Below are 72,089 nucleotides of genomic sequence, written 5' to 3'. Positions count from 1 at the left end.
TTAACATCCTCTTCTCCAATTTAAGATTCAGTCTTACCACTTAGAAACAAGAACCGGTGATAGTATCCATGGTTTTCCTAAAATCATCACCACAACAAAAACACAGAAACAATCATGTAATTTCTTTCCTCTAGGCTACAATATAGAACCCTAAATTCCAATATTATCGTCCAAAAATGACTGACTCATATCCCAACCTACCCATCTCTACTTTCCCTAAGATCCATTCCTATACTCTCGTATTGTATTCCGCTGAAGTCTAAAGAACCTAGCAATCGAGGCTCTGATACCAAACTGTAATGCCTTGATTTTCATACCATTTCTTTTTTCCATTTTCATCTCAAATAAATAATAAATATTAATCAAATATCTGCCATGTCGAAAACTCCAATATCATTCTAACATAACCCGACCCGAAATAAGTATTGGGTAAACAGTCTATCTCATACAAACAAACCTATCAGTAGAAGTCAATATTTACAAACCATCCAAAATACAAATAACCAAAGTTCTATACATCTATACATATCCCAAAAATCCATAACGTACCCTAGGGGATTACACAAACATATCCCCAACACAAAACACTTACCACATCTACTAGGGCACCAGCACCCCTCTATCTCGAAGCTCTATTTATTGGTCTATCACAGTTTCTTGAATTGTCTAGATCTTTGGGTGAGACACCTCTTAGTAAGACGAAGTAAATAATTTACAGTGCGTGACAGTGTGAGTTTAGTTATATCATAATATACTCATTTAAGTGATTACATCATCGGAGAAAATATGCCAATATGTACTCATAATCATAAAATATAATTTCATAAGTTGTGTTACCATTTCTTATACTTGCACATATACAACCAATATTTATCAGTGAGAGTTCCCGAGAATATGGGAGATTACACGCTCATACATGTAGAATTCCTCTACTCTAATATCGTTTGTAACCTTACCCGATTAACTCGGGTGCGGCTACAACTGATAGTTATTAGGGTACTCACCTTACTTAGTAAACCCTTAGGCGGAGAGTTTTACTTCGCCCTGATTATTTATGTAATTAAACTCACAACCTTTCATTTCTTATTTTCATTTCACAAACTAGCTCATGAGTGTCCATTAGTAACAAGTTCACATTCTTTCTGTAACTCATGGCTGCCCTAAGGATATTCACATCGTCATGCTTGACCCTCATGACCGAGTTGTGTCGCTTGAAGGTTGGTCCTAACCATGGTTGGCCTACTCGGTTAGATCAAAACAAGGAAACTATCTGTGTATAGTACGATTGGCCTACCCACTCCTGATATGGATGCCAGGTGGCAAAACTACCCTTCTCACTAGTTCAATCGAATTCCACACCACAATCTCCATGAGACCGTGTGGTTGCACTAACACCTCACTGGTAAGGGTACCGTGCTATGTATCCAACTCCAGTCCATCCGAGTTCTCATTTCCACATTTCAACATTTGCATTTCAGTATTCACATTTCAATATTCACATTTCAGTATGTTGGTACATTTCATCACATCGGAAATATTCTCACCATTTTCTATTTCATTCTCATCATATCAGTACACATTCCATCTCATAATAGTGTATATCTCATTTCATGTATTTCAACATTTCTCAATAAAGCATATCGATATTTCTTATTTCCTCGTTTGTCATAGAAAACATTTCTATACATATATATATATATATATATATATATATCCTATACCATCATTTTCCAGTAAAATACACATTGGCATATCACAGTTCATCATTCTCAATAAAACAATTTTGTATTCCACTTTTCATCATTTCTCATATTTCAAATCTCATATCATCACCATTTAGTAAGTAAAACATAATTGGTTTCCATTATGTTCATTTCTGTATAAAACATTTTAACATATATATCATAGTCTCTTTATTCTTAGTTCAAATCACATAACCCAGTTTGAAACACATTTCTAGTTTAAATTATATGCCACACAATTTTATTTGATTTCTGTATCATAATAATCTCAATCAAAATATCATATTTTCTTTTCCACATATTTATTCAACCAGTAATTTTAAAAAATAACTGTTATAATTTATTCTCCTTACCTGAGGCCTACTAAAATCCCTAAATCCACGCCCGCAGCGTTCAGAACTCAAAACTTTGAAATCAAATTTCCCCAATTCAATCAACTCAACCCCAGAATTGCAATTATCTTAATATTCCTAGGCTCACACGCTCTCATTAACCGATTAAATTCTAAAAATGTGGGCTTGATCCACTTTCCATATTCAAATTTAATTTCTATCATATTTAAAAATACCAATATGATCAAATTCTCGCAGTTTAATCTAATTCCAAAATATTCCCCAAAAATCTAATATAATCAAATACTCTAATTTAATAATCACATATTATAATTTAATCGGTTGAATTTATAAAATAATTGACATAATTTGTACTCCTCACCTTAGCCTTGGAGTGGTGCCTAGGATCCCCAAATCAAAAATCTTCTCTGACTAACATGACGAGGATCAAACCTATGACCCTATGGTTGTATTCGATCATCAATTTGGCTAAAGATTTTAGAGAAATTGAGAGAGAGAGAGAGAGAGAGAGAGAGAGAGAGAGAGAGAGAGAGAGAGAGAGAGAGAGAGAGAGAGAGAGATTACCTTATCCCAAGAGTGGTGCATATGATGCTCCTATGAAAAATCCACTCTGGTTAAAATGTTGGTGGTAGAGAATGGAACCTAGAGGTATTTTCCATTCTTCGATTAAAGCACGTTTGGCCAAAGAAATAGAGGAGAAAGGAAGAGAGATTGAGGAGAGAGAGAGAGAGAGAGAGAGAGAGAGAGAGAGAGAGAGAGAGAGAGAGAGAGAGCTTTCTGTATCTTTCAAATTCTTCTAGAAGGATCTTATGATCCTTTAGGTGGATTGACATATATATATATATATATAATATTATATTATATTATTAAATTAATTATCATTATTTAATTAATTTAGTTAATTATTTAATTTAATTTAATATTTTGATTTTGGATCATACATTATATCCTCCTTGAACTTTTAAGGTGAAGATTTAAGACTCTACTAGCCTACTTGTAGGAAATAGTAGAAACAATTTGAGACCTTTTATCCTTAGGGTAAAGTTGAACACTTATCTACCCTAGGATAGAATTACACTGCATAAATCCAATCCAAAAGGGATAGGAACCTTATCCTTGTAAAAAAAAAATGTTTCACGAAGTAATAATTTGTTGCGAATCTTATTACTTTTAATGGTGTGCTCATATACGAAGTAATAATTTGTTATGCATTTAATATGTGTTAGGATAAAGCCCTACCAAGAGGATAATAGTCAAATTACTCAGCCCACCCAAACGGTATTAGTTGAGACTAAGCAAGGATGTTTTCATGAATTCTCAAAAAAATGGAAAAAAGAAGAAGGTAAAAGCACCTTGGATGATCATCATCTAATGTGGCTAGAGATTATGTCCAAGAATACCATGCAAAATGAAGACAAGGGTTACTTGACATTTGGCAAAGCTAGCTTGTGACTCGTAAGCTTTCACTTTCTCAAGGGTATGGAGATACCCTATCATTGTTGGGTGTCCATGTAGATGAGAGCATGGTCAAAGTAGTCATGTGCTTCTAGGATCCATGGTACTGATGCTTCATGTTTAATCAAAATGATATGATTTGGACAGTTAAAGAGCACACAACCATCTTAAGGTTGTCACCATCAGCACCATACAAAATCCACTAGACTAATGAGAAGAAAACCATCCATTGAAATTTATTTAAAGCTATGAGAATTAACATAACCTAAGATAGTGAGCACATAAAGAAAAAAAGGTAGTGGCTAGGTTCTAATTTGTTAGTTCTTGTAAGGAGTCATCAGAAGTAGCACAAAGGATGATACCTATATTAACACTATAGCTCTCGCAGTATACAACATAGGGATAACTCCTAAAGTGTTGGGCATTTGGATGAAGGGGTAATATCTCTCCTTGCTCAGTTAGATACAATGCCAATTCTGTGCTAGCTATTCTCGCAAAAACTTTCTAATCTTTTAATTATTACCAAGCACAAGGAAGAGGACGATTCAAAGGTTGTCTACCGTATTATACATTTGGCTCCAAATTCACTTTGTTTTGTTAAAGGTAAAATTTGTCAAATTGTATTTACCTCAGTGTTCCCTAATATCATAATTTATCACCACAAAGTGTGCATTAGACACTGACAAGGAAGGATGGGAAATCAAGTTTAGGCCCTTGACTAGAGAAGATGAGGTGTGAAAAGATCCTTCAATGCCATACACAGAGCTCTTGCACCGGCATGGTGATTTTCTTGTGTACCCTTAGTAGGAGTGTGGGGATGCAGTAGTTACTTCCTTTTAATGGTCAAATGATAGATGGGATCTATGCAGTTCTCACCTAGAATCATCCAATTGCAAATAATAGAGTGTGACTCTACCTAGCCAAAAGTTGCAAAAAAAAAAAAAGTGGTAGCCATAGCTAAGGCATAGAAGGAAGTCTTCTTGATAAATAAGGGTAGCTACACCAACCAATTCACTGAGGCATACTTAGAATCGCACTCCAAGAGGGTTGGAGGTCATTTAGGCCTGATACACCTTCTACCAAAAACTATTATTGAGTAAGACAAAAGATTACACCGAACATTTTCATAAAGGTACAAAATGTTGAACTTATACATGAAAATAAGTGGTTGTAAAAAATGGGTAAGGGAATTTGGAAGGACGAAATGGGAAGAGATGTAGAAAATTCAACAACTAGAATTGAAGTAGGAAGAAATAGTCGGGCTATTGGTCCACCCATCCTAACCTTCCTATTCCATGTCCCTAAACATTTGATGCTCCATCAAACTGCATGGTCCACCCAGTGTGACCTTCCTCAACTTGACCCACCACATTGATATCCTTATCTAGAAAATTGAATTTCATCGACTAGTAATTGTCAATGGCCATGTCTGCTAGGTATTCAGCCACTACGCTTCCCTTTATGGTATTCCTTGTAACATAGACAATATCGTACTCTATAAGCAACATCTTCCATCTAGCCACCAAGCCAATTACTTCTGGTTTTTCAAAAACATATTTGATCGAATCCATCTTAGAGATTAACCAAGTGGTATAATACAAGGTGTATTTCCTTAATTTATAGACGACCCATGCCAAGGCGTAACATGTTTTCTCCAAATATGAGTACTTTAATTCATATTCTGTAAACTTCTTACTCATATAGTAGATAGCATTCTCTTTTCTTCCTGATGCGTTGTGCTATCCCAACACACATCCCATCAAGTTCCTTAACTACCAAGTACAAAATAAGTGGTTTCCTGGATACTTGCGGGGGGGGGGGGGACCAACACAGGCGGATTCAAGAGATATCTTTTTACTTTTTTGAAGGTCTTTTGGCATTCCTTATTCCATTTTTCAGGGTTATTCTTTCACAAAATCTTGAAGATAGGCTTGTATGTGATTGTCAACTGAGAAATGAAACGAGCAATGTAATTTAATTTCCCTAAAAAACTCCTGACCCCCTTCTTCATCTGAGCGACTTGCATTTCTTGAATAGCCTTTTTTTTTTTCATCGGGATCTACCTCAATTTCTCTTCTACTCACCATATGTTTTTTAGCAAAATGATAATGATCGAAAGGGAAAATTTTTAGGGGACAAATATCTGAACATGAGCCTTAACGCAAAATTAAATGCATAAGTTTATTTGTTATGTCTTCCTTCATGAATATGCTTGAGCTATTATTGTTATTTTTACATTATGCATATTCTTAGGGGGAGCCTTTTCAAGCTGTACCCATTTTGCTCTTCGATGTTTGTCATCATAAAAAAGGGGAGATTGTTGGTTTTTTGAGTCCGATCTCTGTTTTGATGTTAACAAACCACCAATATCTTATGTGTGCATTTAGTGTGTTAACAGGTTATCATTTCAGCACGAACATAAGATATCGAAAAATGGAAACCAGCAGGAACATAAAGCTCAACACCATGGATTCCAAAAATTTCCCTAAAGTAGCCCCAAATGTACACTTTTCTAGATTTAGCTTGAGTTGACATTTTCTCAACCTATTGAATAACTTCCTTAAATTCACCATGTGATCCTTCTTATCTCAGGATTTGACAATCATGTCATCCACATATACCTCCATTTCTGCATGCATCATGTCATGGAACAATGTCAACATGGCTCGTTGATATGTTGTCCTTGTGTTCTTTAACCCAAATGGCATAACCTTATAACAAAAGGTTCCCCATAAGGTAATGAACTTCATTTTCTCTTTATGTTCAGGTGCCATCTTAATTTGATTATATCCTAATAAACCATCCATGAAATAAAATAGAGAATGCCTTGCGGTATTATCAACCAGAACATCCATATGTGGAAGCGGAAAATTATCTTTTGGACTAGCTTTGTCTAAATCCCTATAATCGACATAGATTCTGGAATTTTCCATTTTTCTTTATTATAGGTACAACGTTAGCCATAACTCAGGGTATTTAGCTACTTCCATAAATCTAGCCTCAAATTGTTTCATGACATATTCTTTGATTTTCAATAACATTTCAGGTCTTATTCGTTTTAATTTCTATTTTATGGGTTTGCAATCTCAATAAGTGGGTATCTTATATGTTACAAAACATGTATCCAAACCTGGCATGTCCTGGTATGACCATGCAAACACATCGATGTATTCTTGCAAAAGGTTAATCCTTTTATTATTTTCCTCATCCATCAATATTGCCATAATTTTTACTTGTTTTTTTTTTCCTCTTTGGTCCTTTAGTTAATTGTTAAAGTGGGTTCCTCACTAGAAACTATTTGATTTTCTTCCAATTCCATCATTTTCTGCATTTTAGGAGGTATATCAACTTGTTCTTCCTCCATTTCTATCCTATTGACCAAATTCTCAAAGTCAACCTCCTCTCTAGAATCTTCTATACTGGTAAAGCCATTTCATGTATCTCTGCATAAAACACAAGCGAAATAGACAAGATTTGGAAAAAGCAAAGAAAATGCAATGAGAAGTAACGAAAATGCACTTTTGTTTTATTAAATTTCAAAAATTGTTTAACCAAAATGAGATGTAGTCCTCTTATTTAAGGAAAGAAAAACAAAAGAAACTCATAATCATTTTAGCATTACATTATATTGGCCAATATGGGGTACTCAAACTCATGCCAATTTTTAAGCTATGTTTCTGTCGTTCCATGCCTTCTTCAATGCTGGATGGACCCAACATAGAAATGTTCAACTACTCTAATTTATGAGTTAAATGTTCTGAAAACCTGATTTTCGTCCTGTCATTTGGATTTATTACTCCCCCACTTCGGAACATTTTAAACAAAAGAGGAAGCTTCACCTTTTCTGAACCAGTTGTTTGTCTTTAAAGATGTGTCATTCTCCTTTCCTTCTTTTCTTCAATCATCTTCTTATGTTTTGTATAGGTAGGAATATATCCAAGTCCAAAGCGGTTTTCCACCCTTGGCAATTGTATCAAAATAAGGATTCCCAGTAGATTTCGGCCCAAACCTTTCCTTGGTTTATATTTTGCTCGAATCATATTTTTTGTTGCCATTTCAACTGCAGCCAAAATCTAGGATCGATGAATCGAGGAGCACACAACTACATATGTTGTACTTACAACCTCAAAGGAACATAAGGAGTCATCAGGTACTTCTTCTGCCGCTTCCACATAAGGGGTAGAAGAAGGATTCATTGCCATAAAATATGTTTCTCCATATAAATAGATCAATTTTTTCTTCACCACAAACTTCACCATTTGGTGTAGTGAAAAGGGCATAACTCTTGTCATATGTATCCACGGTCTTTCCAATAGGAAAATGTACAAGGGAGAAATGGCCATAACTTCAAATGTAACATTGAAGAATATAGGGTTAATTTGCACTGGTATTTCAATGATTCCCACTGACTGTCTTCAATTCCCATCGAAGGCCCTAACTATTAGACTACTTTGCTGCATGTATGAGGTGTAAATCGGTAGTTTCTGTAATGTGGACATGGGCATGACGTTCAAGGATGAATCATTGTCGATCAATACCCTCATCACCATGTGATCTTTGCATCGGGTGGAGATATGAAGTGCCTAAATATGCCCTCGCCCCGCAAGTGGAATCCCTTCATCAGTGAATGTTATATAATTGGTCATCGTGAGACTTCCAATTATGTGATTGAAATTTTCCACACTAATGTGTTGTGGGATGTATGCCTGATTGATGACGTTAATGAGGACTTCCTTGTGTGCTTCCAAGCTAAGAAGCAAAGATAGCACTGAAATGTGTGCATGAATTTTATTAAGCTATTCAACCATACTATATTCAATCTGTTGGATAATTTTAAAAAATTCTTAGCATCTTTATGGGAAATGGGCACCTTGATTGTTCATCATGTCTCTACTTGCTACTATTTTTTTTTTTTTTTATTTCTCCAAGTATTCTGGTGTGTAGAATCTCCCACTGACACTGATAATATTGTTAATCGTCCCACCGAGAGCATAAAGTCCAAGAGGGGCTAATGGAATCTTTTTGCGTATTTAGGTTTTCTCTACAAAATAAAATTCTAGCCAATATATGAAACATAAATCAAGCACAAGACATAAAATAAAGAGTATAAAGAAAGAAAGCTCAACATCGGAGTTTTAATGTGGTTCGGCACCAAGCCTATATCCATGCCTTAGCACCAAGCCAAGGATTCCACAATCCACTAAAAAACTCCTTCACCAATAGAGCAAGCCTTACAACTTGGGTACCAAACCCTACACTCAGGAACACATCCCCATTGTGCTCACCAAGAGCCACAAGGACCACCAAGATGCCTTGCAAGTAGGTTCACCAAGAACCTTCACCAAAGAACCTTTCACAAGAAGATGAAATAAAAATCATGCTCCTTTAACTTGAGCTAATACAAAATAATCCTCAAGCTACTCTCTCAATGAATGATTCAAACAAGATTAGAGAATAAGAGACTTTGAGCACTTGTGAATGAATAACAAAAATGCAAAGTGCCTAGGTTTTGTATAAAATGATATTTTTCACTAGCTTGTATAAAACACCGAAACCATTACTAAACAAGTCTATGGACTTGTATTTATAGGAAAAAAACCCTTACTAGCCATTATTGGACTATTGGGAGCAATTCGTAAAAGAAACTAGTTGTTTTCTAGCAGTTATTGCATTGTTCACGATGCGTCTTGTCGACTAGTGATTTGGCCTGAACTCATCGTTGAGTTGCACCCAATAGTCAACGAGTGCCCTGAATTAGAAAAAGTCATCAACATTAAAGTTGTGGAATTTTCCTTTACTTTATAAGGACACCAAGATCGTCCTTCTTGGATTTTTCTTGCAAAGGTTATGCCCAAATATCAAAGGGTGTTCACGAAATTTTATAGGTGCATAACTGGGGTTTTAAACCAAACTAGGACCAAGTTTGTAAAAGATTATAACACTAATATAACTTAAAACTTGTCTTTATAGTATGTACTGCGATGTCTTCTCCTTCACTATAAAGTTCCATCCAACCAAAATCCATAAGATTTTGAAATAATTGTTAAAATGTCTAGAAACCTTGCACAGAAAACCTTGTTTTATTCTAACAAATGCATATTGTCCCCTTAGGACAAACTGCTTTTTGTCCCAGAATTCCCACTTGGTCTAACTTTCTACAGAGCTTATCTAATAAAAACTGAACCTATTCCACCTTCTCCTTCTTGATTTTGTTGTTTTCCTCCCCTATGGCATTTAGTGCACTTGCTCCATGATTAGACAGTGGATTGCCATGTACATTAGGTTCTTTGGTGCCAAACATTAGCCAACCTGCATTTATGAATGTTTGCACTCTATACTTGAAAGACTTGCACCTGTTGATTGTGTGTTAGGGATCATTGGCACGATACTCACATCAAGCATCTAGGTCATACCTTTTTGGAAAAGGAGGATGCATGGGTACCCCCAGGATAAGGGTGACTAACTGCCTCTCGACCAGCTATGGTAAAAGTTCTGAATAAGTCATCGAAATTGGTTTAATTTTCCTAATCTCTCTTATGAATCTTTTCTTTCGAGCTTGCAAGTTCTACTGCCTTTGGGCTAGTGAAGGCCTAAAGGAAATCATGTGGGGTTGTGCACCTAGTTGTGCTATTTTCTTGACCACTAGCTCAAATGTTGCACTTTGATCTGCCCATTGGGTTCGACCCTCCAGAAACAGATGACCGTGGATCATTTGGGTCTTTGCTTCCTTTTTCTTGCCGACCCATTTCTTTATAGCGTTATGCTTAGTACGTGCACTCCTCATTCTCCCTATTTTAAAGGCTTTCTAAATCCTTTCACCCGTGGTTACCAGATCTGCAAAGCTCTAATGGGTGCTTCCAATGAGGTGGCCAAAGTACAGATCCCTGAGTGTGTTGACAAAGAGAGATGGTTTCCCTATCTTCTACAAGAGGGTGCACCCGTGTTGTAGCCTCTTTTCAATGATAGGCGTATTCATTGAACATTTCATTTGTTTTCTTCTCCATGTTTTGCAAATTCACCTTGTCCGAGGCCATTTCAATCGCATGTCTATGCTGGGCTATGAAGGCATAGGCCAAGTCTTTCCATGTACGAATATTGATTCTATCTAGCTAAATGTACCATCTTACAGCTACCCCAGTTAGACTGACTTGGAAGTAGTGAATTAGTAGTTTGTGATTATTAAAATGTGCTACCATTTCTGGCAGTACATTCTTGGATAAGTCAACAGAAAAATCTAGACCCATTAAACTTTTCAAAGTCGAGGACTTTAAACTTCAGCACCGGGATTACATTTGGGACTAAGCATAAATCAAAAACATCCACAAATTGAAACAAATTTGTTCCTTCCCTGGCCCGTAGGTGTTATTCCAGTACTTCATACTTGTGATAGATTTTGAGCTAAGAGTCGGTTCTTTAGCCATTCCCTACTCTCCATAGTCCAGGATTACAATTGGTGGTATCCCAGCAGAAGAAAACCTTGGAGCTAGCATGGTTGGTATGAATGGTTGGGAACTTAGTCTCAGGTCAGTTGCCATGTTAGCTAGTTGAGATGGTGGGTGTTCATAAACGGATATAAACTCCAGTGAGTATAATGGCTCTTCCTCTGCCATGGCCTCGGGATCCTGCACAACCTTCCCCTTACTTATAGTGATCATCAGTTCCATCAATTTATTTATTTGTTCCTTGATTTCACTGACGTCTTAACTCACTTCTTCATAGCCCCGCTCTAGGCTCGTCATGCGGTTCAATAGCTGTTCACTTATGATTTTAGTTTTCTGCCTGGTATTGTAAGAATGCACGACTGTCTCGCGATGCTCAATATTGACTTCTGAATTTAGCTAAGTGGATTTCTCTCCTTTTCGTTCTTTATGCAAACAAACTTTTTCTTAATAGTATGTGATTATGCATGCATGAATATGTGCAAAATATATGAATGCAATGCAACCTAAATGGCTACTTTGCCAAAATTAATGAAAAGTCCTCATTACTACAAGGAATGCAAACACACGAAATAAGGTCTTTATTATTTTTCCAAGTAATCTTATTACATAGATTCTCAATATGGAATATCTAGTAAAATTGTGCTCTGACTGTTATGACAAGTGCCCGATAGCCTGTTTTTTTAGATTTGAATCCTTGGTGTCAAGCCTTTTACTTGGTCTATGAATGTGGGCCCTCTTCTTGCATTTGAGCTTCGAGGTCCTTCAGGGCTTAAGACTTTATTTCATTCTTAAATTTAACAGCATTTAGCAATTTCTTGTTGAGCTTGGATTCTGTTTGGAGCCCTTTTCCCCTCTTCCTCAGAGCCATTATCTCTTCCTCGGCTTGTATGCATTGGTCTCTTTTTTGCTTCACGTTCTTTTGACATTGGAGAACTAAGTCATGCTCCCTGTGCTTTTCCAATCTAGCACTTAATTTGTGTTTCATGGCTCTTTCCTCAATAGAACAAAATCTGTTATGCCATTCTTTCCTATCAACTTCTTTATCTTCTACTTTCATCTAGGGTCGAGCTATTATTGGTGTCGAAGAAGTAGGAACTTTTTGGGCTCTTAACACTTGGAAGTCCGCAATTTGAGGGTTAATCTTGCTGTTGCGCCATCTATAGTATTCCCCCTAGATTCTTGTGATGCAGTTGTTGAATTTATCAAATGGATGATCTTCCATGCTACTATGATCTTCCTAATTTTCTTTTGAACTCCCTCCTACTCATATATATATATGAACTCTGAATCACTCTACCTGTGCGTTATGGGTATGAATTGACAAGACCCCATCTGTCTTCTAAACATGAGAGGAGCATAGGCTATTCCATCCCATGGGCCTAGTAACGGGACCCATGGAAATTCTCTACACCTGTATATCATGTCGACGTGTCACATCTATGAAGCTTGCCGCACAAACCCCTTTGTTACCCAATTCCGCATTCTTTCACCCCATTAACGCTTGTTCGATTGCTCTAACCACTTGGCCTTTTCAAAATTAGCTAGAGGAATTTGAAGTCCCGAGAATATGGGATGAAAATAACCTTCTTTGCATGTAAAATGACTCATGAACTAGACATAAAGCATCAAGACACATCATCTCAATCTGACCTTTTTCTTTAATCCAACAATGGTTGAGGGACTGGAAAGTTTCTGTTAGGGTGCTGGGTATCGATTTAATCTAATTCTGAAACTAATCCACAAAGGATTTCGTTTCTTAGCCTCTTTTTCTATATGTCTATTTATTTTTGAACTTTGATCCCTGTTGCCCTTGATGTGTTTAATTTCTATACAAGTTTTGTCATACTTTTATTCTTATTTTTATGCTAGTTTGTGTTTAATTTTATTATTTATTAGAGTTTTGATTTATTTTTTTATTTTTGTTTAAGAATAAACAAATTAAAGGAGTCATGGGATAAGGAGGAAACTTTCCTTTTCAAATTCAAATTGCCTTCAGCAACAGTTATTCTCAAACTCAAATTCCTCTCCTGAATTTCCTGAAACACCCTTTCGTATTTGAAACATAACTTTTGCTAGAAAATTTCAAAAAGGGTGATCTTGGTATCTTTGGAAAACTAAGAAACAATCCCACAACTTTTGTGTTGAAGATTTTCAGAGATGGGAAGATCTCAATAGAGTAAATCGCACATCAAGGCAGCGGCATAAAAATGAGGGGATTTTGATGATCTTGTTTTGGGGAGATAAGAAGGGAAGACTACCATAGCTTTATAAAGGAGGGGATTTGAAGCTAAGAAAAAATAGAATAGGATTTCTTTCACCATTAGAGAGCAATTCAAAGCTTGTAAAAAAAAAAAAAAAACGAAGAGAGAGGCCTAATTGGAGTTGTTGACGATCGAGATTCTCGATCTACATAAAATTTTTTCTTTTTTTTTTGTAATTCTTTCATCTTCTCTTTGTACAATTTTCATTATGAAATCTAGAATCATTATGGTTTATTTTGATTCTATTATGGGCTAATTTCTATTGCTAAGGCTAAGATATAACCTCTCCATGACAATTCTAAATCTTATTTCTATGTGATCATAATATTATCATTCCTTTTGAGTATACATCATTGAGTTTAATGCATTCAATTATCTGATCAATAGTTGAATGATTTTTTGTGCATGTTAATTTGATAGAGGATGCATGTAGTCTAGTGTATGATGTATGCCATAAATTGAATGAAAGACAGGAATGTGCCAACGTGATTTGGTAGCTTTTGTATGAAATATTATTAATCTTAATGTACTCAATTGCTTTTAAATTCACATAACATATCGCGAGTTATCATATTTTGGGTAATTCTAATTCTACTCGAGATATGGTCTTAGATAAGTTAGAATATTTCTCCGTCAAATAGGATGATAATTGATTGATTGCATGATTAGGATTTGGGATTGGATTAGTTAGGTGAGTCAGATGCCTTAGTGTTTTCTTCTTGGGTGAGTCAATCCTGACCCAAGCTAACAACACCGTGTTAACCTCTTTATTCATACTATCCCCTTGATGGCTCTACTGGACTTCAAAATATGACTGAATTATGGATTCTTCCTTCTTATGCACCACCACGGAGCTATCCAGGGGGTAATTTTGGGCTACCTCATAATTTTGGCAAGATAATGTGTATGCCTAGTATAAATGAAAAAAAAAAAATGTAAGATAGCATATCAAGGGATTTATACAAGCAAAAAAAAATATTAAATCAAGTCATGTGGAGAAGTATGGAGCTCCTGTTCCAACCCAGGTGGATTTATCACTTAAAGTTTTCACCAAGGCTCTATCTTAAGGGGCGAAAGTTATAGTTAAATATGTATGGGTCAAACTCTATTTCCTATCAGAAAAAGGTTCCTAGCATGTCCCTATCCTCACCAAATGGGCTTAGATAAAGTACAAACCGAGCAGAAGTGGTTCACGTGCCCCCAAAGACCTTGTCTCATGAGAGCTAAAGATACTACACCCTATATAATCCTGAAAGGTAAAGCCCAAGTAGGAGGCTCGTAAAAGTGTGTGTGTGTGTGTGCGCACTTATACAATTAGCCTATCCACCTAATCCCTTATATATCATCAATCTTTACACATGCTCATCCAATCATATATAAGAGTTATATTTGCAGTCAAATATTCACAACCATACGACAATATTTGAAACATATCATGGAGTAATCAAAAGACTCATTAAATTCATGTATGGGATAGTTTGTAACTAATTAACGGCTCAACTCTCTAATGTCCCTAGCGGAGAAACCAAGCTGTCGTGACGTTCTCGGAGGTGGGCTTGTGATGGTGATGAAAAATAATATTATACGTTTGATGGGTTGTCACTAACCTATTACTTTTTTATGTGCGGTTAGGATACTTAATTACTACTCATTTGATTGGTCACTAGACTAATTCTAAGCCAAGGAACCACTAGTTTCGGTCTGTTTTAATCAGCGTTGGAATCAGGAGTTCAGTTATACGAGGGGAAGGTATCAGCACCCCCTATACACACGTTCTACAAACGGTACCTAATTAATCATGAATTATCCCTAAATTGAATTTAATAGTCTTTAATTAACTCCTTTAAAATAAAACAAATAAATAAATAACACTAAAAAGGGGAATGGGAATTGGAGTGCGATTTAAGAATGTCTAATAAGACCTCCAAATAAGGGGATCTTGTTAAATAAACCTCCTCCCCCTCAGAGCTAATATAGGCAAGGTTTGAAATATCTCTTTACCCTTTTTTAAATCATGGGGACACAACCAGACAAATATTGGGTAGTTCAATTTTGAGCAAAAGAGTCTTTAGAAATATCTCCAAAATTTTTCAAAATTTATAAAAATTTTCTAAGATTTTTTAAAATTTATCCAATTTCTTTTAGGAATTTTGTAGACTTTTCCTCATTTATTTCAGCACAAAACAACTCAAAAATACGTTTCTTATTTTTGTTGACATTCAAAATATTTTTCCTGATTTTTCTCTAATTTCCACATTTTAAAATTAAAATTCTAATTAAAATTAAAATTAAAATTAAAATAATGATAAATAATGTAAAAAAATGATTCAGGTCCATACTAGGTTTGGCTCGATTGAGCTTGGTAGGCCACCTGTCCACCCATAGTGGGGACACGTGGCAGACATTTTTTTTTTAATTTATTGTAGCTGGGTGACGTCAGCATGATGTCACTTGTCACATGTCAGCCTCTTGTGCTTTCTCTTTTTTCCTTTTGAAATTATTGTAGCAGGGTGACATCAGCATGATATCACCTGCCAGTGTCAGCCTCTAGTGCTTAATTTTTTTCTTTTTATTCTAAAAAAAAATTACTATAGTTGCGTGAAAAATTTTTAAAAGGAGAAAAAAATATAAATGTAAAAAAAAAGTTGTGGAGCCCATATGGGGCACTTAACTCTGCCAACCAAAGAAATAAAATTAAATTTAAAATAATCATCCGTCCCACATAAGCCCCCTACTTTGCTGTTAGATAGTGAGCTAAAAGAACAGAAGTAAAATAATAATAATAATAATAATAATAACTAGATAAAAACATAAATGGATAAAAACCCAGTACCATGTATCAGCACTACATGAACCTCAAAGGTTTAAGATTAATATAGTTATAGATTAGAGCTTGGTTATGAGAGGATTGCACTTTCTTTTTCAGTTTGCTATCTCTTTCTAAGTAACTCTATCAATACCAATTAGAAGTATACAACTATACACAATACTAGATCTATGTACACTAAGATTATGTTTGGTTCGTGGAATGTCTATTTTCAAGAATAAATTAATTTTAATAGATTAGTTACAATCAGTTATGTAATGAATTATGTTGTTATTATAAAACGAATAACAATGTGAAAATTTTTATAAACTTATAGTAAGCAATAGATAAGAAATAATTATTCCAAAATTTAATCATAAGATGAGTATTCCTTTGATATTACAAGTTGAATAAAATAATTAAGAATATATAAAAAATAAATAATTATTTCCTTAATTGTTAAATCTTAAAATATATTTTATCTTATTTAAAAAATAACTATTCTATTTAATGAAGCTTGCAGTAAAGGGATAAGATATATCTTCACTTTTAAAAATCTTTTGCAGTATTTGTTATATGTGGTGTTGGGGCATGCATGTGGCTTACAAATACTATTTCGTCCACTGACAACTCATTATCTTCCCCTTCAGTATTGCCACACTGAAAGGTACAAAGTCAATCAAACCTCTCCATCCTCTTGATTAGAATTTAGGGCAACCATCTTGTGGAAAAAATAATAAATCATGCCTTCTGTATGTAGCCAAGATCTCAGTGGATATAACAGCATGCTGCCATGTCCTCCATTGTTTCTTCCTTCTGCCACTCTTCATAAGACTTCAACCTCCATTCCAAAGCCATATTATATTACATCAGATCATCAAAATGAATTAATCCTCAAGTGTCTCCTTTCATATAGCTTAAAAAGTTTGGACTAGTTTAATCTAATGCTGCAGTTGGAAGTATGAATTTTGAAGTATAAATTTAAATTTGGATATATTTGAAAAAAAAATTGATATAATTTTGTGTTATATATTATTCAAATTTACACAAATTTAAATTTAACCTCTCCAAAACATAGAGTGAACATCATAATGAACAAAAGCTGGAGTCATGAATTTGAAATTGCTTCTATAGACAATATTTAAAGGTGTTAGGTGCGTGGATTTATATATTCTATTTGAGAAATCTCTTATAACTAAAATCCCTGCATCTTTATTATTGTTAGTTTATGTCATGTATCTAATTCCTCCATAGTTTCATTAACTAAGAGGACCAAAGCTCCCCTTCTAAATGATCTTATTGGTTTACTGTTCAACCATAAAACACATCATGGTCGATCCTTTCTATCACCACTAGTGCAACCATGACTAATATTGTTGTCAAGTAATTAGCCAAGGTTCATCCCCACCCAAACCCAGTTACCTTATGGAACTAATGTTAAAAAGGACTAAAATGTCTTAAGTACTGTTTTCTTCTTATGTCTCGCTATGCTATCTTGTTTCTAACAAGATATTCAGTGTTTTATATGAAAGAAACTTTACCGCTTGAAACTACATTCCTATTCACATAATCGTGACTTGGAACTACATTCCTATTCACATAATTGTGTTGCAGTGTCATAACTATTGCGACTTGTTAGGTTTCAAATACAACCTAGTAATTTAGGAATTTGTTCAAGCTAGTTGGCAATGGTAACACCTCCTTATATGTTATGTTGGTACTATTAAATGTTTTCCCTTTCCCAAACCTTTATTTTTATTTTTTTGTAAATTTTTTATGTACTATTCCGTTTCTCATAATCTTGTAAGTCTTTTAGAGCTCACTCATTATTGATGGAAATATTATCTCTCCCCCCCCCCCCCTCCCTTTTGAAATTTTGATACTCTTATTGTCTTGTGAAAAAGGATCAACTTATGGGGTTTGATGCAATGGCGAATCTTGATCATATGGACTTTCTCGACTTTCCGTCCCAACATCATCGTCCCAAAGTTCTCCTCATTTTTCTTTTATGTGCATCTATGAATTGCATTGGGCTCCCACCATGCCAACGATTGACTTTTTTTTGCTAAAGATAAAATTGAGAATTCAACTAATCAAATTAATGTCTTTCGAACTTCTCTTTTTTATTTTTATTTTTATTTTTATTTTCTCACATATGATAATTCAATCAATGGTGCTAATTATGAAAATGTTTGTGTCAACTCTTAGATGATTGCAACTAATATTCAAAAATGTTAGTCAATTGAGATTATAGCTACAATGATTAATGATGTCCAGGATGAAAAGATCAAGATATAGATTGTATAATGCCATAAAACTAGTTTAAATTTGACAATTGACCAACTGCGAATGATGAGATATTAAGCATGCGAACCTTGATGGCATAAAATCTTCTTAATTTATAATTCTTATGATATTATAAGATTATCAATGCAGACATGATAATCTTTTTATATTATTCTTTACCTACCCTTTTAAAACCTATATTCTGAAAACTTTCAAGTTTAGTTATTGAATGTACTACGCTAAAATTTTCCTCTCAAAGCTTATATAGGTATGAGTCTATAAAATAAAAGTTTTAGATAGTATTTGAGAACATAGATCTTAAAACATAGATTTTAATTTATGTACACAAAAAAAAAAAAAAAAAAAAAAAAAAGAAAGAAAACTTAACATAATTTTTCATGTACATATTCTTTAAAACCAATGTAAATTGAAATTTATAATCTTAATTTCATACTTCCAAACGGTCCCCTAAACATATTGGTGATTTTCCGTGTAGAGTGTAGTGCAGGGAGGAGTCATGAGCAGGTGATTGAAGATCAGGATCTGTTCTGGTTTTGTTTGTATTGGCAATTAGGGCTTAACTTAAGGGGCCTGCCGTTTCTGCTGCCGTGGAGTTGCATATTATAATCGCCGCGGAGTCAACATAAACGCGTAGCTCTGCACTCTCCTTGTTATTAATACTATTAAGGTTCCGTCCTTGGTTTGTTTATGATTTGCTTTGCCGAGAAAAACAGCAAACGCGTAGAGTCCATATGGGATGGGTCAGTGTCACGTGCTCCTCCATAACTAAGAAAGCAATGAATCTCCATCTCCTTTTGTTTATGTTATTCTCCATGCTTACCTACACTCCTGCGTCACCTACGTAAGCCCTGTAACTGCAGCTATAAAAATGAATATGCAACTTTTTGTCACAGAATTGTTTATGCAGAGCCATGCTCTTGCTCTTGCTCTTGCTCTTGCTCTTGTTCTTGCCTAGGTCACCCTATTTGTCGGTTCTCCTTGTTCTCAGCCTTCTTATTATTTTTAAAATTTTGAATCAATGAGGTCTTACTATTTTGGACAAAAGACAATTAGTGTCATCTGTTTGATTAAAAAAAAAAAAAAAAAACAGAAGTTTTTATTAGCTGTTTGAAAATGTTGTAGACCTTTTCATTGGATATTTATTAGAATAGTTACATGGTCTCGAGTAATTTTTACTTTTCACTCCGTTGTTGGTTTGCTTATGATTTTTTTTGCCGAGAAAAACACCTAACGCGTAAATTCCATTTGGGATCAGTCGGTGTCACGCGCTCGTACATAATTAAGAAAGCAATAAATCTCGAGCTTTTTTCATTTTTAATTTATTTTATTTAAAAATATTTAAGAAAAGTCCGGGGAAACTTTATTTCCCCAGTTGATGCGTCTTAAAAGATGCTGGATGGTCCAGTATTTTTTGTTTAAAATACACTGGACCATCTAGTGTTTTTTGTATGCCCCATGCAACGTTCAATATTTCAAATATTTTGTTGTATTAGGAATTATTTGGAGATTTAAACGATTTTCAACGTTTTCTTTTAAGACAAAAATATTGGGAGTATTTAAACAACTTTAATTTTTAATTCGTAAATCTTTTTATCACCTAAAAAGATATACATTGGGGCAAAAGGAATTTGAGTTCTCAATATCCAGCTATCATGTGATGATAGACTTAAACTACTGTAGCTCAACCCTTACACTAGAGTAGAAAATCGAAGCACCTCATGTTTAGATTATGCAACTAGGTCACCTCCTTTGTCTTTTGATCCAAGAAACTCAAACTACTTGAAAATTTCATTCAATCCTTAAACGTTAGCATACATGCATTACATCAAGTCGGCATTCATTTTGCAAATGAGAGTCCCAAATGTCAAGAAAATAAAAGAAATCATCCAATTCCAAAATCTGAGGCTAATGTGCCTTCACATATCAACTTGGCACAGCAGACTTCAATGAGCATGATTTTCTTATGAAATTCTTGAAAAGCCCCTTTTTTAAAATTGAAATTACATTTCCACTGTACACTTAGTTAATCCATTACGTGAGGTCTAGTTCAAGAATAACAGTTAAGCTTAACCTCATTTGCATTAAGCAATCATGCATTTACATAAATAGAATTGTCACTTACATCTAGTTTAATTTAAGATTAGTATTTTTGTACATCATTTCATTTGCATCATATTTCACACATACATCATCATGAAAATCAAAACCAAGCATCATGTCCCTACCTTGAAAGAAAATTTTATTTTCATGAAATCCACGATGTTCATGACATCAAATTTAGTCTAGGAAAACCATGATGATGTATGTGTAAAAATTTTTGCAGTCTCTTCTTAAATTTGAGTATTCCTATCCATGCTAACACCTATTCAAAGAGAATAATTTTCATTGGCAATCATTAATAGTAATTTCACAACTTTCATAGACAACTATATACATTCACACTACTTTGAATTACTATAAAAATTTTGGCAGAGTCTCCTCTTAAAATCAAGTATATCCACCCATGTTTGCATCTGTTCAAAGAGAACAATTTTCATTGGCAATCGATAACAGTATTCTCACAACCTTCATACACAACTGTCTACATTCATACTACATCGACTTACTATAAAAATTTCAACAGATTTTCCTCTTAAAATCGAGTATACCCATCCATACTTGCACCTATTCAAAGAGAACAATTTTCATCGACAATCAATAATAGTATGTTCACAACTTTCATACACAACTGTCTACATTCACATTATATCAAATTACTGCAAAAATTTTGGTAGAGTCTCCTCTTAAAATCAAGTATACCCATCCACACTTGCACCTGTTAAAAGAAAACAATTTTAATTAACAATCGATAACAGTATTTTCACAACTTTCATACACAACTGCATACATTAAGACTATGCAAGCAGTATTTTCAATTACTTATACATATTAGGGAACAACAAATAAACATCTCTAATTATGTAGAAATAATGCAGTGAGGCCATACACAAGAAAACATAAGAATCAGACTAATGTACAACACAATATAGGGCGCAAAGTACTTATACAACAATGACTACTCAAAGGCCACACGTAGGCGGTCTCTGGCGTCGAGGTGGCTACTGTCTGCATCTGCCCTCTCCTTACTGGTCATCTCCATATGGTCACCTACACCGTCATTGTCTTGTAGGTCGACCATCTCTACCCTGAGGTACTACATCATCATCCATATGAAGCAAATGGGGAGATGGCTTATATAATGATGTTAGATAGGAAAGAGGTGGCATGATTGGCACATCCGCGTCCTCAACATTTAGACTATCGTCGAATAGGAATGATGTAGATGGGGTGGTAGGAGAGTCGCATGAGGTTCTCAAATCTGAAGTTTTGTAGGATGAAGGAACATCTCCAACATATGGTCTGCTACTGGATGGCTCCGCAATATTAGCTCCCGTCCAACATGCATATGGTGCTGATGGGCCAAAAACGTACTCACTCTGTAAAATAAGGGGCTCAACAAAGCCGCTTCATGAACCACTATCTGCACATGGAGCATGTCCTCCTTGTACTGGAGTAGCTCGATCTCCTCGTGTAGGTAGGTGAGGTCGAGGTAGATGTGCATGTCGTCCATCCTTGTGGAAAATTATCAATCCAGACCTCACCAATCCATGTACTATAGGATCTAGAGAGATCAGATCTACCTCCTCCAATATGTCAGCCTACAATATAAAACAAAATTTAGTTAGTACGTTCACATCATAAAATCCACATAATAGAAGTATAATGTTTGGGTTAATGTCTACTTATGAGCTCATAAATACAGTTACGGTCCTATCCACAAAGCATCGTGTGATGGACCTATACCACTTGAAGTATGGGTCATCCAGATGTAAAGGACCATCCTCCAACTCCACTAGGATGATATGCTCTCTCCGATCCTGCCATACATCCATATAAATCTTGTGGAAAGTCGTCCAATCGGTCACCCCTAGAACACGCCCATCAACTGAATGGAGGTCGTACCCATGAAGATGTACCCTTGAGGTCAAGAAGTGCTTGGGAATGCCCTCCCAATAGCCAAACTGACGTAAAACTCGGTTAGGGAGATACACTCTACAATAAGAAAACATAGTGACACTCCAGCTACCCACAAGTCACTCCCGACGTGATGAACTATACATATCTCCTACAAGAAAACAGATTATCTGTTATGAGATTAAACTATGATTTGTGAATAAAATACCTCTTACTCTTAGTGTATGTCCAACTTGAACCTATACTAGGGCAATGTATGTTGTGCAACTGACGAAGCCCTCATGTCATCCCTCCACCTATACAAAATGAAAACATAAATATTAGAATGTAACCAAGTAGTAAATACTGCTTCTTATGTTATAGAGTACAACTCCATTATAACATAAGTTGTTACTAACCGGTATGCCAATGGTAATCGCTCAACTAGACCACCGTATGCATCTCCCACGCAATCTACAACATACCCAGGCACGAAGGAGCTAGGGAGGGGCATCTTTCCCATACCCAAATGTAAAGGAAACATAGAGGATCAGAGATCTCCCTCCTCAATAGGTGTGTGGCGCGGCACATCTCTTTATACAGTCACACCAAAGTGGCAAGTCCCCAAATATACAAACTAATTTGCTTAAGGTTCTCTAATAGTAGGAGGAGCATCAAATGGGCATAACTACGCGACATATTGAAAAATAAATAATCTCCCACATATCAAGCACAAAATATGGGCTCGTGCGAAGAAAACGATCTTTCGATCATCTGCATCTACCGGTAAATAACTGAACTACTCTTGTAGATATTGCATGCGGATATGGGAACCATGCATTGCGGTGTCAAGCGACACATCTCCTAACAACTAGTGGCACATACAGCGTAGTGCCACTTGTCCTTGGCGGTCTGCCTCACCGTCTGCTGGTCCACACGTATGACTTGTAACGGGCCTTCTGTCAATGGGTAGTCCGAATAAAAATGCGATGTCCTGTAACATGATCGTCCCTCACCATACGGTAGGTGGAATGTATGTGTCTTTGGCCTTCATTGCCCTACAAAGACTGTCACTAAATGCCAAATTAACTAGATATAACCAATTTGATATATGCCGTAGAATCCTATCGTGCGGATCTATGCAATGATGCGGTCATCCACATCAAACAAGTGCTCCAAAAACTACATCCCCCCTTGGTAGTACAATGGCTCCGCATGACCGTTAGTTCATGCTCGGGTGGATTGGTGCCAATCGATTAGCATCAAAATAGAATGGTCACTTAACCCTGGATCGATGCTACAAAATAGAAAAATTGAATACAGTCAAGGAGTTTACCTTTATACTTATTATACATGTTTGTCCCATCTATAGATATAATAGGAGGACAAAGAAGAAAACCCTTAATGGATGTTGCAAATGACCAAAATACAGATACTAACGTTGCAGATTTTCGTATTTTGGAATAGCAGTCCACCACCACTTTACTACCGTACTAGGATTGCACGCACACATCACTTCCATTCACTTAGGTAAGGTGTGATATGACATCTCCCAATCACTGAAGACTTAAGTAATGACCTTTTATTTGGCCAACCATATATTTTTATACGATATAGAATAGCCAAAGTGACGATCTATAAATTTTTTCAATATAGCGGTTGATGTAGACGCATCTCTCCTAATCATATTTACTATCTCCCCACAAATTAGGGACGATGTAATTTAGTTATGGTCCTACGATATGATAGCAGTTGATTTAAACACATGTGTGGAACACCATATTGAATGGTTTTGAATAAATTGTGTTTCTTTCGAAACATTGCACGCAATCACCATTCACACTCAGCCTCCTCCTTACATTTAGCAACCCATGACTGTGGGTTAGATTGCACCACATAGAAGTCATGATGCGTTCAAGATAAATCCGCACCACAGCTATCGACTGATCCTTGGACCCGAAGATCATCGTCTTACATAGTTCAGACGACTCATCCCAAAAAATCAATTGTACAGGGAGCTCCTCTTGGCGTGACACATCTGCAGCCCCTACATCAATTTGAGCATACATTGGAGGTTCATCCATCAACTTTGCATTGTAAATGTCATCTTTCATTTCACAAGGAGAGGTGGATTAACATCATCGGTGAACTCATTTAACCTTTTGGTAGTTTCCTACTCGTAGTTTTCCTTGTCTTCTAAATGAATGTTAATAATTCATTTTTTACACAATTTTTTTGTGATTAAAATAGAACGATCATGTTAATCATTCATTTTTTACACCAATTTTAATGTGATTAAAATAAAATGATTATGTGAATTTTAAATATACTTAACATAGAAATATCATTAAAATTTTAAACAAGTTGAACAAAGAATAAAACTCGTTTTAAAAAATATTTTTACTATTTTTCAATTGTTGTGTACAATAAGATTGTTCTTGTAGCACAAAAAAGTGAGTTTTGAAATATAATAATTAAGTAAAATAATTATGATAGCTTTTATACAATTGATATATTTATGATTATGGAAAAATACCTCGTTATGCTCTCTTGGAGAATTATGATTATTTACATCAACACAAAAACATTTTAACAGTACACTCTGGATCCATTACCGCTTCCACTCATGAAAAAAATAGCTTCTAATAATGATTACTTTGAAATTTTAAAGGCTATTTTTTTCAAAAAAATATAAATATGAACAAATTAATACATGAAAAAAAATAACCCTAAACTCAAATTGGGGTTTCCCAAACGATGCTTCAAATTACCAAATTTGGTTCAATACAATTAATGTATCAAATACTAATTTCTACCACGGACTAACACAAATTTGTACTCAAAATTAAAAATCTTAACAAAACAAGAAAAAATTCAAATAAATTTAATATGAACAAATAAGACATGAAAAAACCCTAACATCAAATTGAAGGTTCCCAATGCTTTAAATCACCAAATTTGGTTCAATACAATCAAATTCAACGTGACAAATTCAACGTAACAAATAAGTATCTCTACCACAAACTAACACGAATTTGTATTCAAAATTTTGAATCTTAACAAAACACGAAAATGTTTAAATGTAGGAAACATACCTCATCTCCCTCCTTTGTATGTTAAAGAAGGAAGGTGGCCTTGGTGTGTTTGATCTGTTTATATATGGAACAGGGCTTTGCTTACCAAAGCATTGTGGAATATCCAGGACAAGAAGGATTCACTATGGTCTAAATAGATTAATCATAATTTTTTGAAGGGAAGAAGCTTGTGGGATGTATCTTCCAAGCATGAAGACTCTCCATTGTACAAAAGAATAGTTGAGATTAAAAATAGAATTCTCTAGGAATGTAAGGATTAGGTAAATGCTGAACTACAAATTAGATAATGGCTAAAGGAAGACCAGCTAGACTATTCTAAAATTTATCACTTTTGGAGAAGCAAAGGCTAAAAGGTCCATTGGCATTCAATTGTTTGGAAAAGTGGTATCACCTTTAAATACTCATTTGCGTTATGGTTGTACACAAAAGGTAAATTGCTTACCAATGATAAGTTTAGAGTGGAAAGGAGGGACAATTCTTGTGTATTTTTTAATGCTGAAGTAGAGACTTTAAAACACATCTTTTACGAATGCAGAATGCCAAAAGCTATGTGAGATTATTTGAGGGGTTGGCTAGGTTTAAGAAGATCTATGTCAACCATTAAAGCAGCTCTCAAATGGCTACACAAGGAGGCAAGGGGCACAAGGATTCAGGTTGTTGTTAAAAAGGCATGTCTTGCTACTTTGGTATACCACATATGACACTTTAGAAACAAAAGGAAATTTGAGGGTACTACCACTACAATGGAAAATATGATCAGTGTTATTCAAACAAATACATATCGAATTATCTTTGAGAGATTTCTCACTTTTGCTAATTATTGGAAGCCGAAATGCATAGATTGATTTATATATGATTGAGTTTGATTTTGAAAATAAATAAGAGATTCAAGAGGCTAGGAAATTGACAGTTATTCCATTCCATCGAAGGTTCATTTCATTCTGTCGATGGATTGTGGCTTAATGATTCTGATGTGGTATTTTGAGGGAGTGAGAAGATTTGGTTGACTATGTCTGTTTGATAAACTCATAAGCTGAATATTGTTTACAAGTTTTGATTTTGCTAGTTAATTTTATTTTTATTTTTTTTGGCATTTGTGCCCCTAGGTATAGCCAGGTTAAATGTAATCACTTTTAATGTTTCTTTGATTGGGGTTTAGCCTTCCATCCTCTCGAGTATGCCTAGTATAGAGACTCAGAGAATTATAGCAATTCAATAATAAAGGAAAGGAGAGAAAAAATGTTTTTCCAAAAGGGTTCAATAGACTATTGTTAAGAAATGCAGAACATTCGTCAACGAGTGGCCTTCTTGGGAACGTTGATGAGGGCACATGTCTCGCCAACGAAGAGAATTCGAGAGCAGGTTTAAGGACATGTGGGCTCATCAACGAACCCATAGTCTTCATCGACGAAGCCACGTGGACAACACTCTATATATAGGCCAAAATCAGGGTTTTTAGCAAGAAATTTGCATGCGAAACCCTCTCTCTCTCTCTCTCTCTCTCTCTCTCTCTCTCTCTCTCTCTCCCTAAAATTCATTTCTCTAACTTCTCACTAGAATTCTGGCTTCGATTCTCGCCAACTTGGTGATCGAAAGTCGCCATGTTACTCCTGGGAAGATTCTCTACAATATTGTCAGATTAGAATTTTGATTTGGGGCATTTGGGCACCATCCCAAAATCTGGGTAAGTTGGTTATTTTAAGTTTATAAGTTATTGGGTATTTCTAGACTAAAGGGAATGTGTAGAAAGGTATTATATTGGTGTTTCTTGATTTTTGGGGGAAATGTAAATTTCAGGGTGTTAAGTTGGGAAGACACGGGAGTAGGTTTAGTTAAATTTGTGGGCTTCTCCGTAAGCTGGGTAAGGGAATAAATTAAGTAAGCATTTTTCATGAAATTATTTATTAATATACAACATTTATTTTCAAAAATTACGTATGTTATAGTATAGTGTTTGATAATATTGTTGTTGAAGAGGAAAATAGATTTAATACATTTTATAATAAAATATGATTTTAGATCAAATTTTATGTTTAGAGTATTACTCACATTTGTGTGGCATGAATATAAATTTCCATGAAAAATTATGTTATATCAGAATAATATGATTTTTTCCAGAATAAGCATGTCACGACTTCTTTTAGAAAAAACTATAAAAGTAGTACATGAACTATGGTTGAAAATATTATGTTAAATAGTGTAGAAATTTCATGTTCAGTATGTTATGATATAGCCGGCACAGATGCCTTCATTTATAGCCGGCGCAGATGCCGTGATTTATAGCTTGCGCAAATGTCGTAATTATGCATGTTATGTCAGAAATCAGGAAAATATTTTCATGTCAGACATTACTTTGAAATATGAAACAACTATGTATCAGTAATATGAAATGTAATATATGTTATCAAAACTCGAATGACTTAGTTTAGATTTCAGAGCACGGTACTGTAGCTATCAGATCAAGTTCAAGTTCAAGTACAAGTTCATGTTAGTGCTACCACACATCTCAGATAGAATGTGGGAGATGACAGTCGATGTGGTTTCAGTGTAGTGCAAGTGTTCCCCTCGTAGTTCGGACCAGGTGGGGCAAGCCCATCATGCTTATAGACTCATGCTTGACTTAGCATGATCGACCAACCATTGCTAGGTCTTACCTACGGGCCGCACAACCCAATCATGTGGGGGTAATACATGATACCAGCTAGCTATCCATCCTGGGTATTATTTCAAGTATAGTATAGTTATAGAAGATGTTTACATGATTATAGAATTAGTACGTTATTTATTATAATAATGAATCATGTTTTTACTCAGAATTTATACAACTAGTTCTATCAGATATATACGTATTATGTACAGTTCATGTTTAAAAATGATAATACTCATGTTGCCACACACTGATATTAGTTTATCTCCCTTACTAAGAGGTGTCTCACCCCCAGCATTATAAGCATTTAAGGAAATCCAGATAGAGCTCCGAAGCAGTAGATGTAACGACCCCGACCCGCCACATGGGCTCGGAGTGCTACTTTAGTGATGTCATTGTACCTGATACCTTACTCATCAAATATAAAATACATCTATGCAGTGGAAATAAAATATAAAATATTCAAATTACATTACCAGAGTTATAACTATCTTTATACACAAATATATCCATTTTCACATAATTACATCCCATAAAACTAAACAAAAATAAAATCTCTATCTACACACTACCTGTGACGACTTGCTTAATTTTCACATATTTTTTTTCCATAATATAATAAAATCAATATCACAAAACTCAGTAGATCATATTCTACCTGGACTTGTGGGTACCAGGGATATATCAAAACATATAACGGAAGCCTTAGCAGCAGGAAACATGTAATCTTCATCATAATACCAGAGTTACTACAACCATTGTATTTATATATACACACAGTACACAACCCAAAAGATATCTAAGGCCATCCCAAAAAATACATCCGACCCTATCAAAACACTTACCCTCCTGGAAGGGCAGATCAACAGTACTAGATCAGCGGGGCTTTTCCCGCTCTCCTATTAGGGGCTCCTGAAATGTTTATAAAATTTTTGGGTGAGACACCTCTCAATAAGGGAAATAAACTAACACTAGTGCGTGGCAACATAAGCATTTCTGTGATATACATATAATCAGAAACATAACCAGTAAAACTGTATATACATCATTTCTGGGAAAACATGTATAATCAAAACTTGACAGAATATAATGGTTTCCATAGCATGATGATCTCATATAAATAGTAATACAAAAACATCCTGGTAGGTTAGCTAGTTGTTGTCATGTATTACCCTCATATGACTGGGTTATGTGGCTCGAAGGCGGGACCTGACAATGGTTGGCCGACCACTGCCAAGTCAAAAGTACAGTCTGTAAGTCTGATGGGTCTGCCAGACTTGGTCCGTACATGAGGGGCGCTCACACACTTTTTAAAAACCACATCGACCATCCAATCTCACACCACTCCATACAACAGCATTAACACAAATATCATGATCATGATGACCATGGACATATAGCAGCAGTACCGTGCAAGTGCTAGCCTAGACCAAGCCAACCAGGTTCTGATATCATATAACATATACTGAAACTGTGATACATGGATATTTCATATCATTAATTATCAAATCAATCATATCATTTTGCATATATACGTATATCATGAAAATCATCAGTCCGTACACCAGTATTTCACATTTTACCATAACTTGGCTTGTACGCTGGCAAATCATATCCATAGCACAGCCCGTACGCTGGAAAATGATTTCCATAGCTTAGTCCGTATGCTGGCAAATCATATCCATAGCACAGCTTGTATGTTAGCAAATCATTTCCATAGCTCGGCTCGTACGTTGGCAAATCATACACATAACTTGGCCCGTACGCTGACAAACATATATAAAAATTTTGGCCCGTATGCCGGTTTTTCGTTATAAAAATCCGTATCATTAACACATTCCCATAAAATAGTATTTCATAACAATTTTTACTCATGCCACACTAAACAAGTTTTTTGTATATTTAACATACCATCATTTTCAACAGTATTTTCCCAAATATAAATCATATATAAATATATTTATCTCCCTGAAATCAAATTCTATAATAATACACAAACTTTTCATAAAATACTAGCTTAATTTATCCCCTTACTTGAGTCCTGAAAAGCCCCTAAAACAAACAGCCCCGCACTCGCAGGGTTCCCCGTTCAACACCCTGAAAACAACATTCCCCAGAACTAAAGTTTAGTATTACTACGCGTACTATGCTTTCTACAACTATCAAATAGGCAAATACTGAGTAAAAAGTCTTACCCTAGATTTGGGATAGTTTCCAAATCAACCCCACCGACGATCTGCTTCGGCAGATTTGCAAAGAACTTTCCCAAGAGCATCGTGAGGGCTTCAGATTGTCGAACCGGCGGAAATCCAGCCCAAAAACTTAGAGAGAAGGAGGAGAAACCGAAGGATGAGAGAGAGAGAGAGAGAGAGAGAGAGAGAGAGAGAGAGAGAGAGAGAGAGAGAGAGAGGGAGATTCTACGCAGAAAATTTCAGCCAAGAGAGAGAGAGAGAGAGAGGGAGATTCTACGCAGAAAATTTCAGCCAAAAATGGATTTTAGGCTTATTTAAACTGCGCCTTCGTCGACAAGCCATGTCATCTCGTCGATGAGGTTAAGAAGAAAACTCATCGACGAACCTCAACCCTCATCAACGAATTCCAAACTTTCAAAATCCTCTCTCGGTATCTTCTCGTCGATGAGACGGAACTTCGTCGACGAGATCCTAAAGGACCCTCTTCGACAAAATCCCTGTGTTTGTCGATGAGGCCTGGAGAATTCGTTAGGATTATCCTATCCAAAATGCAATGTTATCTCGTTGACGAAGTCGACTGCCTCTTTCTGTTCCCGTTTCCATTTCCCTTTATGTTATTATTTAAATACCATTATTTCTCCCGAGTTACTACACTACCTACATAAATTTACACCTCTATCCTGGCTCCTCTAACGCGCTAGACCCCATCTCTAGGATTTCTCGAAAAAATAGTTTGTAAAGTAAGGGTGAGGCACAACTCAATAAGGGAAAGACTAAGTTAATGTCAGTGTGTGACCAGTATGCATTTAGTGTACAGAAAATAACCAGTTCACTAAGTAGATAAACACATTACTGCTCTAATACCATTACTGCTACTAGGGCACTCGCCTTTCTCAGCAAGCCCTCGAAATTATCTTATTAACTATTCGTATTCACTTAAATTAATAGATATGCATATAAGACACTCCCTGTGACAAACATGCCATTTACCTTCCCTATGGCACGGGTTGTGCGGCCCGAAGGTTGGACTAATGTCCTAGGGGATCCACCCAGACAATAGTCATCTGTACTCTCCATTAACATACTTCGCAGGTATACCCAGCTCCAACTGTTGGTCCAATTGCCCTCACCCAGGGGGGTGCATTCACCTCATGTAGACAAATCTGACAAGGCCACCCTACACCTCTCAGCACAGGTGTGGGCGCACATGACCACATAACAAATCTCTAGCAACGATACCGTACTCACAATACACTGGTCCCTAAGGTTCCTAAGGCATATCATGCAATTTAGATAATAGAAATCACCACTTAAAACGTCAATTCACATATATTTCCTATTATTCCAAAAACTTGGCCCCTGACCACAAAATACAATCTGGCATATCGCCATCAATTAAAATTCAACCCTTGGTCATCAAATAAAAATCCTGGCCCTTGGCCAATCAAACAATACCCAACCACTGGCCATTAGTTCAAACTCCTACATTTCATAAACAGTTCCAGTATTTTGACAAGCATTTCCAGTATTTCTCAAACAATTCAACATTTCAAAAACAATTCAGTATTTCAAATTCTCAAATCCAGATATACAATAATCCATACCAATTAAGTCATTTCCCACACGATTTTCCACATTTTAACATATCAATATAAACAAACAAGCTTTCCACCATTCATTTTATTCAAAAATACCGTACCAAATATCCTAAGTTTGTAAAATTCAGTTCCAATGGTTGGTTTTCAAAATAGCCTTTAAATTCCCCAATGAATAAATAAATAAATAAATAAATTTGTATAAACATAACAATTAAATTGATTTAAATTTCATAAAATTACTAACTTAACTTAATCCCCTTACCTGATTCTTGAAAAGCCCGCTAACACCCCGGTCTATGCCCCACAACATTCAAAATCCCTAAAACCCTAAAATTCAAATTTCACTACATTACTCATCACAATCCCTAGAGTAACTTTCCCTAATGTTACCCTAAGATCTAAATACCATAAATAACCTAATAAAGCCTAAATTATTAAACTTACCCCCGATTTAGGATTGGTACCCCAAAGCTCCAATTCAAAAACCCGCTCTGGCTAGATTGTAGAAAATATCCCCACGAATATCCAAACAATTTCTTTTCTTTAATTGGGCTTATGGTTTAAGAGAAATTGAGGTAATTTTGAGAATTGGCCTTACCCCAGGAGATATGCCTACACTGCTCCTATAACAGATCCGCTTTAGTAGAAGTGTCGGTGGCGGCAAACAAAACCCAACGGTATTTTTGGATTTTCAATCGGCCGAATGTTGGTGACGAGATTGAGGAGAGTGGGAGAGAGAGACGGAGGAGATGAAGGAAGTGAAAGCTACGCAGTAGGGGGGCGACGACTCTCTGTATGTCAATCCTGAGATTTCGATCTCAGGATTGAATTGCTTTCCCTTATCTATAAGTTATATATTATTATTATATTATATTGTTTAATTAATATTAATTATTATTTAAAATTTAAAATTAATTAAATTAAATTAAATTTTTATTTTTATTTTTATTTTTATTTTTTTAATTTTTAATTTTTTTATTTTTGGATCACTACATTCTCCCCTCCTTACAAATATTTCATCCTCGAAATTCGATAACTATTACCAATCACATCCTTAACTCACTATCGCTATCTACGGAAGAGTCGATAGCCACCCACATAGTGGCCCCATCCCAAGTTTATTAACTACCCTCACTTATGGTGGAGGAATACCATGATTACATAATACCAATCACATCCTTAACTCACTATCCCTATCTACAGAATACCATGGGTACTTCGGGCATATTTCCGTTTCTAACTCCCAAGAAGCCTTCTTAGCTGCATGATTCTGCCACAACACCTTAACTAACAGTATATCCTTAGTACGCAGTTCCTATATTTTCCTATCTAGAATTTGAACTGGAACCTCCTCATATGCTCGAGTATCCCCGATCTCCAATAATTCATAACTGATCACATGTGAGGGGTCTGGAACGTACCTCCTCAACATGGACACGTGGAACACGTTGTGTATCCTGGACAGAATTGGGGGTAATGCTATTCTGTACGCCGCCAAACCAATCCTCTCCAGAATCTCAAACGGCCCAATGTATTTGGGGCTTAGCTTGCCCTTCTTTCCATACCCCATCACCGCCGTCATAAGGGCAATTCTCAAAAATACCATATCACCTATCTCAAATTCTAGCTCCCGTCGGCGAGTATCTACATAACTCTTCTGCCAACTCTGGGCGGCTTTAATCCTTTCCCTAATAAGTTTGACCTTTGCAGAGGCTTGTTGAACAAGTTTTGGTCCCAAATTTGCCGCTCGCCTACTTCATCCCAATATAACAGAGATCGGCACTGACAACCATAAAAAGCCTCATATGGTGCCATTCTAATGCTGGCCTAGTGACTGTTATTGTATGCAAACTCAACCAACGACATATATCAGATCCAACTACCCCCAAAATCTAACACACATGCCCGTAGCATATCCTCGAGAATCTAAATGGTTCGTTCGGACTGTCCATCCATTTGAGGTTGAAATGCAGTACTAAAAGTGTGTTGAGAACCCAACGCTCCCTGCAAACTCTTCTAGAAATGGGAAGTGAACCACGGATGCCGATCCGAAACAATGGACACAGGCATGGCATGTATTATGACTATCTCCTGAACATAGAGTTCTCCCAGCTTATCCATGGAATAACTGGTTCTAACCGGAATGAAATGGGCAGTCTTCATCAATCTGTCAATAACTACCCATATGACATTCTGCCCAGGCAACGCTGAAGGCAATCCCGATACAAAGTCCATCGAGATATGCTCCCACTTCCATGTACGGATGTCTAATGGTTGAAGTGGTCCCGCTGGCCTCTAGTGTTCTACCTTCATCTGCTGACATGTCAAGAACTAACCCACAAATTTAGCAATTTCTATCTTCATGTTACTCAACCAGAATGTTTCATGCAAGTCTCTATATATCTTCATGCTACCCGGGTGAAAAGTATAGAGAGAACGGTGAGCTTCCCCTAGAATCGTCCTCTTTATCTCTGCGTCATCTAGCACACAAAATCGAGTGTGAAATATAAGAACTCCAACCTTAGTAACATTAAAGTCTGTTTTTTGCTTATCTTGTATCTTCTCTACAATCTCCATCAACTCTACATCTTTCAACTGAACTGTTCTAATTCTCTCCTATAAAGTCGATTGAACCACTAGACTAGAAATGAATGTCTGATGATTCCCTTCTACCAACTCTACACCCAATATCTCTAGGTCCATCACGATCTGGTGTGAAGCCATAACTGCTGAGGCTGACGTACCCCTAGATTTCTTGGCTCAATGCATCAGCTACCACGTTTGCGTTTCCTGGGTGATAGCTAACGGTGTAGTTATAATCCTTTATCAACTCGAGCCATCTGTGTTGCCTCAGATTCAACTCCTTTTGGGTGAAGAAGTACTTGAGACTCTTATGGTCAGTAAAGATCTAGCACCTTATCCCATAAAGGTAGTGTCCCCAAATCATCAATGCAAACACAACTATTGCCAACTCCAAGTCATGAGTAGGATAGTTCTTTTCGTATTCTTCCAATTGACGAGATGCATATGTAATGACTTTCCCCTGCTGCATTAGAACACAACCAAGTCCCTTCTGTGATGCGTCACCATATATTATAAATCCACCCTCACCTAATGGAAGGGCCAACATTAGAGCAGTGACTAGATGTTGTTTCAATTCCTAGAAGCTTTTCTTACACTCGTCGGTCCAATCAAACTTCACGTTCTTCCTTGTGAGTCGTATCAAAGACCCTGATAATTTGGAGAACCCCTCGACAAATCGGCGGTAGTATGTGGCAAGACCTAGAAAACTTCTGACTTCCTGCACGTTCTTCGGCCTTGCCCAATCAACTACAACCTCTACTTTGCTCGGATCCACTAAAATCCCTTCCTTGGATTCCACATGACCCAAAAATGCAACCTGCTCTAACCAGAATTCACATTTCTTAAGTTTAGCAAATAACTTTTTTTCCCTGAACACCTAAAGTACTAGTCTCAGATGAGCTTCATGCTCCTTAGGGCTCCTCGAATAGACCAAAATATCATCTATTAACACAATAACAAACTGATCTAAGTACTCATGGAATACCCTATTCATCATATCCATAAATACCACTAGAGCATTCATCAACCTGAATGGCATAACCAAGAACTCGTAATGACCATACTGAGTTCGAAAAGTAGCCTTCGCTACATCATATGATCTAACCTTCACCTAATAATATCCATATCACAAATCGATTTTAGAGAAAATATGCGTACCCAGAAGCTGATCAAATAGGTTGTTGATTCGGGGTAATGGAAACTTATTTGTCACCGTTACTTTATTAATCTCCTAGTAGTCAATGCACATCCTCATCAAACCTTCCTTCTTCTTCACAAAGAACATCGGTGCACCCTAGGGCGATACACTTAGTCTGATAAATCCCCTATTGAGAAGTTTCTGTAGTTGTTCGTTTAGCTCTTTTAGCTCAGCAGGAGTCATTTTGTATGGGGATTTATAGATTGGTGTTGTCCCTGGGATCAGATCAATTGCAAATTCCACCTCCCGATCAAGAGGCAACCCCAGTAAATCCTCCAAAAAAACATCAAAGAACTCCCTTATCACTGGGATATTTTCCAACTTGAGTTCCTCCTTTGGCACTTCCTTCACCACTACAAGGTAACCCTATCATCCCCTTAAAAGTAACCTCTTCGCCTAGATAGCAGAAAGGATCCATGGTGCCGAACGCGCACACGACCCAACAAATACAAACTCTAGCTCCCTAGGATGTCTAAATACCACCTCCTTCCTATGACAGTCAATGCTTGCATAGCTAGATGCTAGCTAGTCCATGCTTAAAATAATGTGAAAACCATGCATATCAAGGACTATCAAACTAGTAGGCAGCACTCTCCCTTAAATCTCTACTGGACAATCTCTGATCACCTTGCTACATACTAACACTGACCCTGTCGTTGTGCCCACTACTAACTCCGTCTCTAGCAGTTGAGCCCCTAACCCACATAATTTAACAAATCCTCAAGATACAAACGAGTGGGTTGCACCTGAATCAAATAATACAATGGCACTATCTGACAATATGTAAATAGGATATAACCCGATTTAGAAATTTCACATTTAACATAATTAATGCAAATATGGAATAATGGAATTGATATAATATATAGGTTCTAATTTAATAATTCATATTCCAATTCTATCACAAAACCATTAAGGTAAAAATCTCCTTCCTAACATTATCTTCACCCACATACCCACTCATCCTAACATTCCAACCTAAATTTTCTGAGTTCCAGTCCCTCAACCCAGACACAAAACTATCGATAGATTTACCATGGTTTTCTGAAACTCGCGACTAATTCAGAAAATCACAAAAGTCCTTCAATAGATTTCTGCCTCCAAGCTTCCAAAATAAAACCCATATTAACCTACCCAATCCTATCCCTATCTTATCTCAATCTATACTTTGGTAATTATCAATCCTCAAAGTCTGTAGAACCTAGCAAACCTAGGCTATGATACCACCTGTAATGACCCCGACCTACCAGATGGGGCCTGAGTGCTACTTTAGTGACGTCAGTATACTTGATACCATACTCATCAAATATAAAACACATAAACACAGTGAAAATAAAATATAAAATCTTCAAATTACATTACTAGAGTTCTAACTATTTTTATACACAAATATATCAATTTTCATAAAATTACATACCATAAAACTAAACAAAAATAAATTCTCTATCCACACACTACCTACATAAATTTACAACTCTAGCCTGGCTCCTCTAACCCACTAGACCCGATATCTAGGATTTCCTGGAAAGATAGTTTGTAAAGTAAGGGTGAGGCATAGCTTAGTAAGGGAAAGACTAAATTAATGTCAGTGTGTGGCCAGCATGCATTTAGTGTATAGAAAATAACCAATTCACTAAGTAGATAAACACATTTATGAAAACATTCTTATTTTACACTCACACACACAATTAGCCAAGGATAGGGAAGATTACCCGCCCATACAAGTAGCTTCCCTCTGCTCTAATACCATTACTACTACTAGGGCACTCACCTTTCTCATCAAGCCCTCGAAATTATGTTATTAATTATTCGTATTCACTTAAATTAATAGATATGCACATAAAAACTCCCTGTGCCAAACACACCATTTACTTCCCCTATGGCACGGGTTGTGTGGCCCGAAGGCTGGACTAATGTCTTGGGAGATGCACTCAGACAATAGTCATATGTACTCTCTGCTAACATACTCGGCAGGTATACGCAGCTCCAACTACTGATCTGATTGCCCTCACCCAGGGGGGCACATTCACCTTATGTAGGCAAATTGGACAAGGCCACCCTACACCTCTTAGCATAGGTGTGGGCGCACATGACCATATAAAAAATCTCTAGCAACGGTACCGTGCTCACAATACACTGGTCCCCAGGGTTCCTAAAGCATATCATGTAATTTAGATAATAGAAATCACCATTTAAAACGTTAATTCACATATAAATTTCTTGTTATTCCAAAAACCTGAACCCCGACCACAAAATACAATCCAGCATATAGCTGTCAATTAAAACTCAGCCCTCGGTTGTCAAATAATAATCCTGACCCTTGGGCAATCAAGCAATACCTGGCCACTGGCCGTTAGTTCAAACTCCTGCATTTCATAAACAGTTATAGTATTTTCACAAGCATTTCCAGTATTTCTCAAACAATTTAGTATTTCAAAATCTCAAATCTAGATATACAATAATTCATACCAATTAAATCATTTGCCACACGATTTTCCACATTTTAACATATCCATATAAACAAACGAGCTTTCCACCATTCATTTTATTCAAAAATACCATACCAAATATCCTAATTTTGTAAAATCCATTTTGAATGGTTGGTTTTCAAAGTAGCTTTTAAATTCCCAAATGAATATATATTACCGTGATCTCAAGGTGGGGGTGAATTGGTATTTTTGAAATTTAAGCCATAGGTCAATCTCCTAATACCAATATATTCACAACCCTATCGTCAATCTAGTGCAAGTAATGTAAATGTATACTAAAAATTAAATGAAACAAATTAATTGAACATACATGCACCAGAAAGTAGCAAAGTAGAGTCGACACACAGAAATGTTATCGAGGTTTGGCCAATTGCCTACGTCCCTACCTTGACTAACAAGCATAAGGTTTATCACTATAACTTGCTCACTTATACGAGTGGAGCAGCACCTAAACAAACCAGGTCAATTAGCACAGGGCTGACCTCAACCTTTACATACAATCCTTATTGGGCTGCATTATCGCCCCCTCAGGCCACGCCTAGAAACACTCAAATTTTACAATCAAATAATAACGGTACAGTGATTGTGCCTTCGTGTAAGGCAGATATGTACCCAAATGTGCTCATTCACAAACACCCCAGAATGATTTAATACGTAAGTTTAGTGTGGTCTAATATTTCAACTCTCAAATATATTTACTATCTATGTAATGTGTACGTGAGAGTTTCAACAAGCAATCTTTGTATCTCGAGATATTCAATCAGTCGGGTTCACACAAAGATATCACTTAAGTTTCAAATATTCCAAAAATCAGAAAATATCAATCACGTAAATGATGTATATGCTTGGTTTGCAAAAGATATGTAATCTTTGTATTCAGCAAATGATTATATATATACATATATATATATATAAATGAATGAGTATTGCAACAAAGATTAATATCACAAACACAAATATATTTTCACAAATATGTCAATATAAGTCACACAAGATATTTGAGTATGTTTTGAAAACGTTTTTGCAATCCAAAAACAAATACGAGCTTCCTAAGATATTGTAATGCAAATGCAATACTCAGAAGCTAGATGGAAGTCTTCTTAGAATGGGCTTATTAGCAAAACCCCCCTAAGAGTACTTAGGTTTAGCTCTCGTTGAAAATCGATTCAATCACACACAAATGGGAGAGCAAACCTATGAGCACAAACACTCAAGACACTTATAGAGGATTTGGGAACTCGAAGAAGGTAAGTTTGAGTGATTTTTGGTGGGTGTATGAGTAGTAGAGAGTTTTTAGCTTGAGAGAGATTTTTCAATTTGTTTTTCTAATCATCTGCCTAATTTTCCCAAATGAAGGGGTATTTATAGACACCCCATGAATTATGACTGTTGGGGACAAGCCTGGTATTATTAGAAAAGATTAATGACGTTTTAATTATTTTAACCTTGTTAAAAATGTTTAACCATGGTAAAAAATACAAGGCAAACCAAGAGACCCAGTGGACCAGAAGACTTTCGGTCAACTGAAGTTCATATGGCTCGGTCAATCGGGCCAATTTTGAACTTTAGGGTCTCGATTTTCCAAAAATGGCGCAATTCGGTCGACTAGGGTGAAAATGGACTATCTAGTCGGTCGACCAGACCGTTGGGTTCCCACACATGGGAACTCGGTCAACCAGGTTGGTGTAGTTAAAAAAGGTCTCGATCAACCAGGAAGTCAAACTTTTTACTTCAAGGTGTTTCGGTCAACCAGAGTCAAATGAACTGTCATGTCTTGATTGATCGAACTGTGGTCAACCATGTGACCCTTTCCGGTCGACCGAAAGTGCATAAAGTGTGCATTTCGGTCCTATTTTAATTCACAATCACCCTATTCAAGTGCCTAATACATATAAGTGCAATGGTGAGTGTCTTAGGTCTTTTCTAGGTCTAGTTTTAGTTTTGATTTAATTTTAGGCTGAGCTTACCTACTAGACCATGTATCTAATGTGTGATGATTATTATAGGTAAACACGCTAATTTACTATTACAGACCAATTACACAAATGAAATATATATTACAATCATAAACAAGAATTGGTCTTCAAGCTTCATTTGCTTTACGTGCATCTTGATCTTGATGAGTGAGGCTTCTGCACATGATCTCAAATACCCATTAGATATCATGAGTATTTGTCATAATCAAAACCGGTGTGACCTATAAGGTCAATATATATATATTTATATAAATATAACAATTAAATTGATTCAAATTTCATAAAATTACTGACTTAACTTAATCCCCTTACTTGATTCCTGAAAAGCCCACTAACACCCCAGTTTACGCCCCACAGCGTTCAAAATCCCTAAAACCCTAAAATTCAAATTTCACTACATTACTCATCACAATCGCTACAGTAACTTTTCCTAAAACTACCCTAGGCTCTAAATACCCTAAATAGCCTAATAAAGCCTAAATTATTAAACTTACCCTCGATTGAGGATTGGTACCTCGGAGCTCCAATTCGAAAACCTGCTCCGGCTAGATTGTAGAGAATCTCTCCACGAATCTCCTAGAAATTTACGTTCGTTAATTGGGCTTATGTTTTAAGAGAAATTAAGGTAAGTTTGAGAATTGGCCTTACCCTAGGAGATATGCCTATGCCGCTCCCATGGTAGATCCGCTCCAGTAGAAGTGTTGGTGGCGGTGAACAAAACCCAACACTATTTTTGGATTTTCGATCGACAGAATATCGGAGACGAGATTGAGGAGAGTGGGAGAAAGAGAAGGAGGAGATGAAGGAAGTGAAATCTGCGCAGTAGGGGGGCGACAGTACTCTATATGTCAATCCTAAGATTAATTGAATTGCTTTCCCTTATCTATACGTTATATATTATTATTATATTATATTATTTAATTAATAATGATTATTATTTAAAATTAAAAATTAATTATATTTAATTTAAATTTAAAATTTAAAATTTATTTTTTTAATTTTAATTTTTGAAAAGAATTTTTTTTTGGATCACTATAGTAGAGGTTGACCAAACTACCGTGTTAAAAGGCTAAGTGGGTGAGCTAGAGTTAGATTGGTTTTATGGTTATGACCCTAGGATACTTTTTGGTCCTTTCGTGGATGTTTGTATATATACATGACAGATTTAGTAGAATTCTGGTATTGTACCTGATGTTATATGACATGTATGTAATTTATGTTTTCTACTACTTAGGAATCAAAGATGTATGACAAGTATATCCCTGGTACCTATGGGTTCGGGTTGATTATGACTATATCAGTTTAGTAGGATATCAAAGTTATTATAAATGTTGTTACATAGAGAAAAAAATAATATAAATAAAAATGAATATATGTATATGGTAAAATAGGCAGGTCGTTACATTTTAGTATTAGAGCCTAAGTTTCTAGGTTCTGTAGATTTTAGAGTGTAACGAAAACAATACTAGAGTATAAGAAAAAGGATTCGAGGTTTCGTTCTACAGTGTGGAGGCAAGAGTTCCGTGCTGGTTTATGTGTCTTTCGTGAGGTGATGATTTCAAGAAAACCATAGTAAACTATTGTCGGGTTATGTTTCTAAAGTGTAGTACCGAATCTTGATTTAAAATAACGATGTCATGGTAGTGGTTAGATACTTAAATTTTAAGGATAGGGTTCCTAAACCATGTTTATTGTCTTTTTAGGATGAACCCTGGGGGTGGTAGAGCTCATGCGAGTAGTAGTGAGGGTGCAGGGCCCTCGGGTGCAAACCGAGGTGATTTAGACACGGTATTACGCAGTGTAGCTCAGAAGGTCATGGCTAAGATTCCATGGAGCTCCAGGGAATAGGGAGGTCTGTCTGTAGGCCGCGGGTGTATGATAGAGAAACTTACCAAGATGTATCCTTAACATTTTTAGGAGGAGCTAATTTTGTTGTCACTGAAAATTGGATGCATGAAATTGAGAAAGTATTCGTGGTGCTGCAGTGCACGGAGGAATAGAGAGTCTTATTTACCACCTATAAGCTGACAGAAGAGGTCGAGAGATGGTGGACTGCTGTAAAACTATTGGAGGAACAGAGGTCAATACCTATAGCTATGACTTAGTGCCAATTTAGAGATTTGTTTTTCGACAGATACTTCTCGGCCACTACCAGAGAGGCCAAAGTAGAGGAATTCTTGAATTTGAAGCAGGGACAACAAACATTCTAGCAGTACGAAGTGAGGTTCATAGAGTTGTCCCGCTTTGCCTCGTATATCATTCCTGATGAGGCAAAGAAGGCGAGACAATTTGAAAGAGGTTTGGGGCGAGACATATATAAATAGGAAGCGGTGTTGAAAGTGTAGTACATTGTTGAGATGGTAGACAGAGAAGCTATGACAGAAGCCAGTGAGCGAATGGATGCAGAGGAGCAAGGACAGAAGAAGAGGTCCACCTCTGTAGGTTTTCAGTAGGAATCTAGTCGGGCCCGTGGAGAAGAGGTAATTATGGTAGGGGTCAAAGGCAGGAGACGAGGGGCCATGAGGTTCAGGGTATGTAGACCTACCATATCTATCTAACATGTGGAAAGAGACACTTGGGGGATTATTGAGTGGGGAGTGGCGTCTGCTATCACTGTAGAGGACCGATACATTTAGTACGAGATTGCCCTACACCACTTGGTACCGCTCCTACTCCCAAACCCTATCGGGGAGGTTATCAGGCGCCCCGTGAAGGCCAGCAAAGGAATATAGCTCCAGCGAGGGTTTATGCATTAATGCTGGGAGATGTTGATACCGCAAGTGACGTTGTGATAGGTACCCTTACTGCTTTATCATATTAAGTTATTGTTTTATTTGATTCGAGTGCTTCCCATTCTTTTGTATTTGCAGGATACATTAAATTTTCTAGAGACGAGACACAATTATTAGATGTTGAATTGTTAGTAGCTACACTAACAAGGTTAGTGGTGAGGTGTAGTAGGGTGCTCAGAGGCTATCTAGTAGATATTCAGGGAAGAGTATTACTAGTTGACCTAATTGTGCTAGACATGCATGGATTCGACGTAATACTGGGTATAGATTGGCTAGCAACTAACTATGCTAGTATCGACTGTCATCTGAAAGAGGTGATATTCAGACCACCGGGAAAGCAAGAATTCATATTTGTGGGTCGCTGGTGTATTCCCTGCCTTAGTTAATGTCAGCCACACAGGCGAGAAGACTACTCCTGGACGGATGTCAAGGGTTTATGGCCTATATAAAGGAGGTGACAGAAAATGAATTGAATCTTATCAATATACCAGTGGTAAAGGAGTTTCCAGATATTTTTCCAAAAGAGTTACCTGAGTTGCCTCTTGATTGTGAAGTAGATTTTGCTATCGATTTACTTCCAGGGAAGGCACCGATCTCTAAAGCTCCTTATCAAATGGCTCTAGAAGAATTGGGAGAACTAAAGGATCAGCTGCGGGATTTATTAAATAAAGGATTTATTAGACCTATTGTATCGCCGTGGGGAGCTCCAGTTTTATTTATGAAAAATAAAGACGATACTGTGAGAATGTGCATAGATTATAGGGAGATGAATAAAGTAATAGTTAAGAACATGTATCCTCTACCCCGTATAGATGAATTATTTGATCAGCTTTAGGGTACGCGGGTTTATTCAAAGATTGATCTACACTCTGGGCACCATCAGGTAAAAGTCAGGGTAGAGGACATCTCTAAGACAACGTTCCGAACTCGGTATAACCATTATGAAATTTTGGTCATGCCATTTAGATTGACGAATGCTCCTGCTATATTTATGAATTTGATGAACATAATATTTCATCAATATTTAGGTTAGTTTGTTGTGGTTTTCATTTATGACATATTGGTCTACTCAAGGAGTTTTGAGGAGCATAAGACGCACTTAAGGCCAGTATTTCAGATGCTCAGGGAAAAGGAATTGTATGCCAAGTTTAGCAAATGTGCATTCTGGTTAGAGAAAGTTGCATTTTTGGGGCATGTTATATCAGGGGATGGAATCTGAGTAGATCCCAGCAAGATAGAGGCAGTGGTGAACTGGGCCAGGCCAAGGAACATTCATAAAATTAGGAGTTTCTTAGGATTGGCAGGACCTTACCATCGGTTTGTAGAGGGATTCTCGGGATTGTTAGGACCTTTGACGCAACTAACAAGGAAGAATGTCAGGTTTAAATGGAATAACGATTGTGAGCAGAGCTTCTAGGAATTGAAGTAGAGGTTTGTCACTACATCGGTATTGACCATTCTATCAGAAGGTGATGGTTATGTGATCTACAGTGATGTGTATTTGAAAAGGCTCGAATGTGTGTTAATGTAGCAGGGCAGAGTTGTAGCTTATGCCTCTAGACAATTGAAAGAATATGAAAAGAATTATCCTACCCATGATCTAGAATTGGCTGTAATGGTTCATGCATTGAAAATTTGAAGGCATTATATGTACGGAGAGAAATTTGAAATATTTTCTGACCATAAAAGTTTAAAGTACTTCTTCGTGCCAAAGGAGTTGAACCGTAGGTATAAAGTAACAAACCTTGACCCAAAGGTATAAAATTTGAACGCCACAAGAAAGAAATCCTTGATAAGTTCACAAGTTCTCTGAAGAAACAAAACCTCACATTTTTTATTCAATGTCATTCTTTTGTAGAATGTGGCTACAAGTGTATTTATAAACCCCTCCAATTAAATTTAAATTCAAATTCAAATTCAAATTCAAATTCAAATTTTAATTTTAATTCAAATTTAAATTCAAATTCAAATTTTAATTTTAATTTTAATTTTAATTTTAATTTAATTCAAATTCAAATAACGTAACCCTAAACACCTATAACTAATGAACATAAAATAGGCCCACATGCCTATACTTATTGAAATAAAAGTCTACACTAAACACTAGGTTATGTCGTCACCCGTTGTAATGGATTGCACCAATCCTTATATCGCTTCCTTGATCTTCTTAGCTCTTGACCTTGTGATTGGCCCATCTGGAACTTGCAATGGATCCTTTAGTGGTACTTGTCAATTCGTATGAGGCAGAGAAGATGGTTGGAACTTATTAAGGATTACGAATGCACTATCAGTTGCCACCTAGGGAAGGCGAATGTGGTAGCTGATGCTCCGAGTCAGAAATAAGGGGGAGTAGCACAGTTAGCAACAGTAATTTAGCACCTGATTCAGATGGACTCAGAGAGGCTCGGTGTAGAGCTAGTAGAGAGTGATCCTCAAGCATTTATTGCCAACTTGGTGGTACAACCTAATTTACAAGAGAGGATTAAAGCTGCTCATAGGGATGAGGCATAATTAGTGGAGCTAATAGCTAAAGTGCAGGATGGACAGGGAGAGGAATTTAGTATTTCAGATGATGGAGCTCTGAGGTTCCGTACCAGGCTATGTGTGCCTGTAGATATGGATATAAGAAGGACAATCCTAGAAGAGGCTCAGATTCCTATACACAGTGCATCCTGGCAACACTAAAATGTATTGGGATCTTTAGGAATCATTCTAGTGAAGCGTTATGAAGGGGTAAATAGCTAAATTTGTGGAGCATTGTTTGACATGCTAGTAGGTAAAAGCTAAGCACCATAGATCGGTAGGATAATTGCAACCACTTCATATCCTTGAGTGAAGGTGGGACCATATTTCTATGGATTTTGTTATAAGTTTACCGCCGACGTTGCATGGGCAAAACGCGACTTGGGTGATTATGGATATACTGATGAAGACTGCTCATTTTATCCCTATCAAATTCAATTACTCCATGGACAGGCTGGCAGAATTATATATTCAATAGATAGTACGATCACATGGTGTGCTAGTGTTTATAGTATCAGACTGAGACCCACGTTTCACGTCATGATTTTGGAAGAGCTTGCAGGAGGCTCTGGGGTCTCTGTTATCATTTAGCATTATATTTCATCCTCAAACTGATGGGCAGACAGAGAGAATGATCTAGATCCTTGAGGATATGCTACGAGGGTGTGTGCTGAATTTCAGGGGTAGTTGGACCTAGTATATGCCATTAGTTGAGTTTGCATATAATAAGAGCTATCAGGTCAGCATCGGCATGACACTTTACGAGGCGTTATATGGTAGGAGGTGTCGTTCTCCATTATACTAGAATGAGATGTGCGAGAGACGATTTTTGGAACTAGAGTTAGTGTAGGAGGCGCACGATAAAGTCCAACTAATTAGAGATAAAATTAGGGCAGCTCAGAGTCAGCAGACAAGTTACACTGATACTCGCCACCCAAAATTAGAGTTTGATACAGGAGATCACGTGTTTTTGAAAATAGCATTGCTGAAAGGAACTATGAGGTTTGGGAGGAAGGGTAAGCTGAGCCCTAGGTTTATTGGCCCATTTGAGATACTTGAGAGAGTGGGGTCAGTTGCCTATCGGCTAGCTTTACCACTAGTTTTATCTAGAATCCATGACATATTTTATGTTTCCATGTTAGGAGATACGCCCTAGATCCCTCCCATGTGATCAGCTATGTAGGGATAGAACTCAGTAATACTTTGGCATATGAGGAAACATTAGTGCATATTATGGATAGGAAAGAACAGAAATTATGCAGTAAGAAAATTTCATTAGTAAAAGTCTTGTGGAGGAATCACGTAATTGAAGAAATTTCATGGGAGCTCGAGGAGCAAATACGACAGAAATACCTACACCTTTTCAGTGGGGACCAGCAGTAATTAGAAAAATCAGGTAAGTAAGTAACGTTTCTTTTGTAGGTTAATTAGTACATGTATTAGTTTCTATTTTGGTTGGTCATAGGAGAATTTTGTTAAGTTATTGTAAGTAATAAAATAAGAAGCCAATTTTTTCTCAAAGGATGGTGTATCGCACGGATAGCAAATTTTGAGGTCAAAATTTTTATAAGGAGGGTAGGATGTAGAGACCCGAAGAATTATAACAATTAAATAATAAAGGAAAAGAGAGAAAAAGGATTTTTTCCAAGGGGGTTTAGTAGGGTCTCATCGACAAACGTAGAATATTTGTCGACGAGTGGCCTTCTTGGGAATGTCGACCAGGGTACATGTCTCGCCGACGAAAAAAACCGGAGAGCAGGTTTAAGGACATGCGGGCTCGTTGACGAACCATTAGTCTTCGTCGATGAACTCCCTCCTTGGACTCGTCAACAAGGCGACATGGCTCGTCAATGAGGCCACGTGGATAACACTCTATATATAGGCCAAAATCGGGTTTTCAGCAAGAAATTCGCATGCAAAACCCTCTCTCTCTCTCTCTCTCTCTCTAAAATCCATTTCTTCGACTTCTTTCTAGAATTCCATCTTCGATTCTCGTTAGTTTGACGATCGAAAGTCACCACGTTACTCCCGAGAAGATTCTCTATAATATTGTCAAATCAGAATTTTGATTTGGGAATTTGGGCACCATCCCAAAATTTGGGTAAGTTGGTTATTTTAAGTTTTATAAGTTATTGAGTATTTTTTAACTGAAGGGAATGTGTAGAAAGGTATTATACTGGTGTTTGTTGATTTGTTGGGGAAATGTAAATTTCAAGGTGTTGAATTGGGAACACACAGGAGTAGGTTTAATTAAATTTGTGGGCTTCTCAATAAGTCAGGTAAGGGGATAAATTAAGTCAACATTTTTTATGAAATTATTTATTAATATACAACATTTATTTTCAAAAATTATGTATGCTATAGTATAGTGTTTGAGAATACTGCTATTGAACAGGAAAATAGATTTAAGACATTTTATCAAAAATATGATTTCAGATCAGATTTCATATTTAGAGTATTACTCACATTTTTGTGGCATGAGTATAAATTTCCATGAAAAATTATGTTATATCATAATAATATGATTTTTCCAAAATAAGCATGTTATGACAGTTTTCAGAAAAACTATAAAAGCAGTACAAGAACAATGGTTGAAAATATTATGTTTAACAGTGCAGAAATTTCATGTTCACTATGTTATGGTATAGTCAGCGCAAATGCCATGATTTATAGCTAGCGTAGATGCCATGATTTACAGTCAGTGCAGATGCCATAATTATGCATGTTATGTCAGAAATCAGGAAAATATTATCATGTAAGACATTACTTTGAAATATGAAACAACTATGTATCAGTAATATGAAATGAACCATATGTTATCAGAACCTGAATGACTTAGTTTAGATTTCAGAGTACAGTACCGTAGCTATTATATCAAGTTCAAGTTCAAGTTCAAGTTCAAATACAAGTTCATGTTAGTGCTACAACACATCTCAGATAGAGTATGGGAGTATGGGAGATGACAGTCGATGTGGCTTCAGTGTAGTGCAGGTGTCCCCCTGGCAATCCAGACCAAGTGGGGCAAGCCCATCGTACTTACATACTTATGTTTAACTTAGCATAGTTGGCCAGTCATTGCTAGGTCTTACCTACGGGCCGCACAACCCAGTCATGTGGGGGTAATACATGACATCAGTTAACTATCCATCTTGGGCATTATTTCAGGTATTGTCCAATTATAGAAAATGTGTACATGATTACAAAATTAGTATGTTATTTATTATGATAATTAATCATGTTTTACTCAGAATTTATACAACTAGTTTTATCAGATATATACGTATTATGTGCAGTTCATGTTTAAGCACAATAATACTGATGTTGCCACACACTGATATTAGTTTATCTCCCATACTGAAATGTATCTCATCCCAGCATTATAAACATTTAAGTACATCTAGATAGAAAGGCGGATAGAGCTCCGCAGCAGTAGAGGTTGACCGAACTACCCTGTCAGAAGGGTAAGTAGTTAAGTTAGGGTTAGATTGGTTTTTGGGTTATGACTTTAGGGTACCTTTTGGTCCTTTTGTGGATGTTTGTATATATATGATAGATCTAGTAGAATTCTGGTATTGTGCCCGATGTTGTATGAGATGTATATAATTTATGTTTTTCGCTACTTAGGTATCAGAGATGTATGACAGATATATCCCCGGTACCCATGGGTCCGGGTTGATCATGATTATATCAGTTTAACAGGATATCAGAGTTATTATAAATGTTGTTACGTAGAGAAAAAAAAATATAAATAAAAATGAATATATGTATATGGTTTAATAGGCAGGTCGTTACACCTAAAGCTTCTGTACATATCCATTTTGATAAATTAAATTAATCATTTACCAATAAAAAAATATAATACCTTCCTCAATGTTTGAATTTGGTTTTGTCGGACAAAGGGCAGCTCTCCAATCTAAAGCAACAATTGCCTGCAAGGTAGTGAAATCGTCTGACCGTCCTTTCTTTTTCTCACCCTTAGCCTGCTCTGTGATTCACAAAGAAAGAGGAAGGTGGAAGAAGTGAAATACCAGAGTAAAAAACCTTGGACCATTGAGTGTTTTTTGGCTGCCCCGTGTCAAACAACACCTACATCTCCTAAACTAAAGACGTCAGACCATCTAGCATATTTTGTTTAAAAAATGCTGGACGGTGTGACATTTTTTGGGACACATCAAACAGACAAAAAGTTCCTCCAAACTTTTATTAAATATTTTTAAATAAAATAAAATTAAAAAGGGAAACAACTCGTTAAATCTCCATCTCCTTTTTGTTTATGTTATTCTCCATGCTTACGCAGACTCTTACGTCACCTACGTAAGCCCTATAATCGCAGTTATAAAAATAAATACGTGACCTTTTATCACTTAATTGTTTATTCACAGCCATGCTCTTCCCTAGTGACCTACTTGCCTTTATTATTTTTAAAATTTTGAATTAATCAGGTTTTACTATTTTGGACAAAAGACAATTAGTGTCCTCTGTTTGATAAGAAAAAAAAAAAAACATAATAACAGTTTGAAAATGTTGTAGACCTTTTCATAAGATATTTTAAAATTAGAATAGTTACACTGTTTCAAGTAATTTACTGTTCAGTGGTTTAATATATATATATTTTTTAAGTTAAGGTTCTCTTTAGTTATAGCTCAAAAATATTTTTTTATTTTTCATCATTTAGTTTTTTAACAAATTAAAAAGTTCATTTTATTTTTATAGTTTTGCAAGTTTCATACTAAAAAAATGCAAAGTAATTAAGGAGTTTGTTCAATTGTACAAAATAATTACTATTTTTTAAAAGTAGTCAGCAAATATATATATATATATATATATATATATATATATATATGTTGAATCATGGATTTTGAAACTTGAATTTGGATTTTGTAGTTTAGAGAGAAGTTCTGTACATAAATAACTCAAATCAAAGTCGGAAAAATTCAATTTCCATAATCCTATAAGTAAAGTTATAGTTAGAAATCAAGAAAACAATAAAAAATATTTTCTAAATTTTTATGGTTTATTTTTTCGAATTGGAAATTAATATCTATTCATTAATTGTCCTACCATTTCATCTGTGTTAAGATTGAAAATAAAAATTTTGTCAATCTTTGAAAGTTTTGTTTAGCTAAGTTAACAACGGGAAGCTTAAGTTTTTCTAATAAATCGTATGCTAAAAGAGGTTTATGGATTTTGAAGAGTGGTGCTCTATATTTTTTGATCAAATTTTGAGAGAAGTTGATGTTTTTGGTCATATTTTTTTTTTATTACATAGGAACTTCAGCCACCAATAAGCCCTTCGGACCCCCTGGTGCGGCACCAAACCTACGGATCAGCGTTCTCACCTTAGGTCTTGTTAATCAGGTAAAGTACGAAATACGGACACGATTTCCGTGCATCAGTTGGACGTTCGGCCAACCCGACCCCTGAGACACATGTCCATTACCATCCACGGTTCCCGCTAACTCACAGAAAACTCTCACCATCCACGGTCCCCGCTAGCTCATAGAACGAACTTTCACCATTCACGGTCCCCGTTGGCTCACTGAGTAAATTCTCACAATCCACAAGTACCGTTGGTTCCGTGAGTGTATCTACCTAAAATTAAACTCCCGATACTCCTTCTTACGTGCTGATGTCTTTACACCGCGCCATACCCGTGAGGGCTTTTTGGTCCTATTTTTACTATTATATTCTTTTGTTCAATAATGAATGATAAGCAATTAGAGCAAAAAATTCACAAAATGGAGTTCATATCGTCTTAACCAATAGTCCAAAAAAAAAAATGTATCACATCCTTTGCTTTCATTTTTTACATAAAAAGAAATCTAATTTTACAGCTTAGAAAACTCAACAAATAAAACATGTGCGGTCTTGTGGTTTGGTTGATTAAGATAATGAGAGGGCCAAATTAATAATGAAAACAATATGGTTTAAATTTCAAAAGATATAACATAAAGAATTAAAACAAAAGCACATATGCAACTAAGAACATTACGATGAGATTGAAACAAAAGTTAGAAGAAAAGTTTGGAACTAAAATAACTTGAAAGTAGATAGTAAGTAAGGATTTAATATCCTTAAATCTATCAAAAGAAATGATTCATGATCGCATAAATTGACGGAAAAAGATTCATATAACCGACCCCACTTAGTGAGACTAAGGCTTGGTTTTATTGTTGTTATTGTTGTATAATAGTTTCAATTCAAGACTATTAAATTTCATTTATGCTGATTATGCTACCATTATTTTTATGGAAGCGAATCTTATGCTTGATAATAAAATTAATCATTCCATAAACAAAGCCTTAATTATTCCATAAACAAAGCCATAAACTTTGTGTGTGTGTGTGTGTGTTTTTTTTTTTTAAAATGATCTTTCAACTTCATCCTTCGCACAGCGAAGTGGACTTATTCCATTCCAAATTAATTAATCAGTTTTCCCAATCTCTATTCTTCAAAGACCTATGCTGTCCACCTAGCTGGAATGGTGGATGTAGGTATCAACGGAAGTCACATCATGCTTTTCTTTCTATAAGAGCTCTTCCCACTAGGGGGAAGAAAATGAGCCCGCAATGGTCCTCTTGTTTATTTTTTTCTCCACCTGAATCACTCAAAAGGCATATAAGAAAGAACATTATGATCCATCTAAAGAAGACAAATTAGTTTGGCAAGATTTGTATGATTTTTTCTCAAAAAGCACATGTGTGGCGTCCATTTTATGCTTTTAATCTTAAAAGCATAGCAATCGCATCCATTTTCTAATGATTATATTTTATCGAATGTGGACATTTAATGCAATTCGCATGTCACAAATTACTTTGCACAGTCAAGTGATAAATTAAAGAAAATAGTCGGAATTTTTGTTTTAAGAATTATGATTTTTTATTTGAGATGATATCTTGATATTTAAGTTGAGAAAGACATAGGTGCAGGCCTATTATCCTGATGGATTAATCATATGTCGCGTCCCAAACCCGCCAGGTGGGGCTCGGGGTGCGATGAGACAATTCACGCGCGTCTTTGATACCATTCACGCAGCGGAAAATAATTAAACATACTCCAAATAAAATACCAGAGTACTATATATACAACCCAAAAATGAGTATCCATTCACATATATTGCATAACCAGAAATTTTAAAACATAAACTATTCTTTTAACCGCTCAATATTACCAAAATTCTAAACCTTGTCCCAAGACTTTGTAAGCTCGATCACCTGAAGAACCTGGAAAGATAATAATATGCCGAGGTGAGACGCCTCTCAGTAAGGAAGAAGTAAACTATAACAGTGTGTGGCAAAAGGATTTTTAGTAGATGCAAAATATATTCATTAATTAATTAACAACAACTGGCAAGGCGCATACAGACTGTAGTTATACAAACATAACCAATATTTATAGCGAAAGTTCCTGAGAATTGGGGAGTTTACACACCTATACATGTAAAGCCCTTTTACTCTAATCGTTTGTAACCTTGCCCTTTAATCTGGGTGTGACTATAACTGATACTAATCAGAGCACTCACCTTACTCAGTAAGTCCTCGGACGGAGAGTTTTACTTTACCATAAATATTCATGATATTTACTTCACACACATACAATATTAATCATTCCATAGAAATTCATATATACAAATAACCACAACACTTCCACACAGGATACCACACACTTCATTCACACCTACACAAGGTCCATATCCACAAAGGATTGGCAACCACATAGGTTACTACACATGCTTCACAACCACACAGGTTACCATTCCACACACACAACCCTGTTCATAGTAAATCGGTAAAACAAACTCCTCATTCCACTGCCAACGTTTAACTCCTTAATATAAATGATCATATAACGACCTCCTCATGCCACTGCCAACGTTATATGGTAATTTATATCAGGTACGATATAACTACCTCTTCATACCACTGCCAACGCTATATCGCAATTTACACGAACTATATTACACATCAAATGCATTTACAACATTATTCACCACCAGACAGTATTTACAACTAGAGAGCATCCACAACTAGGTAGTATTCTTAATCAAGTAGTATCCACAAACAAGTAGTATTCACAAGCAAAGAGTATTCTCAACCAACAGTATTCACAACCAGTTGATTATAAAAGATTATTCTCATGTCACACAGTTTTTCCCAAATATATATTATAATTAAAACCTCTATTTTAAATTGCCTAAATCATACTATAAATATACGACTTTTTATACTCAAAGGTATCTTATTCAAATTAAAATAAAGCCTGGTATAATTTGTAAAAACCCCGACCTGTCACGTGAGCCCGGAGTGCTACTTTAGTGACGTCAGTGTACCTGATACCTTATTCATCAAATATAAAACACACATACTCAGTAGAAATAAAATATAAAATCCTCAAATTACATTATTAGAGTTCTATCTATCCTTATACACAAATATATCCATTTCCACATAATTACATACCATAAAACTAAACAAAAATAAAATTTCTATCTATACACTACCTACATAAAATTTACACCACTGGCCCGACTCCTCTAGCCTGCTAAAACTGATCTTTAGGATTCCCTAAAAAGACAGTTTGTAAAGTAGGGGTGAGGCACAACTCAGTAAGGGAAAGACTAAGTTAATGTCAAATGTGTGGCCAACATGCATTTAGTGTACAAAAAAAATGCCAGTTCACTAAGCAAATAAACACATTTATGAAATTATTCTTATTTTACATTCACGCACACAATTAGTCGAGGATAAGGAAGATTACCCACCCATACAAGTAACTTCCCTCTGCTTTAATACCATTATTACTATTAGGGCACTCACCTTTCTCAGTAAACCATCGAAATTATCTTATTAATTATTTGTATTCACATAAATTAATAGATATGCAAATTAGACACTCCCTATGACAAACATGCCATTTACTTTCCCCATAGCACGGGTTGTGCGGTCAAAAGGCTGGACTAAGCCTGGGTGATCAACCTAAACAAAGTAAAAAAGAAACATCCTTTGCAAACACATCTGTAGACATCCACAGCAAAGCTGCAAGTCAGACACCCTTACTTCAACCTCACGCAGGCAGTCGGCTGGACCCCCCCTACACTTCTATCTAAAAAAGTGTGGGTGCACATGGTCTAACTAGCAACGGTACTGTGCTCACAATACACTGATTTCCAAGGTTTCTAAAGTATATCATGCAATTTAGATAATAAAAATCACCATTTAAAAAATTAATTCACATATATTTCATATTATTCCAAAAACCTGGCCCTTAGCCACAAAATACAATCCGACATATAGCCGTCAATTAAAACTTGGCCCTCGGCCGTTAACTAATAATCCTGGTCCTTGGCCAATCAAACAATACTCGATCACTGGCCGTCATTTCAAACTCTTGCATTTCATAAACAGTTACAGTATTTTCGCAAGCATTTCAAGTATTCTCAGACAATTCAATATTTCACATACAATTCAGTATTTCAAAATCCCAAATCCAGATATACAATAATCCATACCAATTAAATCATCTACCACACAATTTTTCTTGTTTTAACATATCCATATAAACAAACAAGCTTTCCATCGTTCATTTTATTCAAAAGTACCATACCATATATCCTAAGTTTGTAAAATCCATTTCAAATGGTTGGTTTTCAAAATAGCCTTTAAATTCCCAAATGAATAAATAAATAAATAAATAAATAAATAAATTTATATAAACATAAAAATTAAATTGATTCAAGTTTCTCAAGATTACTGACTTAATTTAATCCTCTTACCTAATTCTTGAAAAAGCCCGCTAACACCCCGGCCTATGCCCCACGGCGTTCAAAATTCCTAAAACCCTGAAATTCAAACTTCACTACATTACTCATCACAATCCCTAGAGTAACTTTTCCTAAAATTATCCTAAGCTTTAGTACCCTAAATAGCCTAATAAAGTCTAAATTATTAAACTTACCCCCGATTTAGGATTGGTACCCTGGAGCTCCAATTTGAAAACCCGCTCTAGCTAGATTGTAGAGAATCTCCCCACGAATCTCTTGACAATTTCTGTTCATTAATTGGGCTTATAGTTTAAAAGAAATTGAGGTAATTTTGAGAATTGGCCTTACCCCATGAGATATGCCTACGCCACTCCCACAATAGATTTGCTACAGTAGAAGTGTTGGTGGCAGTGAACAGAGCTCCATGGAATTTTTGAATTTTCGATCAACCAAATAGGAGAAGAGTGGGAGAGAGGAGACGAGGGAGACGTTGAGACACAGAGCCTCTGCGTAGAATGAGAAAGAAGAAAAAGAAAAAAAAAATGTCTCTGTTTCCTGAAGTATTGATCCTTCAGGTTATAGGATCACCACATTCTCCCTTCCTTACAAAATTTTAATCCTCAAAATATTTAACTATTACCAATCACATTCTTAAGTCACTACCCTTGTTTATAGAAGAGTCGGTAGCCACCCATATAGCGGCCCCGTCCCATGTTTATTAACTACCCTCATTTATGGTGGATGAATACCGTGGTTACAATACTGCCTTTGGGAAATTACAATATCCATAAAAAATTTTCCCAAAGATTATCCATAATTAAAACTATACACAACTAACCACACAACCTACTCTAATCCCTCTATATACAACCATACTCTTACCCGTCTAGCACTAGCCCTCGCTGAACAGCTGCGACTACTTTTGTGGCATATTTTTGTTTCTAACTCCCAAGAAGCCTCCTCAACTACATGATTTCGCCACAGTACCTTCACTAACAGTATATCCTTAGTATGCAGTTCCTGTATTTTTTTATCTAGAATCTGAACTGGTACCTCCTCGTATACTAGAGTATCCCTGATCTCCAACGATTCATAACTAATCACATGTGAGGGGTCTGGAATGTACCACCTCAACATGGACACGTGGAACACATCGTGTATCCTGGACAACGTTGGGGGTAGTGCTATCCTATACGCCGCCAAACCAATCCTCTCCAAAATCTAGAATGACCCAATGTATTTAGGGCTCAGCTTGCACTTCTTTCCATATCTCATCACCCCCTTCATCGAAGCAATCCTCAAGAATATCATATCACCTACTTCGAATTCTAGCTCCCGTCAGAGAGTATCCGTATAACTCCTCTACTGACTCTGGGCTGCTTTGATCCTTTCCTTTATAAGTTTGACCTTTGCAGAGGCCTACTGAACAAGTTTTGGTCCCAAAATCTGCTGCTTACCTACTTCATCCCAGTAGAACGAAGATCAGCACCGGCGACCATACAAAGCCTCATATGGTGCCTTTCCAATGCTGGCCCGATGACTGTTATTGTATGCAAACTTAACCAATGGCAGATATTGGATCCAATTGCCCCAAAAATCTAACACACATGCCTGTAGCATATCTTCAAGAATCTGAATGGTTCGTTCGGATTGTCCATCCATCTGAGAGTGAAATGCAGTACTAAAAGTGACTTTAGAACCAAACGCTCCCTACAAACTCTTCCAAAAATAGGAAGTGAACTGCTGATCCCGATCTAAAACGATGGACACGGGCATGCCATGTATTCTGACTATCTCTTGTACATAGAGTGCTGCTAGCTTATCCATGGAGTAACTAGTTCTAACCAGAATGAAATGGACAATCTTCGTCAATTTATCAACAACTACCCATATGGCATTCTGCCTATGCAATGCTGAAGGCAATCTCAAAACAAAGTTCATCGAGATGTGGTCCCACTTTCACGTAGGGATATCTAGTGGTTGAAGTGGTCTCGCTGGCCTCTGGTGTTCTGCCTTCACCTGCTGATATGTTAAGCATCGACCCACAAATTTAGCAATTTCCCTCTTCTTGTTACTCCACCAGAATGATTCTCGCAAGTCCTTATACATCTTCGTGCTACCCGAGTGAACAATATAGAGAGAACGATGAGCTTCCCCTAGAATCGTCCTCTTTATCTCTGCGTCATCTGGCACACAAAATGGAGTGTGAAATATGAGAACTCCATCCTTAGCAACATTAAAGTCTAAGTACTGCTTATCCTGTATCTTCTCTACAATCTCCATCAACTCTGCATCTTTCAACTAAGCTGTTCTGATTCTCTCTTATAAAGTCGGTTGAACCACCAAACTAGAAATGAACGCTTGATGATTCCCTTCTACCAATTATACACCCAACCTCTCTAGGTCCATCACGATCTGGTGTGAAGCCATAACTGGTAAGGCTGGCGTACCCCCAGATTTCCAACTCAATGCATTGACTACCACGTTCGCCTTTCCTGGGTGATAGCTAATGGTGTAGTCATAATCCTTTGTCAACTCGAGCCATTTGCACTACCTCATATTCAACTCCTTTTGGGTGAAGAAGTACTTGAGACTCTTATGGTTAGTAAAGATCTCGCACCTTGCACCATTAGGGTAGTGTCGCCAAATCTTCAATGCAAACACAATTGCTGCTAGCTTCAAGTTGTGCGTAGGATAGTTCTTTTTGGGCTCTTTCAACTGGCGAGACGCATACGCAATGACTTTCCCCTGCTACATTTGAACGCAACCAAGTCCCTTCTGCAATGCGTCACTATAAATTACAAATCCACCCTCACTTGATGGAAGGGCCAACATTTGCGCAGTGACTAGATGCTGCTTCAATTCCTAGAAGCTCTGCTCACATTTAAGCCCCTAACCCACATAGTTTAACAAATCCCCAAGACACAAACGAGTGGGTTGCACCTAAATTAGATAATACAATGGCACTATCTGATAGTACGTAAATAGGATATAACCCGACTTAGAAATTTCACCTTTAACATAATTAATGCAAATATGGAATAATGGAATTGATATAATATACAAGTTCTAATTTAATAATTCACATTCCAATTCTATCATAAAACCATTAAGGTGAAAATCTCCATCCTAACATTAACTTCACACACATACCCACTCATCCTAACATTCCAACCTAAATTTCTTGAGTTCTAGTCCCTCAACTCAAAAACAAAACCATTGATGGATTTACCATGGTTTTTTGAAACTTGCGACTGATTTTGAAAATCACAGAAGTCTGTTGATAGATTTCTGCCTCCAAGCTTCCAGAATAAAACCCATCTTAACCTATCCACTCCTATCCCTATCTTATCTCAACCTATACTCTCGTAATTATCTATAATCAAAGTCTGTAGAACCTAGCAAACCTAGGCTCTGATACCACCACTAACGACCTCGACCCATCACATGGGCCCAGAGTGTTACTTTAGTGACATCAGTGTACCTGATACCTTATTCATCAAATATAAAACACACATACACAGCAAAAAAAATAAAATAAAATCCTCAAATTATATTACCAGAGTTTTATCTATCTTTATACACAAATATATCCATTTCAACATAATTATATACCATAAAACTAAACAAAAATAAAATTTCTATCTATACACTACCTACATAAAATTTACACCACTAGCTTGACTCCTCTAGCCTATTAGATCCGATCTTTAGGATTCCCTGAAAAGATAGTTTGTAAAGTAGGGGTGAGGCACAACTCAGTAAGGGAAAGACTAAGTTAATGTCAGTGTGTGGCCAGCATGCGTTTAGTGTAGCAAAAATGCTAGTTCACTAAGAAAATAAATACATTTATGAAATCATTGTTATTTTACACTCACGCACAGTGTTAGTCGAGGATAGGGAAGATTACCCACCCATATAAGTAGCTTCCCTATGCTCTAATACCATTACTGCTATTAGGGTACTCACCTTTTTCAGCAAACCCTCGAAATATTTTATTAATTATTTGTATTCACATAAATTAACAGATATGCATATAAGACACTCCCTGTGATAGACACGCCATTTACTTTCCCCATGGCATGGGTTGTGCGGCTCGAAGGCTGGACTAAGCCTGGGTGATATGCCCAAATAAAGTAAAAAAAAAATAACATCATCTGCAAAAACATCTGTAGGCATCCACAGCAAAGCTGCAAGCCGGACGCCCTTACTTCAACCTCACACAGGCAGTCAGCTGGACACCTCTACACTTCTATCCAGAACAGTGTCGGTGCACATGGTCTAACTAGAAATGGTACCGTGCTCACTATACACTGTTCCCCAGAGTTTCTAAAGCATATCATGCAATTTAGATAATAAAAATCACCATTTAAAACATTAATTCACATATATTTCCTGTTATTCAAAAAACTTGTCCTTCAACCACAAAATACAATCTGACATATAGCCGTCAATTAAAACTTGGCCCTCGGCTGTCAAATAATAATCCTGCCCTTAGCTAATCAAACAATACTCGACCACTGGCCATCATTTCAAACTCCTACATTTCATAAACAGATCTAGTAAGTTTGCAAGCATTTCCACTATTTCTTAAATAATTCACAAACAATTCAGTATTTCAAAATCCCAAATCCAGATATACAATAATTCATATCTATTCAATCATCTACCACATGATTTTCCACCTTTTAACTTATCCATATAAACAAACAAGCTTTCCACTGTTCATTTTATTCAAAAATACCGTGCTATATATCCTAGGTTTGTAAAATCAATTTTGAATGGTTGGTTTTCAAAATAGCCTTTAAATTCCCAAATGAATAAATAAATAAATAAATTTATATAAACATACAATTAAATTGATTCAAGTTTCATAAGATTACTGACTTAACTTAATCCTCTTACCTAATTCTTGAAAAAGCCCGCTAACACCCCGGCCTACGCCTCACAGCGTTCAAAATCCTTGAAATCCTGAAATTCAAACTTCACTACATTACTCATCACAATCCCTAGAGTAACATTCCCTAAAATTTCCCTAGGCTCTGAATACCCTAAATAGCCTAATAAAGCCTAAATTATTAAACTTACCCCCGATTTAGGATTGGTGCCTCGGAGATCCAATTCGAAAACTCGCTCTGACTAGATTGTAGAGAATCTCCTGGAAATTTTTGTTCGTTAATTGGGCTTATAGTTTAAGAGAAATTGAGGTAGGTTTGGGAATTGGCCTTACCCTAGGAGATATTCTTATGCCACTCCCACGACAGATCCACTCCAGTAGAAATGTCGGTGGTGGCGAACAGAGTCCAACGGTATTTTCAGATTTTCAATCGGCCAAATATCGTAGACGAGATGGAGGAGAGAGAGAGAGAGAGGAGATGAGGGAGACGTTGAGATGTAGAGCCTCTGTGCAGAATGAGAAAGAAGAAGAAGAAAAAATGTCTCTGTTTCCTGAAGGATTAATCCTTCAGGATAACCTTAACTTATACATACATATATATATATATATATAATAATTTATAATATATTATATTATATTATTATTACATTATATTATTGTTAATTAATTAATTAATTATTTTAAATTTTAAATTTAATTTAATTTAATTACTCTTTTTTAGGATCACTACATAATTTATTTCCCCTTAGCTGGTTCTTTGAAATTTTGCCTTACTAAACGAAAAATGAGACCCTGTATTCCCAAAATCCTATCTTAATCAGTTTTAGCCTCAGAATGTCTAATATCCTAACATTTTCAAGTCCATATTGTTAAATAATTAATAAATCTTGAAAATAACTCCCTTACTCTAGTTTTGGGGTGGTGCCCAAGAACTTCGAATCACGATTTTGCTTTGATTAGCTTGAAGAGAATCGCCCCAGGAACCTCATGGTGGTTTTTGATCTTCGAATCGGGCTGAATCTGGGCCAAAATCAAAGAGAAATGGGGAAGAAGCCGTAGCCTTAGAGAGAGAGTGAGATAGGAGAGAGAATTTTACGCTGAAATTGATCCAGGGCCTATTTATAAGTTGGCGTTTGTCAACGAGTCTAAAAGGTTCATCGACGAACCAAAGAAGGACACTAATTGACAAGAACATCGGGCTCGTCAACGAATCATTTAGAAACCTGAATTTTCCCTGCTCTCAGGATCTCCTCGTCGACGAGCACATGGCACTCGTTGACGAGGCTCTGTTGTGTTGCCCTCCAAATTTTCTTTCTTTTCCTTCCTTTTTTCTTATCTTTTCTTTTATTTATTTATTTTTTAGTTTTTTTGGATTCGGGTTACTACATTCTCCCCCCTTACAAAATTTCATCCTCGAAATTTGTTAACCAATATACTCTAGCACACACTTCACATATCCAATCTATTCTAGCATGCGAACAATTGTATCATCAGAATTAAAAAAAATGATTGCTTATCCAAACATAAACATGTTACCTGTGCCTCTAGCAGTGTCTCTCTCAGTTGGGGCAAGTGTATAGACACGCGTCGGTCTACCGTAAGGCACCAGATTGTTCCTCTGATTCTAATCATAAGTGGGTGCATTGTTCAGCGGTCCCTGACACTCTCAGGCTATATGGTCATATTTGCCACACCAATAGCACATAATAATGCTGCCTCGACATTCACCCTAATGCCTCTGATTGCACCGAGCACAATAGGGGTGTGACAAATTGCCCTTACGTCCTTGATCCTCCCTATCTAGCCTCTGACCCACAGTATCTCTATCTCCCCTCCATGAACCCTGTATGATATCTACATGGCAACTGGGAGGCATGAGTCTCTTTCTCTTCTCTGATGTGTCTGCACCTCTCCGTCGGCTCAACTCCTCTACGGTGGCTTTATCTAGCAACTCTGAGAAGTCCCGTATTTACAAAACTACCACATGCTCGTGGATCCTTTGGTTCAAACCCCTTTCAAACCTTTTTGCCTTTTGATATTCATCTAGTACCATAAAAGGAGTGAAGCGAGAAAGGTCCATGAACCTAGCAGCATACTGCTGTACTGTGAGGTGCCCCTGAGTTAGGTTGAAAAATTTATCCGCCTTCGCATTCCTAATGGTGGTGGGGAAACACCGATGGTAAACGACCTCCTTGAAATGCCTCCATATCGTAACAATAGGTACCGCCTACTGTTCTTCCAGCAGCTTCACCGCTAGCCACCACCGTTCAGCTTCTCCTGTCAGCTTAAAGGTGGCGAAAAGAACCTTCTGTTCCTCACTGCAATTCAACACTGTCAATATCTTCTCCATCACCCGTGTCCAAGTCTTGGCCATGATTGGGTTAATGCCAACTACAAAAGCAAAGGGTTTTAGGTAGGTGAATTGATCGATCGAACAACCCTGGTTCACTGGTGGCTAGCTCGATTCCTCAAGGTTCCGAATCATCTCTGCCCAAACCTATTGGGTTAGACCTCGCAGCAGTCTGGAGGTTTCAACCTTATCTCCACTAGAAGACCCTAAATCCTTATCTCCTCCAGTGTCTACGCCTTTACCCCTATGATCCATCCTGAAGATAAGACAGAGGCAAGTTTAGAATCCCCACATCTTAACATAACTGGCACAGTTATAAAGTATAGAAACCAGTTTAATATTCAAATCCTAGATTTTCATCAAACACTTAATTAACCTTAATCATCAAATTACAAAACTTCAATTATCAAAATTCCCTTTCAGAGGCTTATCTTCACAAATCAACCATCCTAATTTTCGAGTTCTAATTTCAAGTTCTAGTCTCTCAGCTCGGAAACATCACCATTGATGGATTTACCGTGATTTTCTAATGCTAGCTAGTGCTTCGGAAAAACATAGAAGACCATCAAGGGTTTCCTGCCCCAAGCTTATAAGACAAAACTCAAAAGTCCTAACAATATCCTAATCTACCCCTTCCTATCCTTGTCCTAACTCGAACCTATACTCTGGTATTAATTCTCCTAAAGTCTATAGGACCTAACAACCATAAACTATGATACCACTTTGTCACACCTCAAACCCACCAGGTGGGGCCTGGGGGTGTGATGAGACAATTCACGCGTATTAGCTTTGGTGCAATCCCAAGAGAGGGGTGAATTGGTATTTAAAAAATTTATCCCCTAGGTCAATCCACTAATAACAGTATTATACAAGCCTAAGGTCAATCTAGTGTATATAAAATAAATCAATGTAAATATATGATGGAATTTAAACTATAATAGAAATTTAACCAAGTATGCACAATAAAGCAATAAAGGAGACGACACTAGAAATGTTATCGAGGTTTGGAAAACTACATACGTCCCCGCCTTGGCTAACAAGCACAAGGATTACTACTATAAGCTCACTTAACGGGTGGAGCGACACCTAAACAACCAAGTCAATTAGTGCAGGGCTGGCCTCAACCTTTACAACCAGGTCAATTTACACAGGGCTAACCTCAACCTTCATAACTAGGTCAACTAACACAGGGCTAACCTCAACCGTCACAACCAATCCTTACTGGGCTGGATTACCGTCCCCTCAGGCCACGCCTGGAATACAACATATTTCTCAATATAAAAGGGTACAATGATTATGTTTCTGAGTCAAACAGATATGTACCAAATGTAATCAATCAAATGGACATCAATAGTATAGGAATTGTAAGCTCAGTGATGTGATTTTGTGCAAGCAAACACTTAGCAAAGTATAATCACAAATATGCTCAAGAGTGTTCTAACAAGCTATTTCTTTGAAACATAATATAACAAATTTCAATAATGGATTAGGGTTTCAAAGATGCTAATCAAACATTCAAACCAACTCAAAATATTTTTCTCAATGAAATAAGCACAAGAGTTGTTTGAAAAAAATTATAGTTTGTAAAATATTTTGCACACCAAAAATATAGCTATAGGAATCTTGCAATGACAATGCAAAGACCCACAAGCTACTAAGTTTATCCCAACACTAGATTTATCAAATTAAAATATGTGGAAAAACTCTTTGCTTGACTCTCCAAAAATCAATAATAATTAATCAAGTAAGCAATGAGAGTATTAGCAACCTCTAATAAGCACTAGCACAATCAAGGAACTCTCACAATGCTAAGATATATCAAGAAAATGAAGGTATGAGAGTATTTGGAAGTATTATAGGCAAAATATGATTTTGAGTTTGAGAGGATTTCTTACTAATGATTTTTGCTATTCTCATCTTAATCCTCACAAATGAACTCATATTTATAGACAAAGACAAAAATATAACCATTTAGGACCTGTAGGGTATTATTAGGAATGTTTTAAAACACATTAGAAAAATTAACCTTGTTTAAAGCATTTTTACCTCGACAAATAATCTGCAACCCAAGAAGTTTCGGGTGGCTGAACTTTAGTTCGGTTGCCTGAATAGACTTAACTTAAAAAGCCATTTTTAATGGTTAGGGTGCCCGAGTTCAAGCTTGATTGGCTAAACAAAAGTCAGAATGTTTCTATCCACGGTTCGGGTGCCCGAAGCTAAGTTCGATCAACCAAACTTAAGTGTTCGGTCGCCCAGGGCCTATTTTGAACTAAAACCTTTGGTGGCCTGAGTTGGTGAAAAGTTCCTTTTTAAGGATTCGGTTGCCCAGAGATGATACACTCATTCTTGGTTCGATCACTCGAAACCAGGTCAACCCCCTGACTTCCCAGCGGTTCGGGCGCCTGATGTGTTTTGAACACCACAGGTTCGGTTGCCTGACCTCTCAAAAACTTGCCTATTAAGTTCATTTTCACTTCAATTAATTCCCCTAATATGTTAAGTGATTTTGGGGACATCTAATGTGCTTGTGCATGGACCTAAAGGCCTTCTAAGGTTTTTGAGCTTATGGTCAGTCTACGGTCATTTTGAGCTTACAATTACCTACATGTATGACATGCAGATATTATTACAGACTGATATAAATTATTACAAACCCAAATATAATAAATGCATTTACAAATGAAGCATAAACAGGTCTTCTTCTTTTGCCCTTCATTTTCTCATTGAATATGCCAAGAGTATAATCTTTAAGGCTTTTATGCTTCCATCAATCCTTTCTCATGTGTGTGCACTGAATTAATGACCCGTTTAAGTACTAGGCACATACATTAGTAATATGCAGTTTGTCATAATCAAAACCAGAGATCGGACTCAAAAAATCAACAATCTCCCCATTTTTGATGATGACAAACATATTAGAGCAAAATGGGGTTTAGCCTAAAAAGGCTCCCCCTAAGAATATGCACAATTGAAAGATAAACTATACAACACAAGCATATTTAATAAAGAAAATGTTACAAATGATTATGCATTTAGTTTCAGCATAGAAGCACACTTAAGCTCAGAACATTCAAATTATGAATATAAAGGATATGCAACATTTTGCTCAAACAATTCTCCCCCTTTTGGCATCAGCAAAAAGCTATGTAAAAAAATATATAACTATTTTGGAAAAATTATAGCAATTAAGCACACAAATAGTATAATTGGTCATTAAAGATTTAAATGACATGAAAACAGAATTAGACTAGAGATATACACAAACCATTGCAATTGAAACATATCATAAGACATGTGAAAGATTTGAGTTTAAAGCACTCGGCATATGATAACAAAAATTTGGTTTGAGCACAAACATAGATTAACTAGTTCGCTTACATTTATATGTGTAGTTGCCAAACCAGCTATACAATTTAAAAATATATAGTATATAATAATAATAATGAGGCAAGAGAAAAATTTTTAGTTTTGAAATAAGTCCTTGCCATAAAGTATTACAATAAATATATGTATATATCCCTTGTGATGTTTGCTTAAAGTACTGAGGGGTTGCTTGCCAAAAAAAAAATTTTAAGTTCATGTAAGTAAGCAACATTTTTCTGCTTTGTTAATCAAGCACACAAATTGAAATATAACCAGAATCATAACCATATGGATCCAAAGAAGATATTAATAGACAAATGCAAGATCATATGGCAAATCAAATGACCGTGGGGCAAGTATTATTTTTTTCACTTACGGTATTCAATAATGACGTAACAATCAAGCACATGCCATAGTAATTTCAAAACACATCTAAGCCTAAAATGCTGGTGAGCATAGCAAGATATGAGTTTAGTTTAAGATGCTCCCCCTTTCAAATTGAATCCAAGCTTAGATGAAATAAACTGCTTGTACTTAATAAGAATTAATTTCATTAAGTATGCCAAGTAGTATAAGCAATCATTTTTAAGTCTTTTAAAACATAAGATTTATTCATTTCACCATTTGACCAGTATAGTCATAGCTATAGGTCACACATGCATAAGAAAATGTATATTAAGGCATGTGATAAAGCACCTAACCAAGAACAATCCACATCAAAACATAGAGCTTTAGAAGCGGGATATGATATTCAAGGTTCTTAGAAAAGCCTCAATATTCAAAAAAGTAAAGCATGATATTGATCAGGGCACTCACCTTACCCAATAAACCCTCACACAGAAAGTTTTACTTTGCCATAAATATTCAGGCAATTTACTTCACACACATAAAATATTAATCATTCCATAGAAATTTATGTATACACATAACCACAACACATCCACATAGTATACCACACACTTAATTCAAACCCACACAAGGTCCATATCCACATAGGATTCACAACCATACAAGTTACTACACCAGCTTCACAACCACATAAGTTACCATTTAACACACACAACCCTGTTCATAGTAAATAGGTAAAATAAACTCCTCATTCCACTACCAACGTTTTACCCCCTTAACATAAATGATCATATAACGACCCCCTCATGCCACTGCCAACGTTATATGGTAATTTATATCAGGTACGATATAATGGCATCCTCATACCACTACCAACCCTATATCGCAATTTACATGAACCACATTACACATCCATTGCATTTACAACATTATGCACCACGAGACAATATTTACAACAAGACAGAATCCACAACCAGGCAGTATTCTCAATCAAGTAGTATCCACAAACAAGTAATATTCACAAGCAAATAGTATTCTTAACCAACAGTATTCACAACCAGTTAATTATAAAGGATTATTCTCATGCCACACAGTTTTTCCCAAATATATATTATAATCAAAACCTTTATTTTCAATTGCCTAAACCGTTTAGAAAATCATACTATAAATATATGACTTTTTATACTCAAAGATAATCGATTCAAATTAAAATAAAGCCTGGTATAATTTATTTCCCCTTACCTGGTTCTTCAAAATTTTGCCTTATCGAACGAAAAATGAGACCCTGTATTCTAAAAATCCTATCTTAATTTGTTTTAGCCCTAAAATGCCAAATATTCTAACATTTTCAAGTCTATACTGTTAAATAATTAATAAATCTTGAAAATAACTCCCCTACTCTAGTTTTGGAGTGGTGCCCAAGAACTCGGAATCACAATTTTTCTTCGATTAGCTTGAAGAGAATCGCCCTAGGAACCTTGTGGTGAGTTTTGATCTTCGATTTGGGCTGATTCTAGGCCAAAATCAAAGAGAGAAGGGGAAGGAGTTGTAGCCCTAGAGAGAGAGTGTGAGAAAGGAAAGATAATTTTACGCTGAAATGGATCCAAGGCCTATTTATAGGCTGACGTTCATCGACAAGTCTAAAAGGTTCGATGACGAACCAAAGAAGGACACACTCGTTGACGAGAACATTGGGTTCGTCGATGAATTGTTTAAAAGCCTGAATTTTCCCTGCTCTCGGGATCTCCTAGTTGACGAGCATAGGGTATTCGTCGACGAGGCCCTGCTGTGTTGCCCTTTAAATTTTCTTTCTTTTCCTTCCTTTTTCTTATCTTTCTTTTATTTATTCTTTTTCTTTTAGTTTTTCTGTGACTATGCGCTTAAACTGCGTAATTAGGCGTTTTAATTCGTGCATTAGGGCTTATATTTTTAATTAAATTCCTAATTACTCTCAATATTTTAATAAGGTGTCCTATTTATAATCTTTGGTTTTTAGTGAGCAATTTATGATTTTTTGGCATTTTTTTATCACAGAAAAATTATCGGGAGCTAAAACCGGTATCAGTTCGTAATTCATGCATAACTTTTCCTTTTGAGATTCAATCGAGACGATTCAAAATTTTGGAGGAAGGTGAGAACATTATCTACAACTTCAGTGTTTTGACCTTTGAGAGAAACGGGCCCTAGAAGGGTCAAACTCACCCTTGTTCACCAAGAAATAAAAAGAAAAAGAAAGAAGAAAAAAAGAAAAAAAAAATATAAAAATAATACATATTTGATGTGACCCGGCCATGCAGTGGGGTCAGATTCATCTCTTATGGGTATAAGGCATTCCCTAATCCCCATTTATATTTTTCTCTTTTTTTTCTTTAACCAGACCTGTGCACCCCTTTTCTTCCTTACCCCCTGCTCTCTCTTTCTCTTCCCTTTCTCACTATCTCCTCTTCTCTCTTGCTCACTTTCTTCTTTGCTAGTCCAGAGCACCATCTCCCTCTTCCCTCAACTCCCTATCCTCTTGACCACAGCCGAAAAAATTAGCTCCCCATTCCCCTACTCTCCCTCTTCCCTTTCGACCAACCTCTCACCCTTCCCTTCTCCTCTGTTTTCCTTTCTCTCGGACATAGCCCTGAGACTTGAAAGCCTTGCTCCCTATTGTTGTTGCATCTCCAAACCTCCAATCCGCCACTCAAGACCAACCTCTATTGTTGTACTGCGTGTGCTACCAACCCAAGAGCTATTGCCTGCCTTCCTCTGCTGCTATAACCCGAAGGAACTCCTCTGTTGCTGCGGTTGGTCCTTGGCTGCTCCAACCACTTTGCTGCTCCAGCCACCATCCACTCTCGGCCAATCACTACAGCCACTATTCACGGTTGCTACACAACCTGCTATAGACACTGAGCTCTCTCTCTCTCTCTCTCTCTCTCTCTCTCTCTCTCTCTCTCTCTCTCTCTCTCTCTTTCCTTTTTCTTTTTTTATTGTTAGTTAGTTGAATATTGTTAAATCTTATTTATTGAGGTTTATTGGAAATTTTAAATTTTGAATATTGTTTAGGGTGTTTTATTATTATTGAAGTTTATTTATTTATTTATTTTCTCTCAATTAAATTTAGCGGTAGATTTAATTAGTGTTTTGAGTTATTTAATTAATTAAGTCAAGTCTAGTTTGGTTCTAAAAAAAAAAAAAGAAGAACAGAATAAAATAAAAAAGGAAAAAAATTGTTTTCGTTTTTAGAAATTAAGTTAGTTGTTTTTTTATAAATTTAATTTTTTTTGAAGTTTAGTTTAGTATAGGGTTAATCTTATTAAAGTTCTTATTTTTATCGTGTTCAGTTATTGTTTAAGTCATTAAAAATTTAATTTTGTTCGAGTTCTTGTTTGCCTTTAAATTTTGATTTTGATTCAAGTTCTTAATTTTGTTAAAAGATCGTTCACGTTTGTTTTTAATTGAGCTTTATTATTGCATGTTTTAGTTATGAGTTAAAGTTATCGTCTTTAGTTTCTACTCCAAAGTTTAACGTGTATTTCGATGTCTGCCTAATTAGACGTAGGATTTCTATTCTTTTTATTTAATTCAGTGCATGTTAGGATTAGGGTTTAATTTGCGTGTTCATTTAATTTTTCAAAAGAAATCTCAAACAATCTTGAAAACCCCGAGTCTGAATTGAGTTCAGTGACTTTTTATTTTCAATTAGAAAAATGTAAAATTTGAGATTAAACCGCATTCCCTGAGGAGACAATCTGGCCTTTAGACTGAATATTACACGACAGAACTCCTATACTTGGGATAGCTTCTGAACTACTCATTTTCGAGTGAGTCAAGTTTTTGGCGCCGTTGCCAAGGGGTGCCAGTTTTAATTTCAAATTTTGTGTTTTTCCAATTATTTATGATTTTTCATAAAAAGCAAAAATCAAAAAATAAAAAAAAATTGAAAAATTTTTAAAAAAATTGATCATTCTTGTTTGCTGTTGTGTTAGTGAATTTTTGCTACTTGCATTGATGTTTAATGCCCTGGGTTCGAGATAATTCGAATAGACTGTCAAAAATTTCACCTAGCACCAGTAGGGACACAAAGAGCATAGAATCTGATTGTTCTCCTGTTACTTTTACGAGTGATTGTGAAATTGATTTGAGCAATTTGTTTGACCAATTCTTTGAAGAAGTCATGGTTGCACCTGTCCCACGTACACTTCAAGAGTTTCTACAGGCCACACACACATCTACACCTTTATGCATTATGTTGCCAAAGATACACCAAACTTCAATATTAAGCATGGCATGTTATCTTTGATACCCCAGTTTCACGGGATGGATTCTGAGTGTCCATACTAACACTTGACAAATTTTGAGTTAGTCTGCACCACTTTCATTAATAGGGCTAGAACTGATGAATATATCAAACTTCACTTGTTTCCCTTTTCTTTGAAAGATAAAGTAAAAATCTGGTTTAATTCTCTATAACCTAACTCTATTACTAGCTAAGCTGAAATGTAGCATGAGATTTACATAATTTTTTTCCTTTTCAGAGAACTCAGTACCTACAAGAGAAAATTAGTCAGTTCATGCAAAAAGGTGACGAGACATTCTAGGCTTGCGGGGAGAGATTCAAGGACGTGATGAACATATTTCCACACCACGGATTTGAATCTTGGAGGTTAGTGAATTATTTTTATACTGCTCTAACCCCTGCGTATCAACAATTTGTCTAGACTATCTGCGACGAGGATTTCTTCCACAAGAAACCAAATGAGGCTTTATCATTCTTCGATTATTAAGCTGAGAGTGCCCAACAATGGAACACACATCATGAATGGGCACCGATAGCAGCACAACCTCTCATAGCGATCAGCGGTGGAGGCAAATACAAGGTTGTTAGCTTTACCGTGATCCCAAGAGGGGGGGGGGTGAATTGGTATTTTTAAAATTTATCTCCTAGGTATTCCTCCTAACAGCAATATGTTCACAAGCCTATGGTCAATCTAGTGCAAATAATGTAAATATACCAGAAATTAAATAAAGCAGTTTAAACAATCACATAAGCACCAGAAAGCAGCAAATAAAGGGTGACACGCAAATATGTTATCGAGGTTCGGCCAACTGCCTACGTCCCCGCCTTGGCTAACCAGCACAAGGATTATCACACTAACTTGCTCACTTCAACGGGTGGAGCGGCACCTATACAAACCAGGTCGAATTACCACAGGGCTGATCTCAACTTTTACCAATCCTTACCGGGCTGGATTACTGCCCCCTCAGGCCACGCCTGGAATCTCTCAGATATATAATTAAACGGTACAATATATGGGTGCTTTCACGTAAAGCAGATTTGTACCACAAATGCACACAAACACCACAGATGATTTAATAATGTAAGCTCAATGTGGTCTAAGTAGTTTAACTCTCAAAGATGTTTTCTATCAATGTAATGAGTGCGTGAGTGTATCAATAATAATCCGTGTATCCCAAAATATTCAATCAAACATGTTTACATATAACACCAAGCAAGCCTCAAGAATATCAATCAGAGAATATCTCAATCACACGAATGTGTATATGCTTGGATTGCAAAATAGATAATCTTTGTTTTTGGAAAATGATATATATATATATATATATATATATATATATATATATGCTTGTATAAATATTACCACAAAGATTAGTGTAACAAGCACAAATATCTTTTCACAAATAGTTCAATAAATTCCACAAGATATTTGAGTAAGCTTGAAATATGTTTTTGCAAATCAAAAACAAATACAAACTTCCAAAGATATTGCAATGATAATGCAACACTCGGAAGTTCACCACAAGTCTTCTTAGGGTAGGCTTATTAGTAAAGCCTCCTAAGAAAACTTAGGTTATGCTCTCGAGAGAAAAATCGATTCAAACACTTCAAACACTGAGAGCAAAACCTTTTAG

This window comes from Malania oleifera, chromosome 11 (genome assembly GCF_029873635.1).
Source record: "Malania oleifera isolate guangnan ecotype guangnan chromosome 11, ASM2987363v1, whole genome shotgun sequence".
Taxonomy (NCBI): Eukaryota; Viridiplantae; Streptophyta; class Magnoliopsida; order Santalales; family Ximeniaceae; genus Malania; species Malania oleifera.
Note: the sequence above shows the minus strand (reverse complement) of the source record.